This window comes from Xiphias gladius, chromosome 1 (genome assembly GCF_016859285.1).
Source record: "Xiphias gladius isolate SHS-SW01 ecotype Sanya breed wild chromosome 1, ASM1685928v1, whole genome shotgun sequence".
NCBI classification, from domain to species: Eukaryota; Metazoa; Chordata; class Actinopteri; order Istiophoriformes; family Xiphiidae; genus Xiphias; species Xiphias gladius.
The window spans coordinates 7816059-7886873 of NC_053400.1; the positions used below are offsets into that span (position 1 = coordinate 7816059).

The following is a 70815-nucleotide window of genomic DNA, read 5'->3' on the forward strand; positions in this document are numbered from 1 at the left end:
TCTCATCTCCCAAACCCGAACCAAAAAGCACCAGCCAACCAAACCCTAATGGGATCTCAAATGGTTGCTTAATATAATTGTCTTTATTGCCTATTGCCTCTTTGGAGGGCATTGCGGGGGTTAGGGCAGCAGTTAGTGTTTGGTGTGTGCGGGGAGGTGGGGGTTGGAGGTTTGAGGCTAAAAGCAGAGCCTTGGTCAGGAGACGGTGGAGATTGCTCTTTATGGCCTCGGTGGAGGAGGTCCATGCCAAAATATGGCCGTCCATTACAGCGGGCTCTATTAGGTTAATGAATTTAGCAGCTTTATGGCCATGAGCTCATTACTTAGACAGGCCAATCTAATCAGCAGCCGCACCGGAGACCACCGACAGAGCAAACTGGTTTGTGGGTAAAAATGGACCCAAGGGTTTTCCCTGTGCAGCCCAGGAGAGACTCATGGTATGTCTTATAATCATCTGTCTCGTGTAGACAGAAACGGCTTACCAAGGGCAGCACACGTTTACATTTACAGTACATATATACAGTATACATTTACTCCTGACCACACAGTGTCCGTGAGTTTTGACGATAGCAGGAGCAGTCTTTATTTCCAAATGGTGTCTCAAGCTCGTAAGACTCAGGCTATGATGTACATACGCTGACAAAATCATAAAAGTTATTGAAATGTTTCCTGTGTGTCTGTCTGGGTTGTATCTATGCATGTGCAGTGTAGCATGCATGATTGTAAGTGTGTGTGTTTTTGTAGATGGCCTCCAACAGACAGGCAAGCAGTGAGGAAAAACAGCAGCAGCAGCATAATCGACTGTTCCTGCATCGACTCATCAGCCTGGTGCTTCCTGGGTCTGCAGTGTTCGATAGGGATTTGCGGGAGTTTGCTGGGTTCATCTCACACACCAGCCACTGACAGGGTTATTTTAAACCCAGGGTTCGATGGAACACAGCGGTCTAGAAGTTAGGGAAGTGGCTTTTGATGGCCAGGGTAAAAATGTAATTTCAGGTTTGTTTTACCGTATGTTCAGGGCACTTCATAGGTAGTTTCTCTCGTGCCCCTTTCCAAGAGTTTTTCCATAAAGAAACAACACCAGTTGCAGTTAGCCCTGATTGTCAAAAAGAATACAGTAGTGATACTGAAAGTTCCTTTAATTCCTGTTAGAAAGAGTTGAAAATCTTGTTTTTGCTGACCCTCAGACCTTCGCTGCAATGATGTCGAGGTGTACTCTAGGGTGTGATCAGTACATTATTACTTACCGGTTGGCCGTGATAACAGGTACAACAGCTTTTCTGTCTGGTATTAACTTACTCCTTAACTACAATTCTTTTCTGCGATATCTGTGCATGAATTCATGCAACATCTTCTTTGAAGTCACATTTCACAGATCATGAAAGTTGAACTCTGCTTTGTGTCTCTGCAGGTGTGTCCAGGCCTTTACTCACGTCACTGGCAGACATTCCTCATATTTTTTACCCAGGCTAAAACCTTTGTTACAGCTAAGCTTGCAGGGTTGTTCATTGCAAAATGGCTCAGAGGCATGCACAGCCACTTTCAAATAAAATGCTCCCATAACTTTCATAGTTTGTTGTTTTTTGCTTACTTTTCTTTTCACACTCCCCCCTTTCTCTGTCTTCCATTTTCAACTGCTGTGGGAATACCAGTCGATACTCAGCATCAGCTCTCAGTGCAACAGGGATTTTTTCCCGTGTGTCCTCCACTCGGTAGTTCCGTGAAATGTGAGGGTATTAAGTAGAGAATTTGAATTGAGAACTCTTACTAGAATTAATGAAGTTTCTTGTTTTAGCCCTTAAAATTGAGTTCAGCTCTCTTTTTTAGACTGTTTTCACACTGTAAAGAGGATTTCACCTCACATTATACGCTCAGTGCTACTCACCAAATTCAGGCTGCTGCTCTGTGCGTGTGCTTCCATCTGCATGCAGCTGTGCGTGACGGTAAGTCAGTGAGAGTTTTGCGTGTATGTGTATGTGTGTGCGTGTGTGTGTTTTTGTGAGACAGAGACACGGTGAAGCGTCCAGGGAACACTGGTAGATAACAGAGTGTTTCTGTACTCCGCTCTGCTGAACACCAATCACTTTTCTTTTTTCAGATAAAGCCCAGAGAAATGAAAATAGACTAGTGAGTGTGTGTATGTGAGAGTGTTTTTTTAGTCTATGCAGGCGTGTGTGACAATGAACCCTTTACTGTTAAAAGTCTGGTATTAAGTGTTTCTGCAGTTCTGCTGATCCAGCTGTCCTTGAGTCCCTTTTCTCATCTTGGTTTGGACTGACCCTCTGGTGGAAGAAAACTACAAACCATAGGGTAGGGCATTTCTCAGTCCCTGAGGTTTTGGCTTGCTGCCCACATCCAGATTTCTTAGCTAATGGTTCTGACCCCTATTAGTGCCCCTTTCCGTCACAGACTCACCTCTTCCATCCTCCTCTATACACTGCTCTCCTTCTGTTCTGCTCTTGACTGCTGTTCTGCTTCCTTTCAACTCTCCTCTCTTCCTCCAAATCTGGGAGGGATGCCTCTGACCCTCACGTTGGCAACATCGGGACTGGATCGAGACATTATGACACTCTGATGGGCTTAAACCATTTGTGACACAAAGAACACGGGGTCTGGTAAATATAACCTAAAAAATGAACCACTGATCCTCCGCCACAATGCCTTGAAGTGTTGACTCATGTCTTTATGGTTTAGGATGTGACCTGTAAGCAGGTTTCAGGCTCCACTTCTGAGTTTGTAGAGTGCATCAACAAAGAAACCCAAGACATGAGGGTGAGTAAAGTTTTTAAATTTTTCAGCTGTAACTGTTCCTCCGTACATTTGGTAGCTGTGTTCTGACACTTTGTCATATTGGAAAGTTGTAAATGGACATATATGAAAAATACAGTTGAGTCTTATCACAACCTTTTAATGTGGCTTCCTCATGTGTTTCTCAGACAGACTCATGGTAACACAGTATGTCATTTTTATAATCGTTCCACCACTTAAAACAATTCCTGAATTGATTTTCCTATCTATATCAGGGTTCCCAACCTAGGGGCCTAGTGGGTTGTAAGTTGATTAGTAAAAAATAAAATAATTTAAAAACAACACTTAATAGACACGCAGTCACTTGATTAGATATGCAAATTTGCATATTAATGAGAAAAAGCTTACGATGCTTTGTAATTGTACAACATCCTTTTATTATGGTTCACTAGGAACCATGAAAGAAAGTTTTGGAGGCATCACTTTCCTTAATCATGTCTCCAAGTCATCTTTCATAGCTTTGTCTCATCCTTCACTCCTTCACTTTCTATACAGCACACACATTAAGATTTTAATTTGCAAAGTCTGGAGATTGATTTTTTTTGTCAATACTAATGTTGATGTATTAATTGCAGTTTTTCTGCTACACCTGACTTACCCACATGGTACCGTCAATGAAAAAAAAAAATCATTGATTTGCACTGCATTATTTTCACTTACATTAATATCTCAATAGTTTTGTTTAAAAAAAAAAAAAAAAAATTAAAATCTGTCGGAGTTGCCTCCCACCAGGCTGAGAAGTGCTGCTACTGGCCAAACTACCACCCTGAACCTCCACCTCAGCCTATTAATGGAGACCTTCAGCTCTATCACTGATCTGTCTCCGTCCAGAGAAGGAACACTGTGGGCTGTGGAGGGAACACATCTGTCCATTTGATGTAGAAATCGCAGACGTGTCACTGTGGACTTTTATCTTGGAATTCAGGTGTGTGTGTTTAATTCCTTTCCTCTCTCTGTCTGAGTCTCCTTTTTCTTTTGCTCATCTTGTTTTCTCCATCACCATTCTATCGAACAACTGATGCCTGGATCATTGATGCTCTCACCAATGACCAGCTGATGACTCCCTGCTTTGACTTATGGGTATTGCATTGAATTTACAGTGCCATCCCGGCCCTCTGTCATCATTAAACTCGATGGATGCAATGGGCCGTCACACGACTGTGATGAAGAAATATATTTATTCAATCATTTGCTCATGAGTTCTAGCTGATGTGGCCATCACTGTGTGGCTTTTTAGTGGCTGATAAATCAGCCGATGTGGTGGAGGTGTTGATTAAAGCCTAACTGGCTCGAGCCTTGACATCTTCTGCTAAAGGAAGCCAGTCACTGGCGGCAGTCCCCACTGTCGTCATGATAGGAATCGGTCAAGGCCACGGTGGTGAGGCATGATGCTGTGTTGGATTCTGTGACGCCTGCTCTGATGTCACTGTCTGATAAGAATACTTGATCAGGATCGTAGCATGCGTGGCGATAATAAAGACCTCTGCTTTCTGAAATGTATGGAAATAGGAGATTAGAGGAGAACATCTGAAAAAAAACCTGATACAAAATGAACCCCTCCTTTTGAATCATTCAAATTTAAAAGTAAAATAAATCAATCGACTGTTTGCTAAAACCCTCAAACAGTAATTTGCCAAATCATAGCTTGACAAACGTAAGTACCCTGCAAGCATTTCATCGACCCGGGGGTTGACGGCAGGTCTGTGGCACAACCTCTCTCGTGAAATGGATTGAAATGATGTGCAGGTTGCACCTGAACCACAAAACAACCAGACTTACAAAAAATGTAAATTTGATTGAGTATAATGTAATTCCGTAACAGTGTTATAGAGTACTTTTATATGCAACCTGAAAGCTATGTTTGCATTATAAGCGATACAGAGTTACGCAGTATTATTGTCCCTCTGAGGTGCGGATTTCAATCTACTGCCTAGCATTTTCCATTTTGCTCAATCTTTTACTGAAAGATCTCCTGAAGATCTCCTGAATTCCTTCAATGAAAAGCTCAGGTTATACTTAATTTTATAATTATGCAGCCTGGAACTTGTCTTTGTATATCGAGAGTTATAGATTGGTTGTCCATACAAAATCCTAACCCAAATCCAGGAAGTATTTATTTCAACCCAGGGCGCATATCTTGCATCTTTCAAAGAGAAGTCCGTCAACTTGAGCAGCAAAGACAGCACACGGCAAAGGCTTCTTCATATATATATCAGTAAGTTATTTATTAATATAGAGCATTAGATGATTTTTATGCATTCATATTCAACATTCAGAGTTCTAAATGTAAAACTTCCATTTTAGCTCATCTGTTTAAAATGTAATGTTATTCGAGTAAGATATTTCCAACTATTATAGACACCCTAGGTTGTTACATATACAACGTAATGGAGTATAACAGTTAATGAAAGTTTTATGTAAAAACGGCCCCTTTTAAGTAACACTTATCCCCTCCAGCCTCTGTTTTTTAAACAAATCTATAGCAATTACTCTTTATGGTTGTGGTGCTTCTATCTTTGTCCTATCAAACCAGGCCATATGACTAAATAATTGTTTTGCACTTGAACTTTTTTTTTTAATTTATTGACTTTGTTTCTATATATATATATATACTATTTATTACTTCATTTCATTTCATTTCATCGTTTTTTTCAGCTTATTCTTGGACTTAGTCCAGGGCACCAACTAGAGCAGGAATAATGCAGCATTCAAGATCAGAGTATTCCAGCACACCAGGAGTGCAAACTGTTGGACTTCCTATGAGATGGTCTTTTGTGTTAATTCATATGTAGTCACTCACATTCCTTATGATTATATATATATATTAATATATAATAATTACTGTATTATAATTGATTATTTTATGTATTGGATTTTGGGAAATTTACTCCAGAAACCTCAGCCAAACTCACATCCTACATAGCATCCCGTTTGTTTACCACACTGCTAAGTCCTCATCCTAGAACTTTTCTCTTGAAATGTCAAATGTGAAATCTTATGTTAGCATTAAAAAACAGCCTGATGTAACATTTTTCCTGATTGTACTTATAACATTAGGACTAGCTAGCTCTACGCAGCAATACAAGAGCAATGTGGTTTCAGTGTCTTCTACATGGATCATCGACTGGTGTGAAAGCTGACTTTTGGTCTGGAACATAGTCTCAGGCTTTTAGCCGATATTATGTGGCTATCAATATTTAAAATAAGTCTGGAATTTTATGGATTTTTTTGACGGTCCACTGGCCCACATTATGTAATTGCCAATCAGAATTATTTATTTATTACCTGAAGGTGCTGGAACGCTGTTCCAGCCCACTTTAACCCCTGGCTGTAAACATTTAAAAGTCAGCCTGAGATGGCAAGTTCAACCAACTCAGGGGGCTAAAGTTAGCTTAATTAGCTAGCTAGCTGATAAAATCTGCCAGCCATAGTTGCCATTTGAGCCGACAAAAGTTGCCAGCTAGAAATGAGAACCTGCTTTTGTTTGGCTCTGTCTGAAATCAAGGACTGGAAAACAAAGATTGCTTCAAAAATTACTACAAATTTCAAGCGCGAAATCTGCCACCATTATCATTGTAAACGGCATGTGCTTTGCGACAAAGGAAGCCTTGACAGGCTTAGCAACAGCAACTTAGTGAATGGTCAGTTAAGTCTACTCCTTTCATTGTCCACTAACATACATTGGAGATGGAAAGAAAAAATAACATTTTTTCGAAAATACTACAAATGCAGCAAAGTCTACACATGAATAGTTTAACATTTTTTAAATAAATCACACAGAAAATGTTACGTATTTGCTGAAATACATGAAATACTGTAGACCCATGAGGGCTTTCATGCATGTAGTCTTATAGATTGCAAAGATTATGTATTTTAGAGAATCTGAAATGCAGCAGTTAGTTCTTGTAAATGTACTCAATTTGCTCAATATCACAAAAAATATATATAAAAAAGTGGATTTACTTTAGCTGGGAATTTTGTTTTCTAGTAATGACAGAATGCTATAAACGATGTACAAAGAAGCTGCAGTGTCTCAGCAGCAACACTTGCACATCATTACATCATCATCAGATGTAACGATGGCAGTGGCGGGAGGATGACCATTAACCTTAATAGACAGCACCTCAATTAGATGGGAAAGAGCGGCAGCAGTCTGCAGTGGAGAGGAAAGGGGCAGTCACAGTAACCTTTTTGGTATCATGGTGGGTAGGAAAATGACAAGTTCTGACGCATTCTGAATGAATCACATCTGTGACATTTGGTCCATAGAGAGGTTTTCACACTTGGTGTGGTGGCCAGCAACACCCCCTACAACGGCAACTAAACAACAACCACGAGGCATGAAGAAGAAAGTTCAAGATTGTTGAGTATGGGAGAGTTAAACACTTTCTGGAGCTCTTGGTGTAGGAATTAAACAAAAAGAACCCTCCACCCCTCCATCAACATCTTTGTTTTTCCCCAAACCTACTTCTTATTGAGGCCTGGGTGTAAAAGTCAATGAATTCTTTTAACCAGGTCTCGATTGGATCAGGCCTTTCAGCGTCTGGCGGGGAGAAGATAAGACCTGTTATCTCTTTCCGACAAACCTGCAACCTCCCTCTGTCCTCCCCATGACTGGTCCAGAGGAAGGGGAAAAGAGAATGAAAGAGAGAAAAGACAAAAAACATCTCTCTCTTTATATATATACATATATATATATATATATATATATATATATATATATATATATATATATATATATATATATATATATACACACACACACACACATATATATATATATATATATATATATATAAAATCGTGGTAATAATGCTACAAGGTGTAAGAAAATAGTGTGCAGTGAATAAAGATTAGATGAAACTTGAAAAAAATGGGCTGTAGAAAACAGAACAGAGCACAGGGGGGTGACATACTGAACTAACAATTGCTAACCTTCTGGCACAGAAACCATGCTAACTTTGTAACCAGCCATAAGCGCACTGTACTTGGCACTGGCAATGTTTTTTCTTGCTGTTGCGGGTTGGGGGCGCCAATGATTTATTGTTGGGGCTGTGGGATTTGGAACAGTGAAAAATTTTAGAGTAATAACAGAGAAACTGTACAGCTCACCTCCTGACCAAGAAGCTCCATAGACAAGGTCCACAGGAAATGCCTACAAAAAGTTGCATCTTTAGTGACAAAATATTCCAGACAGGAGTGCATGCAAAAACAAGTTCATTTTCTGGCTGTTGAATTTTTTGGGTCCATCCTCTATTTTTGGGTCAGCCAACAACGCTAACAGCCCTGGCAGAATTGAGAAAAAGAGAGTATTTACTATAGCATATCACAGGTGGTCTTGTCCTGCTGCTCTCTAGTTTCTGGTTCCTCTTGACAATGTTGTTTGATGAAACTATACGTTTTTATAACACATATCACATCAGCGTACAAAGCAAACAGTTTACTTGAATAAATCTCACATGATGTGGTGATGCTCAGGCCAATTCTGTATCATAAAAATTCAGTGTCTCGTAAAAAAGTTTCTATACAACTGCAACAGCAAATAGGTTTTATAGGAAATATAATTTTGACCGGATTTGTTGTTCATTTACGTATCTGGCAGGTCGCAAATACCTTGAAACTGAATGTATCTGTAAAATGTTCACAGAAAATTTGTTTTCCACCAAAATATCTTGTCTAGCCTTTTTTAAACAGGGGGTTAAGAAGACCCCACTTTGCTTGTTTACACTGAACCAAACAAAGCCAGTATAATGGCCTCCCCCAGTGTGTGATTTTAGACAGCATGAATTATTTCTTGCATTACAAGAAGTTCAGGGCTCAGGTTTTTCTGGACCCCACCCCTGTTAAGGACTTAAAAGTCAGGAAATCTTGTCATCTGGTGCATCAGTTTTGACCAATCTTTTTAATCTGTTTCTTGCAAGTCCCCTAGCTTTATGAAAGTCTAAAACTAAATAACTGGAGTGCCCATTTAAGGGTTGCCCTCTCTGACGCCACCTCTGACAGGAGCATGATGTCAGAGGTGGAGCCTGATAATTTCATGACAATGAAAAAAAAAAAAATGTCTCATGCATGATAGTTAAATGAAGCAAAGAAAAAAGTTAGGATGCTATTGTTATATGCTATTGGATCAATCTCCAGTTTTTTGATGTGTCCTGTCATGAACTGAAGTGTTCAATGGACATTTTGGTAAATTTTGGTAAGTCAATATGATCAAATAAATAAGAAATGCTAGTGAGTTTAAAGGCATAGGTGGACAGGAGGTGCAATTTCTCAAGTAATTTAAGTCTCAAAGAAGACACAATGTCTGTGCTTAAACCTTGGCGGCACTTGTTACTGTTACTACACTGTTTTTGTCTTCTGGTTGTTTTGAAGCAGACTAAAATTAGTGTCTGTTGGGGTTTGTTCTAATTTACTGTTTAGCTATCAGCCATTTCCCACAGGAAAAGTCTTAATGAGTATTTAATTAATGACATTGATTCATTTGGTGGGGGAAAATCTGCTTCATGGATCAGACACAGTGATGTTCCTCATTGTGTCTCAGCCCTTGTTTCATTTACTCACTTTGCATTTCTCCCACAATCTCCATTTCTTTACATCTCTTCCTTGTGTCAGACTGCTTTCAGATGTACCTGTGTCTTACCTCTGTAGAGAGCACATTTCTATGTGGTGTTGTGTTGTAAACTAGACGCAGTCGGCTCCACAGTACAACCTAATTACTCATTTAGCATTCTGTGTGTCTTTTCAGATTGCCAAAACACCAGAATGTTCAACCAGGGATGGGCACTCGATGAGGCAAGGCAAATAGGTCAGCACTGCAGACAATCATCACTGTGTGGGTGATCGCGTGATGCCGCTGAGGTTTATTTCTTCCATTTAGTTTGGTCTCTGAAGATGGAGAAGATTGTAACTTTGAGCTGAAGGAGACATGCATCTGCAGACTCTGTCTCTGCTCTCATTATTACGTTCTATCTGCTCTCTGTTAATTTGATTTGTGTGTGAGTTGATTCTATATTATTTGATCTGAGCTAATTTGGGCTGAGTCGAGTCAAGCTGAATTACTTCATTCTTTCTAGCCCATTTATGACAGTCAATTTACCACCACTGTCCATCAGTGTTAATCACAACACAGGTCATTGTCTTATAGGACCAGGTAGGGAAATATTATCATTCACTTCTCTGTGATTACTTAAAAGGTCATTTCAGGCACTGGCAGAGTACTCAGAATCATAGTTTTTCCAGTGATGTCATGTCCTTAAGCCACAGCTAACTTTAGGCGATCACAATTCATATGGTTGCTCTCCACGAACACTCTGCGTTTCATTTTCTGTCAGCAGTCAGTGGTGAGAAAGTTGGAAGTTTAAACGCCGCTGACATTTCACCATTTCACAGTGTTTTGAGGTGTATTATGATGTGACGTGCTGTGTGGATAACGGGCTGGACGGTGATGTTGACTATAGGACAGTCTTTGGGATTACGTGACCGAGCTGCTGTCTGTCCTCTGATGGCTATCCACTAATGAACCACTGACTAGAAGAGACAAACACAATAATAGCCTATTGACCTCCAGAGGGCTGTCGTTCCTGCTGCATCAACTGATCTGTCTAAGCAATAGTTCCGGTGGCGGTTAAGTAACATTTTTGACTACATTTCAAAGAGACCCTCTGCCTCATCGTTTATAAGCTGCTGTCAATAAGAACAAATAAACTAAAGGAATAGTTCGACATTTTTGGAAACACACTTGCTTGCACTAGCTTTTATTTAGATGAGAATATTGTTTGTTAAACATGAAGCTGGAGCCAAGAGACGGTTAGCTTACCTTAGCACAAAGACTGGTGGCAGGGGGAAACACCTAGCCTAGCTCTTTTCGAAGGTAACAAATCTACCTGGCTGGTTATGCGCCAGGCTATTTCTTGAGTAACGACGTTCTGGAGGCTCCACTGGTTGCCTGGCAACTTCACAGTAATGACACGACTCGATTTTACATTGTTACGTCTTTATGCTAAGCTAAGCTACTCTCCTCCTTGCTCTTGCTTGTTAGCGGTAGTGATCCTCTCATCTAACTCTCTGCAAGACAGTGAATAAGCATTTTCCCCAAAATGTCAAACTGTGCCTTCAAAGACAACAAGAGATGTTTGTTGGCCTGTCCATCACAAGAGCGGAGCGTCTGTGTACGTGTGTGAGTGTGTGTGTGCAGGTAGATGAAAGAGGCAGACCCGCCTCAGTTTTTAGATCCCATCTCACAGAGCTTCTGTTGACTTAAGAAAACCAAACATGATGCACACAACCTGAGGCAGGAAATACTCCAGAAATAGTAAACTAAGCCATCAGGCTGACATGCGTCCTCATGAGGAATGACCACTTGAAAAGCCGATTTTAGGTCGCGCCAGCTCCTCTAACTTGGGCTGTGGGTGAAATGCATTTAGACAGCCTGGAATTCTGAAAAGGTCTGATTGTTAAACCAGGACAAGAGTATCATTAACAAAGCTCCTTCATTTTCGAAGATTTGTGAGTGTAGTCAATTTCAATTCAGTCATTATTATATTTGCCAGAAATAGTGTATTTTCAGTGACACCAAGAGCGACTGTTGTCCTAAAATATGGATGCCTCTGCCCTTCACTGATAAAAAGTACAGAACAGATCCTAAAGAGATGTCTGTCAAAATTTAGGAAAAATCTAGCCAAGGAGACTACATTCATAACAATATGGGACTCCGCCAAGGATCCTACACCTAAAGTGTTCAAAAGTTCTGTTGTATATCAATTGAGGTGTCCTGGTTGTAATGCTGTGTGTAATGTGTCATCATCAGCCTAACTGATGTACCTTAGGAATCAACTACATCTGGTCTTCATCTGGTGTTGTTTCCTTGGTGCCTCCGCCTGCTCCTGATGATGTTTTTAAAGTAAAACCGAAAGCTTTAAAATGCAGATCGATTAATTAAAGGAATGACCTGAGTAAATGGGTGGGGAGGCATAGCAAATTCTTTTACGTAGTGCATGAGGGGCCTTCTCAGCCAGAAGATCTCAACGAGGTGAACACTTGGGAGATTGAGAGATTTGGACCGATGTGTTAGACAGCACTCTCCACCACCATCATGAGAACACTAAATTTCGGGAATGTCTCTTGGAAGAATGGTGTTCATCCCTCCAGTAGAGTTCCTGAGACTTGGAGAAGCTGTCCTGGAGGCTTCTGTTGGCCCAACACCTACTAAGTTGCTTTTTTATTATGGATTTTTCCAACATTGTTACCCAACTTTACATTGGCTGAGAATAGAAACACACGTCAAGCTGACCAGACTGATGTGTATGATGTGTACTATTGACTGTAAAACTGTTGTAGATGGAAGTCTGAGTTGCAGGTGATCAGCTCATGGCTTTCTTTGATGTTTTTCATGTAAAACTATTGCGCTGGTAGTATAACAGCAGTGTCTTGACACTGTGCCATTAAGCACCAGCAGCGATTTCATTACATAAATTCAACCTACTGATTTCATTACATAAAATTTTTCACAGAAATGTACTTATTGTGCCCAACAAATGCCAATAAGGAATGTAGCAACAAAGAGTCAGACAACTAAAAACAAAAACAAGAAAAATTGTCACTTTGTGTGAATTGGGACTTGGTCAGTGGTTTTTTTTTAAATCACAGAATTAAGTTTTTAGTCTGATTTCAGACTCATTAAAAGACTAAAAAACAAAAGCGCTTTAGACACTGAGAAGTAAACTGCACCTAGTCTGGTACATTTATGCCCAGTACATACGTGCAAGCGGTCATGCACATTCATCAGGTACTATAAAGTAATTAACAGTAATTAACTCTCTACAATTACTATAGAGAGGATCCTCATCAAGATGTCTTTGCTCTGCCCACTTGATTGGTGAGTCGCCATTGGAAGACTGATAGATAACCAGTATTTTTCAGCGTCTTGTTGGTTTTAATCCAGATGCTAAACTTTCACCAAGGAAGTTATGTTTTCATCCATGTCTGTTTATTTGTCAGTAGGATTACGCAAAAAAGTACTGAACCGATTTGCACCAAACTTGGTGGAAGGATGGGGCATGGGCCAGGGAAGAACCCATTAAATTTTGGTGTGGATCCGGCTAAAGGGGTAGATCCAGGAATTTTTAAAATCACTTTCCTTAACATTGTGAGAGGCATCTTTCGCCTTGGCAGAGGTATGCGCTCTACTGGGTGCCAGTGTAGTTGAAAGAGTTTTATCTACCTACTCAAGAAGAAAACCAAAGATCTAAATGATGAAATTACCCTATAATATGAAACCTTGATTTTAGGGTTCCGTGCAGCTGCTAATGGGATTTGTACATATATAAACATGTGAGTAAGGTTCATTAATTGTGTGGTAAATTAATTTACTCATGGGTTTGATTTATAGTCATCTAGATGCTGATCAGTGAATGTGTGTGTGGCTGTTTGGAGACCATCTCTTTTCTAATCATCTAGTTTGTTGGTAAAACAGTGAAAATTGCTTCATTTTTCATTTCAGGGTAATTAAGTTTATTTTAACTCTTTTAAGACTTTTAAAAAAATGATAGATCTACGAAATTTTTAAGCAAACTGTTTTTTTTAGCAAAAATACTGTGCATGTATAGGCATGTAAAACTTATTTTCATGATTGACACAATGTACACAGAATCTTTCATCAGTACAATACAGCATTAATATTGTGTGTGGGTCGGAGTGGCAAGCTACTGTAGTTATACTCAGATCTCATGAATAAAAAGATGACCTATATACTTGTGTATGGTTGGTTTTCATTCATCCTACTGGCAATCTTATTACCTTAACCTAGTAGGTTTCGTTGCCTTCAAATCAGTAAATGCCCGAGTCACTTTTGAAAAGCTCATAGTGTATAGATCCGTTTTGAAGGTAATGACAAATGACCTGATTTGTCATTAAGGTGCAAGAACTTATTGCAAATCTTCGTCCTTTTCTCAACCTTGGTGTTGGCTCCAACTTTATTAAAGAGACAAATGTTGTATTCTAATTTCCATTGAAGCACTGACTTAGTTAGATGTATGTCTTTTTGGTGTTGCCAGTTTATCCGGATCTTATATATATTTGGTAAATTACTCTTCTACTCTGGAGAGAAGTGCTACAGTTTACTGTGAGCATAATGTGATGTTTAATTGATTAATCATATTACAGCCAAACATGTATTAAAAGTCCCTGCATTCAGCTCATGTTCTATCTTTCCTCAAAGGTTTTTTTTTTTAGGTGGCAGTGACGTGTGTTTCATTTTGTTTCATCCTGCATCAATAGGCATACATGGCTCGAGTAAAGTAACCCTAATCAGAGAGAAACAGGACGCATCCCCCTGATAATGAACGCCGGACATACTCATAATAAGAAACTCTGGAACACATGCTCGTCGTGATTCTTTTGTTTCCAGCACGGATTTTTGTCTGTGAGCAGAATGACAGTAATGCAGTCCTGCCACTGCCTGAATAGAGGTTGGAGGACATCTGACTCTCACTCCCACAGTGGAGGAGTGACAGTCAGATGTCCTCCAACCTCTCCTCAGAACATCTACATGTTCAATATGACATTTTCTGTGTTTTCTATCAGGAGGTAACAGTACAGTATATACTGTGTGAGTGTATTAACATGGGGGGGGGTGACTACTTGTATATAGTTACTAAGAATAATCAGCTTAAAGGCACAGTTAAAGGAAAAATAGGACTTAGTGGCCTTGTTTGCCAATTTTAAAGTTTTTGAGCCTATGATTTCCGTGTAAAACAGACAGTAAGATCTTGAGAGTGGCAAATACATATGAAACTTTTTCATCTCTATTGATGGAGTGAGGAAGAAATATCAAAATAACACTAGTATCATAGTAGACTGTGTACATACTGTGAATATGTTGGGGTAATAGCCAGTGCAATGAAGAAATTATAAAATATTTTCAGTGAGTCAGGGAATAAGGTCAGATCAGATATAGATAAGGTATGTAGAGCCTAAATTAAAGTCCCTCTTCACTCAAAAATGTGTTTTGCGTATTTTTACTTCACTTGGATGTTTAACCTTCACTGCTCAGAGTTTGACGCTAGAGGACAGTTTTCACATTCATCTGCTGAGGGGGGAACAATTCTCCGTGCTGTCCTTATATCTCAGCTTAAGATGCGTAAACACAGACAGGATTTTCTGACATCACAGCGTGCCCCGGCACGCATCTACACAACTTTGTTGTGGAAAACTTGAAACCGCCAGGTCACATAAACTGAGGATGGACAAACAGTCAGTGAAGCAGGAGACAACTTGTGTCTAGTGGTAAAACATTACAACAGAAAAAAATATTAGCATATTCACAGATTCTGGATTTTCAATAATGATGAAGGAGTAGATCTGAATTGGAGGATTTTTAATGAAGTCATTAGACTTTTTTTTGGTGGAAAAACCATATCAAACACAAATTCTTAATCAAAGTAGACTATTTTTATGTCTTAAAACATGTCTGAGTTATGTATTTGAACTGTATTTTGTGTCTGTTTTTAATTGAATTTGTTCATGTTGTTTTTATCAAGTAACTAAACCAGAAATAGTGAAAAATTAAATATCTTGTAGCAAAGACCACCCAAGACAGAAAGATAGATCCTCCTTCCTCTCTTCTTCTCCCACTTTCATTTTTTCACTTCTCCACCTCCGTCCTCTTTTTCCCCTTCCTCTATTCGCATCCTTCCTTCTCCCTGTCTTTTCGAACCCTCGTGTCCCCTTGTACGTTTTTCTCCTACATTTTTCTCTTTCCTCCCTCTTTTTGCTATTTACTTTCCTTCCTATCCTAACTCCTATCTTTCTCTCCTCTTTGCCACCCTCCTTCTTTCCCTCCCACCTTCCTCCTCGCTCGCTATCCCTACCACCCCCATCTTCTCTCTCCTCCCTGATTTCAGTCCCTCCCTCCTTCTCTTTCTCTCTGTGATGAAAGAAGGAGTTTTGAAAGAGAGAGAGAATCAGAGGAGGGGGTTGAAGGGGAGGGGTGGGACCCTATAAGAGCAGCTCACTCCAGCCTCCACATAGCCAGAAAAACCACACTGATACCGAGGGAGGGCAACGTACGCTGACGAACCTCAACCTGCACCCGAGGGACCCCTATAGGCACCCACAATCTCACGCCAACACAGGTAAGAAGACCCTGGAGAGAAGGAGGTGGGAGATGGAGGAGAGAGGAAAAGAAATGGCTTGACCTCTGACCTTTTAGACAAAATCTCCTGCATTTTTGTCGTATAAATAATGACTGACATTTAGTTACATTTATTAACAGATCCACAGTCAAGACAGAAAGATCATATGTATTGAAAAAGCCCTATTGTCGTCACACTTTCCAGAAAGCGACAGATGCACAGTTTACATTCCTTTGCCTCCTTGCTGATTGGAATTGATAAGTGACGACATTTCAGATGTGAATTCTCTTACATCTTAATCTGACAAAAACTACTGGACCCAAGGGAGGAAAAAGAAATGACATGTTTGTAAGCTTTTGTCAGCCCTGGTAAGAGTAACGCTCTGTTATCCCCACTCAGTCTTTGTCTCCATCACTCCATCATCCACGACTGCTATAGGATAATTGCTGCAGCTATTGGGACTGAGAAACTCTGACCCTTGAGCCCCTCGCGGCTGAGTGCCTGTAACGAAGCTGGTGAAAGAATTTCAGCTTAATCTATTGCTGACCTCAATGACAGGCGGCTGGACAAATCACACAGAGCGGGTTAGGATAATGTCTCCGGTCACACTAGTTAACAAACCACTGATTCTGGGTTTCATAGAATCAATGCATTACCTCTAAAGGAGCATCTACAGACTATTACGTCCTATGATGCCCAAGGTTAAATACGTGTTTGAGTGGGTGAAAAGCACAAGGCAGCAACGATGTACACATTACAGAGAGCACGAAGTGAGGAAGCTCCATGCAGTTTGTTTTGTCCCTGTGTTGGAATTTAGTAAAGAGGGAAAGGTCATAAATCGTTGGTCCTCATTAGTCATTCATCGTTAAGGCCTGATTTACTGCTGCGTTCTAGTGGGTTGCATGACTGGAAGGGGAGTCTTCGCAGAAACCTGATGTTTGTGTCTACACTGTAGCTCAAGACGCAGAGTAATGAAAGGTATTTTAGGTGAGTGCATGTTGGTTAATCAGGGTCAGATTTCCCCAAGCTCACTTCATCAGAGGACTATTTTTAGCTCTTCACTGGTATTTTTGCCTGAAGGGAACTGAATCAATATTTGGACGTACTATGTTTTTAATGACCCTTCCTTGCCAAACTATCCACTATGGGGAAAAGAAAAATATAAACCATTACATAGAAAATAGAAGTTGCTTCAATTCAGCAGTGGTACTAGTATTAATGGCATTTATGGTGTAGCAGCCTATTTCTGTAGTAGTTCCGCCAGTATGATTCTTCTCATGCCTTCCGGCATTAATATGTAAAACTCATTATATTGAGGTACATGCTTTTTTTTTTAAGCTGTCAGGAAACATTTACAAAGTTAATAGCAAACTTTAAGATTGAGTGTCACCTTCTTATTTATTTATGTCTTTATTGCATTGAATAATTAGCAGTATTTTTGTTTAGCTTGGGGCTCACTTTTCATTTGACCTTGAAAGAAACTCCTTAACAAAAGGCACAGTTCAAAATGGATTATTTGAAGTAAGCTACAACAAAAAGTCTCTTTCAACAACCACTGACGATAAATTATTTTGAAAGTGCATGAATCTAGTTGCAATTATCTTAGTGACAAAAGCCTCCTGCGTATCGTCTTAAAGAGGCTGATCTACAGATAACGCTCAGGCTGAAACAATGGCCTTTTTAACTGATTCAGAGAAATCTGCTTTCTCATTCCTTAGGGCAAATACTCAAAGCAGTCCTGTGACTGCAACCGATTTGGCCTTGCTGTGAAATTTACCTCTGATTAGCTCTGGATCTGATTACCTTTGTATTATGTTCTAGCACTGCTGCATTGGCTGGGTGAACAAAACCTCATGTCTTCAGTGCGGCTGCATGGAGGGAATAGAACGCGGCGTGAACAAACCAGCCTAAATCTGAATGGAGATAGAATCTTAAATGAAAATTTAATGTTTGAAAACGGACTTATCTGATACGCAGCTGATTTTAGTTGAATACACCTAAGGATTCAGGGGTAGAGATGTGGATGAGATGACAAAATGGACCCTCTTAACATTTTAGCTGGTTTGTAAAATAACAGTGAAACACAACAGCATTTGTTGAGGAGCGCTCTGTGTTTTTGTTTTGGCTGACAGTTTTGCTGTTTTCCTTTGGATATCTGGCCAAATGTAGAAGAGGTGATGATGACGTGAGATGTCAATACCTACTATAACAGAATTTCAAACAGAAAATATTGGGAATATCCAACACAACTCTTGTGAATCTTAGTTCTTCAAAGGGCATAATCCTCTTTCTATTTCATTGTTAAACTTGAAGAAGACTCTGCAGAAACTGCTATATAACAACAGGAAAATACAAGTTGTGCTTTAAGGGAAGAGTGCCATTTCTGTTTTTTTTCTAGACTTAAAATACCCCAATTTAATTCTGTCCACCTACACACACGAAACAGCTGAATGCACAGAGTTCGGTTTACTTTACTTAAGGTTTATCAAAACAAATTTGTAAATTGGAAGAAATGGCTCTCACCCAACAGTGATGACAGTTCTTTCGTGGTAATGTTGATGAGGACCCTGTAATTACTATGTTAGTGAGACATACAAACAGAACAAAAACAAAAAAATGCACAGAGACAACATTAACCAAACACGTGATGCACCAAACAATTTATTGAATTGCAGTCACATTTCCACAGCCCACACCTCATGTGTCTCATAGCCTAAAAAACCTTTTAATCCATCTCCTCTCCTCCTCAGTATCAGTGAATTTGTTGGTTTCCTCCACACCTCATTAGCTTTATGGATAAACTTTCTTGACCCCGGGAAACCACTCTCACTCAAAGGCTGGATGGGGGAAAATAAAGGGAGGATAAGGAGTGCTGCATCACAGGTCACACGGCATAGCGCTGGTGTGTACATCTCTGGTGGCGTGTGGAGTTAATCCAGGCATACAATGTTCCTAACACAGCAGGGTGCCTGTCGGTCCTTTTGTGCTGGGAGGATTTCACAGATCATTCTTCATGTGTCCTTGCTGCATCCAGTGTGCTCCACCTTCCCCCTCTGTTTTCGCATCAAAATAGACCTGACTCCTATCCGATGCTGTTGCACTCGTTTCAACTCTGAGGGCAGATGTATACATCTTCGTTTTTCGTTGTTGATTGTACGATTGTTTTGTAGCCCAGGGAAAATATCAGAGAAGAAAGGCCCTGACACTTCTTCAGGCATGTTGACTTGAATATATGCATATATGTGACATCATTGTCTATGGGACAGGCAGGCTCAGGAGAAGAGACACTACCACCAAGCTAATTAAATAATATAAGCTACCAAGTTGTACAAACCATTCCTCCTGTTTTCAGCCACCTAGTTGTAATTCCAAGTCTGAGACATCAGGAGACGTTACCAACATTAATACAATTGACTCAGCTAACTCAAAAGAACCTATACAGTTTCTACATGGTTTTACAAAATTATAGGCCATATGTGGCCAGGTTTTTACAACTGTTCAAAATACAGCTAATTTGAGCTATTTAAATTATGTGAGGCTATTAGTTGGGGCAACCATCTTGGAAGCATGAACATTCCCAAGTTAGAAAAACAGGAGATCTTCCTGTTTTTTCCTATTCTGCCAACACTGTAAGAATGCAGTATAATGTGAAGGTGCAGTGGGATTCAAAACTCAGAAATAAACCAGGAAGACAGAAAGCTTTTTTGGCGAATGCGCTTGGTGAGCAGCTTTCAATCAAATCAATGGGCGCCACCTTGCATTGCAGTATCCAGTTCTTGAAGCACATTTATGGTTGTATGTTAACAAGCAACAGCACCATCACTGACAAGGTTCTGTTAGGGAACAAGTGGCTAAAACTCATGGGAAGACTAACAAAACAATGCTAACATACACTGATCTCACAGAAGTCTTATTTCTCCTACACATGCAGTATATGGAAAAGCCCGATGGTCCCACACTACTAAGGCTTTGATGGACTTTGATAGAGTCTGTCAGTGTCTTAGGCTGTAATGTCCTATAAGAAGAACTAGGTTCTTGGTCTTCAAACAATTGTGCCATCCGAACACATGGCTCAAATATTTTCTTATGCTCAACAAAACTGTGCAACAGTGTTAACTGATTTTACAAGTCAGTTGCTGTATTCATGCTCTCCTGTCAGAGCCAGACTTTGATCTCTTCATGCTCAAAGAGGTGTGGAGAAAGAAAATATTTTAAAAAATCATCATGATAAGACCTTTAGAAATCCTTAAAAGAAAATTCAATAATTCAGTGATTATATATATAGTATGTTTATCTCATTTTTGACCTGTCATAGCAGAAAAAGAACAGGCATAACAAATAACTTTATTCATGGTCTCTTCCATTTGGGTGTGTTAGTGAGTCAACCACACCTCAATGTAATGTAGCTGTTAGTATTATTATTAGTTACAACTGTGTTTGACAAAGGCCTATTGGTTATGAGTTTGACAATGCTTGTCTTTGCAGAGTCTCTTCTTTTTCTAAATATCTTACCGACATGTTTTGAATTTAGTTTAGCTACCCAGCAATAACTCATATTATTAAAAAAACTGAGGAAAAACCAATAAATGCTGCAGATTGGATAGAGAAGTAAAAATTTACAGGGCACCACCTCATCTCAAAACATAAACAAAAAATCAATATGTAATAAATAAGAAATGGATTTGGTATGCTTGTGCAAGTGGGTGCGAGCACACCTACAAACCATTAATCGACCTTAGGTGATTAGATGCATTGAGAAGGGAAATTGATTTAGCTTAGTGTGTCTGCCTGTAATGGCTTCAGCGTGTAATCTACCGCCACGTCACACACAGTCTTGACTGACAGGCTGCATGTTGCACAAAGCACTAAAGGTTTCTTCTGGCTGGAGATATGTCAAAAGGCCCTCTCTGTAGACACATCTGTGAGCATATGTGAGCTGACAAGACCTCTGACCAGGAGACACGGAGCAGGAGCAAAAGAAACAATATCTTTTGCTCGTAGTAGGGCAGGTGATTTAAGGCCATTAAGGCAAGCTGTTCAGTAGATCTCTCATATTTTCTTCATTTTGATGCAAAATCGTTTAATGTAGGGTTTAGCCCTGAAGGTTTTGCCGTTGGGGTGATTATTAATATCTTGATGAAAAATAAGGCAGATGCTGCTCTAGTATCAAATGACAGGTAAAATAAGTGTAAAATTACTTATTACTTATCATGAAATAAAATTTCGTTGTTTTTGTGCAGTATTTTATTTTTTGTGACATGAGTGATTGGGGCTTCCTACATCCTGTAAATTCCTATGCCAGTGGTAGTGGTAGTTTTGTCACGTTTTATATATGTGTGAAAGAGTGAGAGTGACAAAGAGTATGACAAAGAGCTGGGGAGAGAAAGAGCTTGAGTGGGTGAGAAGAGGAGTAAGGACAGATCAATGAGTAGGTAGATAATGTACGTAGGTAGTGACAGGGATGACTAATATATAGATCTGACATTTTTAATCAAACTGGTTGGTAGTATAGATTTAGTGTCCTGAAATGTGTCAAATTAATAACCACTATGCCATTTTGCTAGTTAGCTATCAATTTCAAAACAAAGAGTACAATGTATTTTAAGTGGGCCTGGGACAAGTTGTCAATCAAAGTGATTTTTCTGACAGTTAGAGTAGTCTGCCATCGGGCTCCAGGCAGAATATTAAATAACATTTAATTACCTGTCAAACTCTCATCAACTAACAAAGCCAACATCCTTAATGTAATCTAATTATTCAATGTTTGACTTGTTTTCTTTAATATGCTGGGCCTGTCTCCTTCAGGGGTTGAAAGTCCTTGTTATTCAGTTTAATATAAAGCTATCATATTTAAAAGGTACATTTTATTAGGTCATTATGTAGTTGTGCATGACAATTTTGTGTATGTACTTATGAAAATCTTTATACTATTCAGGACTTAGAAGGGTATAAAAGCACAGTGATCTTTAAGCATGCACATCCAGAGCAAAAATAAAGTGTGACCTTAATTATTATGTCAGTTATTGGACTATCACCCTGATTTTCCTTTGCATTCAAGTTTTTTTTTTAGTATTTTAAAAGTCAATAAAGGAAACAGCAATTTTGTAAAATTTAAATTTAAATTAATAAGGACTCCACTTATAGACAGGATTTGAACTACACTGTTATTTTAAATTAGACTTTACTTGAGTCATGACGGACCCCAATTTATAATTTGACCCTAACCCACTGAAGAATACAAATAAGGCACTTGTCTGTCAAATTATATGATCAAGAGGCAATTGAATGTCACTGAACAGAAAATTTCCATTAAAAAAAGGCAATTTTTGCTTTTTCTTACTGCTTTTGCATTTGCACAACCACAGTGTGTCCAACTGTCCGGCATTAAAGAGCAACCACAAACAAAGTAACAAAAATTCCAGGTACATGGTGTACTGAATTTGAATTTGACAATATTGTGATTACTACAGTTAAATTACGTAATAAGCTGCAGTTCAGCTTTTAAAAATAAAGACAGATTTTAAGGCGGATACACCCTGCTCCTCTGTTCAACCACACGTGAATAATCCGGCTTTAAGTCGCTCTTCGACTGGGAGTAATTTATTTTATACTTCCTGTTCTTGATGAGAAAAGGGCAACAATGGAGGAAAATAATGGTGGAAACAGCTGATAACATGGTATGAGACAGTTTGGGAATTCTCTGCTCAGAGTGAGTGTTGCTGTTGGATGAGGAGACTATGAATCAGAGAGGAATATTTCGTTAAGTGTAAATGTACTTAGTCATAGCTGACTAGACATACTTTTTAATTAACAACGGGAAGATGTTTTTGATGTTTAACACTTTTTCCGCTTAACCTGGCAAAGCTTGCTGAACAAACTTACACATATACTGTTGATAATTTTCAAGGGGACAGACTACTGAAGTGTAATTTCGCTTATTAATTATCTGAGTACTAGTTATATTTTACAGAACATTGATGACACCACATCCTATTGCTTTTTGGTGCTCACTGCCCCTTTGCTAAACTTAAATTGTGACTTGGATTAGATGTTTTTCAGGTAGCAGAAAAGATCAAATGGCACGACACCCGCTCATGTAGTCACATGGTAACAGGTAGCAGGTTGAGCCTGGATGAAAGGTACTGTATATTGCTGTTGAAGAAGTACTGTAGCTGTATGGAGAGATATTTCCTCTCATCTGAAAGACGATCTTATTCATCATCTACTGGAGTGTAAAACCTCCATCAGCAGTGCCTCAGCACAGCACACACTGTAATGACTTAATTAACTGGTTTATTTAGTGGTTAATCAGTTAATTAAAAGCAGAGTAAATGGGTTTTAAAGGCTCCCGAGAGAACCAGGCAGATGTCAGTATAAGACCACAGAAAAGATCAGTCATTGAGAAGCCCTGTTCTTTTAACAAGCTTTTAACAACACAGAAACAAGAAGACAGAAGAACAGATAAAGACTATATTCAATGGTATTTCGTATTGGTGTGTGAATGCATGTGTGTGCATACAAATCCACAACATCCTGAGTGAGGCCGGAGTGACTGCATCCAGGCTTTAGTCATTCTATGTTGTTCTGGACAGGAACTCAGACATCAATTGTTTTTAGCAGGAACGAAATAGTCAGGGACTGCCAGTACTCAACTTGGCTACTTGACTACTTCCTGCATTTACCCCCCAAGTGAAGCATCGTGACAGGTCCTTAAACCTCCAGTGACAGCAGTCAAAATGGGTTCTGTGATTCATGTTTGATCACATTTTACTAAGTTAAGATTATTGTAAAAATTATCCTCACAGGGATAGAGAAAAAGCGGCATGGATGGCAATATTGGTCTGTTGGTTGGTTGGTCCACCACTTTGGTCCAGACTGAAATATCTCAACAACTACTCGACGAATTGCCAGAAATTTGGTATAGACATTCATGGTTCCAAGCAGATAAATCCGAATGACTTTGATGATACCTTCCCTTTTCTCTCTTTTGCTCTAGCGCCTCCATGAGGTTGACATTTGTAGTTTTCATTGAAGTGTCCCCCTGTTGGATGGATTGCCATGACATTTGGTCTAGACATTAGTGTCTCCCTATGGATGAATTGCGATAACTTCCCTTTACCTTTTGTGTAGCTCCATCGTCAAAAATTTTTGGATTTTTGAAACCTTGAGTTTATGTCCAACTACTTAAAATATAAAATGTATATATCATTCCCATCAGCCTCAGCTGTAGTTTGTGTTTTGTGTTTTAATTAGCAAACGTTAGCATGCTAACATGCTAAACTAAGATGGTGAACATGGTAAACATTATACACTCTAAACATCAGTATCATAGCATTGTCATTGTCACGTGTTTACAGTTCTAATGTAAGCATTTAGTTCAAAGCAGTGCTGTGCCTACGTCCAGTCTCACAGAGCTGCTAATCTAGCTGTAGACTCGTAGTCTTGCTAGTAATTATGATATGCAGTAACTTTCTGACTGCATGGAAGTGAGTCTATAAGCACGTATTTCACTTCACTCATTACCTAATTATTGAGACATGGCATACCTGTGTGTGCAGCCTCTGGCCACACCTCAGCTGAGAACAGAGATGTGAAGATGTGGCTCTTTCATACATTAGCAAGATGGCAGCTTATTCTTTCAGGCACAGAGGCACTGACAGGAGGATGGACAATAAGATGCATTGTGGCCAAATAAAGACACCCAAGCTGTTTGTTTAAATCTATTGCCATCTTCCAGTTGTGTCCCACCCTCAGCTGTCCTACAATATTCGTGTGTAAAATGGCTTCGCTGCTCTTTTGTCCTTCACTGACAAACGCATCCTCTTTCCTACTAAAGAAAAATTAAGAATACACGACATACACTTTCTTTGTTTGCACACAAGAAGGCGGATTAATTTTTTATTAATTTTGCAGAACTGCTGTTTAGTAGATAGACACTGGAATGAACTGTAGTGCAATTACACTTTTATCAGTTTTTAATTACTCTGAAGAAATTCCAAATTTACAAGACCTTATAGGCTTATGTTTAATTGAAGAAAAATGAGTTTTACTCTCTGTCACGTCAGTTTAACAGATAATGACAACCTACAGCAAAAAGAGCAGAGTAGTAGTCTGTGGGAATGTTTTTGAGTGTGTCTACCAATGTACTGTATAGTGGGCATACACAGTGTGTACATCAGGCATGTGTGAGAATGCATGTATTTGTATGTTTGTGTGTTCGTGTGCTGTGTAGCTTAGTCTCTCTGAGTACTCTGCATGTTTTGTGCATGTGAGTTTGAGTGTGTGTTTGTCAGCAACAAACTGTGACTCAGTTTGTTGCCAGAGGCATTAATTGAGGCATCAATTAAAGGAGTTAACGAGTTTGTTTAATGAGATGAAAACTCTGGTTGTGTTTCTGACGTCACACTCACCAGACTGGCCTGTTCCGCCCAGAATAAGGTCAAACCAATTTCTTTCCTCTTTCTTCTTTCTCTCAGTCGTTTTTGTCACTTTTTGTATCTGCTTTGCTCACTCTCGCTCCATCTGTCCAGTAGTCTCCCTTTGTGTCCCCTTCAGCTCACTCTTGTCATTTTTGCTTTCTTCATGTCCTCTGACTCTCCTTTTTCCATTAGTGTCAGAAGTCTACAACATTTAGAAGTGTGTACTTTACTTCTGGACACAAAGATACAACTTATCCAAAAAATGGTTAGTTCCTGTGTATTACCACTTATATAAAACATGACTAGCTGCACATTATGACCCTGTGTCTTAAATGGCAAATAGTTCGTTGACTAATTAGTTGTGGTTCTGTATATGTGAGTCATTGCAACCACCTCAACACTAAGCTTTTTTTTTTAACTGTACGCGTAATCACATAGACTCTTGTTGGCATATGATAATATTATAGGAGATTTTTCCAACAGTACAAATACTGTGTGTAAAAACTGCTTTTTCTGCTCATAATTAGCTTCTATGTGTCTGTTTGGATTTGAAAGTTCAATCTAGTCACACTCTGTCTAACCTTGATGGTTAGCTCCCACCTGACACTGCACTAGCAGATAACTGTTCTGCTGTATATTCATGGCTTAAGAGGATAGTTTGGGTTGACAGGAACGTTAACCACGATACACAGCAGGGCTACATGTACTGGCACTCCCCCACAGACACACACACACACACCTCTTCTTAGAGCAACACCAGCCAAGCTAGTTACTTTTGTGACATTAGCTTAAGTCATTGTTCGATGTATTGGTGGCCACTTGGCTAGCTAAGAAGTTACAGAACATGTAAATGAAAGAATTTTAGCGCTGTTGATAGGTGTATTTTCTTTTCTTTCAGTGGAAGCTGACCATTTCCTGCTGTTTATACTCTTATTGCAAAGTTAGCTCTAACCCCCCCCCCCCTTTACTAATGCTAACTTGACTCTGCAATCAATACCCTACCAAGATATACAGCTATTACTGCTTTTGTGTGATATAAGACAAAGGTCCTAGATAGCAGGTCTAGAAAGAATATTCTAATTTGTACATGCATGCAGAATTCTTCTTTTCCATACCCGGCATTTAATTCTACCATAATTGGGTCCAACTTTCACACATTCTCAGTGTTTGGCAGTTGATACACTGAATAGATGCTGACACAATAACCTGCAACAGTGTTCAAAACCTTACTGAAAGCTGAGACGATTCAGTCAGACACCACTGCGTTATAGATAGGTAGGAGAGGTTGTACTACGAGAGGAGTGTATCAAATGGTTGGGCTGAACATGTGTGTTTGATCTGTCCTGTTTTGTGCAGCAGACGGTGGGACCATGAAGACTGTGGTGGCTCTGCTGCTGCTCTGTCTGTGTGACCCTGGGCAGAGTGACTGCCAGGCAGACTGCCTCTCCTGCAGCAACATCCTGCCCAAACAGCTCAGTTTCAACACCATGGTGAGGGTTCGATACGGGCACACACACACACACACACACACACACACACACACACACACACACACACACACACACACACACACACACACACACACACACACACACACACACACACACATTACAACAAATGTAAACAAATTTTTCTGTCCTATCCATTGAACCACAAAAGTGGACTTCCATAGAGACAAAAAAGACAAAATATCTAGATGCTGCTCTTCCTCCTTTTATTAGACCTTTTTTTTTTTCACAGACGATTTTGGAGTGTCACAGCCTAAAGGTGTAACTTTCCAAAGATGTAAATAATAAAACTAATTATGCTGAATTCCATTTAGCTGCTTCAGTTTCAGGGTGCTGGTACAGTGCAAACTGCGTTGCCGTGGCTGACTGGAAAGAAGAGAGCCAACAAAATGTCTGATGTAAAGGCCAAGACCGCCTGTGTTTGTTGTGTGGTTATAGTCACCAGAGGGAAATTTAACAAATAAGAAAATAAAACCAGACTATTCTCCCACATAAGCTCACACAAACACTATCCGTCCATGGCGCTTTTTTAATTTGGTGATAAAATATGTGGAAACCCCACCTCCATATGTTCATCCTGTCCTCTCTCCATCTCCCTCACTGTCTCTTACTCAACAAATTACCCTTTTGGCATTTGAGTTTTAATTTGTTCTGGCTAATTGATTCCTGGGGATAGATGTGTGTTTCTCCTCTCAGTGCCTACGCCTGCTGGTTGTTCCTCTCTGGTTAATGACGTGTCTGCCTCTCAGATGTTTAGGCCGGGAATGCAAAAGAAGACATTTAAGTGCAAATTGCTCAAAACATAAAACTTTGAACTAATAGTGTTGTTTGTGCGAGGCACTTTTCATTTTAAGAGACCTCAAATAAGCCTATGGAATTAGGCATTTATCGCCTCATACAGACATATGACAGCTTAAAGACATTTGTCTAAAGGTAGCACAGACACAATTGCACTGAACCACTGAAGTGAAAGACATAGGTTAAAAACAAATCAATCTCCTTCAGTCTTATTGATTTTTTATTGTCAGAGTTAAGAATGAGTTAAGGACTTTCTACTCCAACAACCCTCACAAGATGCTTTGAGTAGTTCTGTTACAAGCTGTATTATACACAATCTAGATTTTTCTCATGACAGACATAATGTATTTACAATACAGGTGTAATTGATCATATGAATTTATTACAGCAGTCTATTTGGGTGTTCTAGGACCCGGGCCTGGCCACTGTACATTAAATACTGTATGTAGTTACAACTGCACTTTTCCTGTAAAGTCAAGTCAAAATGTGTGTGTGAAAGCTCTGATGTTTGATGTTCTCTATACGTTTGATTATGTGACACATAGTCCTTAAATATGATTTATAGGTCTACCACCAGATTAAATTATGTCTTACAAAGACAGGATGAACGTCAGGTATTTATTTTAAAGGGTCAGTTCAACCAAATCACAAAGCATTTATGTTTTTCTGCTCCCCCCGGTGGTATCTACCTTTGCAGGTGCCCTCAATTTTAATTTGCCAAGGTTTTCTAAATATCTGTATCAGACACTATTATAAAAATTCAATTGATGGTCCCCTAAGCATCACTCACAGTAATTCGCAAACCATGTTTTCATCGTTTTGAGAGCCTATGGCCACGTTAGTGACTCTGTGCTTTTAGCATACTGCTAGCATTGACATGCTAAGATGCTCAAAATGAAACCATTACCATGCCAATGTTTAGCAGGTACTATAATGTTTACCATGTTCAACATCTTAGTATAGTGTTAAAAACAGTTTACAGTGAATTTTGTCTGTTTTGCAATGTGAATTAACTGACCCTGAACTGACTCAGAAGGGAAATAAAGGGGATCTCTTGTCTTTGTCTCTGACAGGTGTGTCTCATTGAGTGCAAAGGCAACATCTCCCCAGCCTTCTCCTGGGACTTTTGTCGTAAGGTGTTGTCGTCGACAGCTTCCTCCCTCAGTGGTACTATGTGGAAAAAATCTCAGGAGGAGGCGGAGGCCCTATTTCCTGAGGAGGTGGAGCGAGGTCTGTTGCTGCCCATTGCATTGCAGAGGTTTGATCACGTTACCCGGGCATTGGGGGTGGACGAGAGGGATCTAGGTGGTAAGGGCAGCCAGCTGAGCACTGCCTACAGTTCTCAAGATGCGCTTTCCCTTGAGGATGAGTATGAAGAGGAGGCAGGGCAGGAAGACGGGGATGCTGACATGGCAGCAAGAGGACAGGGTGATGTAGGACTGAGCGTCTCCAAGAGGTTTGGCGGCTTCGTCAAAGGGAGGCACGGCTACAGGAAGCTGATGTCTCCAGGAAGATCGTACCAGAAGAGGTATGGTGGCTTCATTGGCATTCGGAAGTCAGCCCGCAAGTGGAACAACCAAAAACGTTTCAGCGAATTCCTGAAGCAGTATCTGGGGATGGGCACTCGGGCCACTGAGTTCAACAGTGTGTCAGAGGACCTCACCCAACAGAATGAAGTTTAGCTGAGTGCACCTTTAAGCCACTGCCATAAAACAATTTCCTGATGTATTTTCACTGATCTTGTTTTGTATTTCAATCACCAATGTGTCAAACTTTAACTGCAGTCAACAAAGTTGACCTATTGAAACTAAGTAATTTACCAAAAAGTGAAAATTCCAGTGGAGTAACTGGAAACTCTTGTCCCCCTGAAACTCCCGTCATCCCTGGTATCTTCCAGGCCCCCTTGTCCAGGTCTGGGCGCCCTGAATCATTGAGACCTCCCATTTGGTGCCCCTTGTGGTATGTAACAGTTAAACAATCATGTTTCATTTGATTAACTGCCCAAGCACTTCATGAGATTTGAAGGAAGCTCCCAAGTTGGAATCCTTGAGAGTCCTGGAAAGGGTTGCAAAATAATAAAGGATTTATTTTACTTTAGCATAATTGTTGCTTTTCTGATCCCCTGTATTATACAGTATATTTTACATTTTAATGTCTGTGCTAAATCTTGTTATATGGAGACCTCTGACTTTAGGGGAGTTTCCTTGAAAAATGTATAAGAACCTCTGTCATCAAGCCTAGCAGGAAACCTCTCTTTATTATACTACCATCTTTTGACAAAATGCTTAACCCAGTCTCTGTTAAAGGACAATACCAGTGTTTTTTCATGTTTTGGCATTATGGTTAGGCAATGTCAGTAGCAATGTAGACTATATGTGATTTGTGTTAAATAAATAAAAACATGCAAATACACAGCTAAAGCTCACTGATTTATCACTGTGCCAAAACACACCTGAGACATACTACTACTGAAACAGGTTTAATTAAAAGATTGCTCTTTCAATTTGCTGCAATGGCGAAATATGAGAGACTACGCAACACTCATCATTCTCGACGTTATGACCAAGTGAGCCTCATCCCTGACTGGCTCCTGTGTCCAGATGCCAGATTCCTATATGTACAAACAGTATTTGGTATTTTTCTTTTAACTGTAATGGTGTAAAATGTTTTTGTTGCCCGCTATGACAACTTGTAAATAGCTGAATTAAAACATGTCAATAAAAATAGTTTACTATTTCCTTCGTGGCCTGTCATGCAGCAATTGATTCCCTGTCTTGAGGTGTTTTGTTCTCAGTATTTACAGCACAGCCAGTAACTGGGGAGAGGGGGGGTATGTTAATCTCTTTACCTCTTTAAGTTAGTTTTAGATGTTATGGAACTATAATGATCAGTTATAAGACTCAATTAGAGACTGATGTGAAGGCAAAGACCAACCAAGCAACATTGCGGTTGCCAGGTTGTGTAACATTACATTGATTGGTGTCTGTTGTTACTATTAGGAAATGAAGTGGTTAGTCCATTTGTGAATTCTCATTATCTAATAAGACATCAAGTCTGCAGTTGTAAATATTAATAAGTTGTTTATAAATGTATTCTGGTCCAAATGGCTTGTCCTCTTTTCCAGTAGGTCAGAGGTCAAACTTAAAGACTGACACCACAATGCAGAGGACTCCAATGCTACTCCTTTCACAGGAATAGTCTACACTTTGTCAGTACAAAGGGAGGCAGTCAGAGAAGACAAACAACATCCAAAGGGCTGAGCAAAAAGGCAAGGTCATAAAACTAAGCAAAGATCACAGGAAACCAGGAAGACTAACACTAGGGATAAACAGCTAGAACGCTTGCCACAAGGAACGAAGACAAACTAGCACAGAGGGAAGGGAGCACAGAGACTAAATACACTAGGAGAGGGGGGACAATGAGACACAGGTGCAACACATTAGGTCAGGGCAGGTATCGCAGCAGCAGGAGACACATGAGGGCAGGAAGTGGATCCTGCAACACTAGAGACGGGTTAGTGACACCAAAATAAAACAGGAAATATAAAATATGACAACGTTTACATAATGAAGTTAAGCGCTAAAAGGACACATTTTTCACAGCCTGGCAACACAGAAATTTGTTCATATTAATGGCTTATAACTAATCTATAAAGCATGGGTAGCAAGATGTATTAACCAGTAATGAGGCCCTTATTACAACTCATAACCCCTTTATCAAGGGTGAGTCTTTAGAAAGTGAAACCAAATTGGTAAATTAGTGTATATTAATGATGACAGAAAAGTTTGTTACTGCCATACAAGTAAAATCTCAAGAGATTTATGCTACGATACATAGCCTATCTGTTGCCTCTTCCGCTGTCTGAATGTGGAGATGCACTTGTTTTTGAATAAAAAAAATAACTGCCCAGGTCAGAAATGAATTGCCAGAAAAGAGAAAGCAACCTTCCATGCTGTTTTCTGTTCTGGTGTGTTAGCTCTACGCTGAGGCGTCATGAAAACATCCTCGCCAGAAGTACCTCCGAGAACAAGTTATATTTCTTCCCCTTTGTGAGTATGGATGCAGGGGAGCTCGTTTATCACTCAGGGTTTCACTTTAAACGCTGCAGCCACTACGCAGGCAGCGCAGTGCCCACAAGCTCTTTCCATTGCAAGCAGCGCCCCTCAGTGGTCACTCCTCCTACCTGCACATACTGTCGCATTTTGTTACATGCTGCTGACACTCGTGAGTGTGTTCACCGCACGGCGCCACTGATATTCTTGGATAGGACATGTCCAATGCTGATACGTGGTTGTGATAATGAATCTCAGTTTGACCGGTTAACAGGACACAAGGGTTACAACCCAATACTCATCAGTGGGTACATGAGCCTTATTTTGAGTTCTAAGGCGATTCCCGAGTTTTCAAAGATACCTAGTTGATTTTTTTGGCAAATTGGATATAAAATATATTAAAAAAAAGACACCTGAAATTATTTAATAGATCTGTCTCCGATTTTAACGACGCCAGTAGATTAATTACACGTTAGCCGGCTGCTTGTTAACTTGTTACCTCATTACAAGAAACAGTCGAACAGTCTGAAGGAACTTCATTGTGAAGGTTTAGACCGGAAGTTTCGCTTGTTATTGAAGCCAGTTTGACATAGGTACTAATTGTTGCTGCAGCTGCACCCAAACAAGACTTTCTGTCGTATCACCCAGTCACTGGTGCTCACTGCTGCCATTAAAATATCCCAACGTCTGAACTTGGCTGATTCCGTGAGTCTTCTGTCGTCACAAACAACGAGAGAAGCACCAAGGCAAACATTTTCTCAATACGGTTGACGTTGAGCTACTGGCGTAGCTAAATAAGCAACATTAGCTAGATTGTCGATAGCCTAAGCTACGTTCGCTAGCTACAGTACGTCTAATGCTAACTGGTACCCTAGGAGCTCAGAGAAACGAAAATGTCAGAAAACTTTTACGAAACTTTAACAATCCAAAAGTCAGCCAAGGCTCTATACATCTAAATTCCAATATAATTTAACGTACCGCAAGCTAAAGCTAGCTGTGCCACTAAAGGTATAACTCCAGCGATCATTGAGAGCTAACCTCAGTCTGAAATATAATTGTGAAAGCTGAAGGACTATTGCAGGTTAACCATGCTGGTTTCCCAGGCCCCGTCTTCACCACTTTAAGTGTTGTATGTTGTATTTAATGTCATCCTGCGTGAGTTGAACTAAATACAACAACTTGATGAATAGCATTCGTGGTCCCTTAAAAACTACAGTTGAATTAAGATTAACACTGCAATTTCATGTAACCTTATAAAGATTAGATAGTAACGTGCAGTTTTGACAGTTTAAGTTACCCTTTTGGTAACCTTGAGTTCTGAATACATGACCAGTATGTGAGGCTGTGTGTTTGTGTGTATGTGGTTACAGAGAGCACAGCTATGTGCAGCTGTGTGCGGAGCTCCAGGGCTTTGTCCCCTGTCCTGCTCCCCAGGCTCCTACTTCCCCACACGGGGTACAGATTGGCCGGCAGGGCCCTCTGGACGTCACCCCACTGCTTGGCTGTCAGTGTAGACTCTCCGCCGCTCCCACTGCCAAGCCAGGCCCGGGTGGTTATCTGTGGAGGAGGTATTGTGGGAACATCAGTCGCTTACCACCTTGCCAAACTGGGCTGGACTGACATTGTGCTTCTGGAGCAGGGCAGGTGAGATTCATGTCCTGGGAACCCCTTGACAACCCTGATTTCTTAAGTCCTTGTGGAGGGGGATGAATAATGACAGACTCTACATTAGGAGGCCATAGTGGATCAGTAAAAAGAGTTGTCAGTTTTATATTGGTCTGCTAATGCTACAGTATATTTCCTGTCCTGTTATCCTGTTGGCAGACTCGGTGCAGGAACAACCAGACTATGTGCTGGCATTGTCAGCGTGGCCAAGCCTATTTCTATTGAGTGTCAGATGGCCAACTACTCCAATAGTCTATATCAGAAGCTGGAGGAGGAGACAGGGATCAAAACAGGTCAGCCACTTTGACATGGTTTGCTTTCACTCATATTTAAAGAGGTATTACAAACTTAAACATGTTTTTTGAGCTGCAAACTAAATGATATGACTGTACTGTGATGAAACACATCAATGCTGGTGTTGATATTGACATTTCTTATGAAAAGTCTAAAAATCGGCATTTCATGGGTTGAAAATGGCTCAACAGTCCATGTACTGTTTTAAAACACCCCGAACCTTGCAAGGCCAATGCTTAGATAGAGTCAACCATTTGGGACTCGGTTAAGTTATGAAATTTCTATGAAAAAAAAGAACGTTAATACCCTCTAATCAGAAGTAACTTAAACATTTTCAAGATGAATATGACTACCTGCTCTTTATTTTATTTTATTGTTTTTAATCTAATTTACCACCATTTGAACATTTATGTGTTTATACCATGTGTATGTCATATGTTTCAGGCTATGTGAAGACAGGGTCTTTGTGTCTGGCTCAAAATCAGGATCGCTTCATCTCTCTGAAGCGCCTGGCATCCCGACTAAAGTAAGAACCCAAAACTTCTAATCAATATTTAGTAGCAATACTAGACACAGAACTTTTTCTCACACTTCTTTGCAAAACTGGCCAATCTCTGTCAAGTCGCAAAGAGGCTCTGAGCCCAAACTTCTGATCTGTTCAGAGATTCAAATGATTCAGAGGTCTGGAACCACTTTAAATATGTAGGGCATTTAAACTATAAACTCTGTATTATTATTAAGTCTTCGTCTCTATCTCAAATACTCTATTCTCAGGGTCATGGGGATAAGCTGTAACATCATTAAACCTAAGGAGGTGGCCAAACTTCACCCTCTTATTAACATCCATGACCTGGTAGGGGCACTCCACCTCCCTGCAGATGCTGTCGTGTCTCCAACTGAAGTTAACCATGCCTTGGCTGTGGCTGCTGCTGGACAAGGTAACTCAAAACTTGCCTTGATAGACCATTAATGGACTACTTTAGGAAATTTTTAACCAACAGTACTGATAGCCTTTTAATTGAATCCATTTTACTTTTTTGTCTCCCTCTGCTCATCCTCCTCTTCATTGTCACCTCCTCCTTCCATCCTCCTCCCTTTCCTCCGTTTGGCTCTTCCTACATCTCCTCGTATTTCTCATCCTGTCCAGGGGTTCAGATCCTGGAGCGGACCAGTGTTCAGCAGGTTCTGGTGGAGAAGGGTCATGTGATGGCAGTGGAGACTGACCGGGGCTCCATTGAGTGTGAATATTTCGTCAACTGTGCTGGACAGGTAAACCTCGGAGTGGGATTGTGGGATACAAATCAGCCTCAACAAATCCCAGTGCAAGCTTAAATTGGAGAGTTTGTGAGGGAAAACCTTTGTAAACATTCATGAATTACCTTTATTTCTGCATTGATTCAATGTAAAACCTACCCACCTTACCTACATTGCACCAATAGATAAACACAGTATGAGTAAACTTTCGGAGGACTTGCATGACAGATTGCAGTGTCTCCCACAGGAAATTACTTGGGTATCATTCTTAATTGGGTAGTGGAGCCAGTTGCCACTTTAATGGGGGAGGCTGAAGTGAGCCTTAGCCCCTAGTTTTGAGTCTGAGTCCCTAATGTAAATAGCTAATCTTATTTGATTGGTTGGTATGGTCAATATACCTGTCATCTTAGCAGCAGATAGACATATTTGTTCCGTCTGTTTCTGCTCCAGTGGGCCTACGAGCTGGGCCAGGCTAGTGAGATGAAGGTGTCGGTTCCTCTTCATGGCTGTGAACACTTCTACCTCCTCACAAAACCTCTCCAGGAGCCACTTTCACCCAGCACTCCAGGTCTCACACATTGAACTCACAGGAAAATTAACTTAATCTTGTGGCAGGCGCAGTAACTATTGGATTTTAAATTCCAATCACTTACTCTGTTCTGCTAGATAAAAATTATGTCTGTAATAGAGAAGATGTATTGCGCAGTATAATACTGCAACAAGCGTTGCCCAGCCTTTTAAAATGAAGTCTCTAGTTGACACCCAGTGACATAAGTTGAAGTCTGATCTGTGATTGATCATTGAATGCCATTATTGGACAATTTGCACATGTAAACTTACAGCATATTTCTATAGCCAACACCTCCATTTAATGACTAGTTTCACCATCACTACAGTGGAGTGTAGGTTAGTACCAACAATGTTAAATGCATTTATAGACTGAAGAAGGAACGCTTCTTGAAATACACCTTGGAATCTAACTTCCCTTGATTGTCGTGTCTTTGCAGATTGAATGTGTGTGGGTGTGTGTTTGAGAGAGAGAGAGAGAGGGGGGGTATAGGGTGTCTGTTGATTCTGCCATTTGGCTCCCTGTGATAATTGATAATATACTGATTATATATATTATGTACCTTTTTTATACAAAGAAAATCATTATTTACAGGTTGGCTACAAACAAGCCCAGAGAAGGTGATCTAACTGACTTGTGTCTTGTCTCTAGTGGTGATTGATATGGATGGCAGGATATATGCTCGGCCATGGCAGGGAGGTGTTCTATCGGGGGGCTTTGAGAAGAACCCCAAACCCATCTTCACTGAGGGCCGCAACCAGCTGGAAATCCAGAACATGCAGGAGGACTGGGACCACTTTGGTAAAAGAAAGAGGGAGGGAGGGGAGGCCACAATGAGGGGGAGAAAGGGGAAGTAGCTTTAAATAAGCTTGAAAAAAAAAAAGAAAGAAACAGCTGTTTGGCATGCATTGTCATTCCTGGGCATAATTTGTAGTTTGATAGATAACTGGCCAAATGTAAAAGAAATGTCACAATGCCATATTTTCTAGTCATCCACATTTAATAGGAGACAAAAATCAGCCGACCTGAATTAAATGGAAATTTTTTTGTATATTTTAACTTAGTTTCATTCATTTAATTTTAATCAGTTGCAAAGAGACAAATTAGTTTCTGACAAGGCAAACACGACTTGATCCACTTAGCTGTCAATAATGTAGCATAGACACAAGGTGTGTTTTGTCTCTGCATAACAGTCAGGTGTATCAGTTGCACTTCACCGGTGTTTCTAAAGTAATTTATTCTAACATAACATGTGCTGTTACATCCCAAAGAATAGAAAGAGCATTACATTTATACAGTATAATTGGTTTTTGTTGTTTTAGATGATTGTGTAATATGGACACACTCTACTGTATAGTATAGCTTGATTCTGCTTGTTTACACAGTCCAATATAATTTCCATACTGATGGCCCTAGATTTTTTCAGTTGCATTTTTATATACGTCTGTGTGTATGCACGTATATGTATGTGTGTGTGTGTGTGTGTGTGTCTATATATAAACTTAAACTGTAAGAAATGTCCTACATTGTTCAGTTCAAAGTACACCTCTCAATAAACATGTAAACAGACACACACACACACACACACACCTGTTCTGTGGCCTTGGCCATCTGCTAGTAATCTGAGATTCCTCATGCAGCTTGACAGGTTGTCGTAAAGAGAGCAGTATATCACCAACTATCCCTGAACCGCAGCAATGCACAGAGTCAGACTAATCTCTCATGGGTTGTTCTACAGTTGTTATTCCAGTTATTTTTCATATTTGCATATTGTATTTTAAAAGTAGTACTTGAAAAAAAAGTGTTTCACGAATGAATATGAATAAAAGGTATAAGATTGAACACCAACTCACATTATAAATATGTATTACTTTGAAGGAAAGCTCCCTTATGGCTGGGAAACAGTAGAAACACTATAATTATCCCTTATATTATGGTGTTTTACATGTCTTACATAATTGCACCTCACATTGTTGCCCCGGGTCTGCTTTCATGTAAGAAAACCTGCTGGACTGTTTTTGGCACAACATGGGAAGCGGTTGTAGTTCCTGCTGTGCAATAGGAGTTTTAAGTTGTTGAGTCTTTTTTCGCAATAGTAGATGGTTTGGGTAGGGTGGTGGTTGATCAAAAGGCATTGAAAGCCATCTCCAGTATTTTTCTTTGGTTTTGTTTTTCAGTAATGCCAGAGACAATAGTAGCAGCCTCGTGTTGTGTTAGGAAGCGGTGTTGTTTATGGGAAATGTTGCCTTGACTGTTTAGAAATGCTGAGGCTTACAGTACCGTTCAGTCATAGTTGCCTTTATCATGAAATGGTTTGTTCATGATAATTATATGCAAGTCTTGTTTAAAATGCAATACGGTGATTTGGACATTTTAGGGAATTTCTAAAAAGAAAATGTATATCGACCCTACTGTCTTCTACCCGCAGAGCCAATGCTCAGTGCTCTGCTGAGGAGAATGCCTAGTCTAGAGTCAGCTGAGATCCATCAGCTGGTCAACTGTCCGGAGTCCTTCACCCCGGATATGCGCTGTCTCATGGGGGAGACGCCGGGTGTCTCTGGCTACTACGTGCTGGCGGGGATGAACTCCTCTGGTCTGGCTTTCGCTGGAGGAGCTGGCAAGTAAGCATGGGTATAAATGTATTTGCTAGAGGATAGGCTATGGTATGTGTGTGGACAAGCAAGACTGCACTGTATTCTACACCTGAAGACATTATTTAGGACTGCGACTGAAATATCTTTTACTCAGAAAATAATTCAGTCAGTTTCTTAATGGCAGTGATCAGCATTGTGATCTGGGTATGTATTGATTGCATTACAATGAAGCACAAATGGCATGTTTGTGTGCTTTGGTGTTAAGGTACCTGGCAGAGTGGATGACCTATGGCTACCCCACTGCCAACGTCTGGCCACTGGACATCAAACGCTTTGGTAACCTTCAGAGTAGCCGAACCTTCCTGAGGCACAGAGTAATGGAAGTCATGCGTGAGTAGTAAACTTTTTTAACTGTAGTGATTAATTAGTGAATCACTTAAGGAAGAAATATGCTGCAGTCATTTGTATTGCAACAGGCTGGTTAAGCTATTTAAACTATCTTAATCTTTTATCATCTGTTAAAGATAATAATAAAATGACACTGAATAATTGACCCATTCACTCAAGTCTAATTGGCAAGTTAATAACTTGTCATTCAAACATCAAAGGTCATGCTCAGGGAAAAGCAGTATTCTGTATTTCAAAACTTTCCTCTCAGGCATGAAACCAGGATTTAAAGAGGATCAATTTTAAGCCTGTAAGTAGAGAATTTACTGATCTGCTCCAATTTTTATTTCTGGGATTGTCTCATTTTTTTTTTTTTGGGAACCAATAAGGTATGCCATCAGAATAATTACCTTAAAGGTGCTAATTATTGTATGAATTGTGTCTAGCCCTGCTGTATGAACTGAAGGTTCCTCGCTGGGACTTCCAGACTGGGCGTCAGCTAAGGACCAGTCCTCTGTATGACCGTCTGGACACCCAGGGAGCTCGCTGGATGGAGAAACATGGCTTTGAAAGGCCCAAATACTTTGTTCCTCCAGGGAAAGGTAAAGCTTACTGAATAGCAATACTACAACCTACATTCGCTGTATCTTGAAGTCTCAAGTGAGCCTCAAAAATATTTTTTTTAAATTAAATTAATTAAGAACAGAGTTTTCAAATACAGTACGGGTCAGTAAGTGTAGATGTAATTCTTCGTATGTTCAGGTGATATATGCACTGATATTAGGCTACCAGTAGAGTTTACATAAAACCAGTAACGTTGAACTATATGTTCTGTTAGAGGACAACCTGGAAGTTTGGTTGCTTTATTTTGAAAGTGCCTGCTTAAGTAAACTTAGCAAAGTAATGGTGTGACCAGTATTTCACAGGTGGCTGCTGATAAATGTGTCTGAGTCTATAATGGTTAACAGCAGTAGAATGTTCTAGCTAGAAGTTGGAAGTGAGTTTTAAAATCCTGGGTAGTGTGGTAAGCAACAGTCATTAGCCATCATGGCTTAAGAGAAACTAGGTTTTCCTAATAAAACAACCAAAAATGACATTATCTTACTACACTCTCAAGAGCAGTTCCCTCCTCTCTGGCAGAAAGTGTACAAAACAGTGAAATCACATGCTGCTTGTTTGGAATAAAACCCCGTTGACCGTTGATAATGATATCACAATATTGATAATCACTTGTATACAGCTGGCTTCTTAAACTATTTATGGTTAATATTGTTCACTGAAAGACTGAGTGTACTGTAGACATGCTTTTGTGGCTTTTATCAAACAGATGATTTCCCTAAAATGCTGTGCTGCATTTTCTTATTGTCTGATTTGGGAAGTTTCAATTGGAAAAGGCTGCTCATAAGCTCTTGCTCTAGAAACCTTTTCACAGGTTTAAAGGAGTTTAAGAGCTCCTGTATTGTAGATTTCATAGTAGGAGGTGGGGAATTTGAATCTAATGAAGTGTAATGAATGAAATCATCTAGTGTAATTCTCAAGCCTACACAGCACATGAACTATATTTTCCATAAAGCATGTCTGGTCTAATGCAGGTATTATATATGTATGTGTTTGTAGATCTGCTATCTCTGGACCAGAGTAAGACCTTCTACAAACCAGACTGGTTTGACATCGTTGGAGCAGAAGTGAAATGCTGCAAAGAGGCCGTCTGTGTCATTGACATGTCCTCCTTCACTAAGTTTGAACTGGCTGTGAGTCATGATGCAGTGTGGACAAGGGTTAATCAACACTGGATCACACAGGACAGATTACTCTGTGGCTTAAACCTACAAGCATACATCGCTCTTCTCGTCACACCCAGTCAGGGATGTCAGCATGTGTTTTTCAGGTTTTCCAAGTCAAACCATCTGTCTGTCTGTCCCGTTGTCTCAGTCGACAGGAGATCAGGCCCTGGAGCTGCTGCAACATCTGTGTGCCAATGACCTGGATGTTCCTGTTGGACACATCATCCACACCGGCATGTTGAATGAGAGGGGAGGCTATGAGAACGACTGCAGTGTGGTCCGCCTCAGCAAGAACAGGTTTGAAATGCCTTGAGAATAACAGTATACACAGGAAGTTTATAATGACCATTTAAAACAACTCACATTTTTGTCCCCTGTCCAGCTTTTTCATCATCTCCCCGACAGACCAGCAGGTCCACTGTTGGTCCTGGATTAAGAAACACATGCCCAATGACCCACACCTCCACCTAGAGGATGTCAGCTGGAAGTACACAGGTAAGTGCACAGCACCATTGCTGAGGTCTTCCAGTGTTGGTTGCCAGTAGAGTGGAAGCAATGCACCAGCATCACACATCCACTTTCTTCTCTTAATGCAGTTATTTAAGCGACCTGATTTTGGATTAGTTAGTTAGTGAAATCAGACAGTAGTGGGACCAAGTCTGTGGTTAATTACATGTCCAAAATATAATTTATACATTACATATAAAAATGTTTATAACTCTGATCTCTTACCCAAAGCTTTAAATATTATTGGACCCCGTGCAATGGATGTTTTGGCAGAGCTGTCATATGTTTCCATGACACCCGACCACTTCCCCTCCATGTTCTGTAAGGTAGGAAACAATGGCTAGTTACAATACATTAATAGAGTAATAATAATAGTGATTTTGTAAGATTCATTGGTAAAGTAGCTGAAGTAGTAGCAGCAGTTCGTTCGGTTGCACCTGTGGCTGTAATATTGGAAGTACTGCTAATAGTAGCACAAGTAACTGTTAATGCCCCGTGACTATCCTGACATTGGCAGGAATAGTAACTGACCACGTATGTGTGTATATGTTTACAGGAGATGAGTGTGGGCTATGCCAACGGGATCAGAGTGATGAGTATGACTCACACTGGGGAGCCCGGTTTCATGCTCTACATCCCCATAGAGGTGCAACCTGCACACACACAAAGATGATCTAGTTACCATTCCACAGGATGGTTTGTAAGCTTTTAGAAAGTGCTACTGTGTATACTGTACAGTGCATCAAGTCTAACCGTAGTATTCTCCACTGCTCCCTACAGTATGCACTGCATGTGTACAACGAGGTGATGTCCGTGGGTCAGAAGTACGGGATTCGTAATGCGGGGTACTACGCGCTGCGCAGCCTACGCATAGAGAAGTTCTTTGCCTTCTGGGGTCAGGACCTCGATGCTTTCACCACCCCTCTGGAGTGTGGACGAGAGTTCAGGGTTAAGTTTGACACGGTCTGTTGCCAGTTCAGCTGTGTAACCACATCAAAGTGCATGATATCAGCCTGTGTAGAGTCTGAATTCTTCCCCTTGGTTTTCTGCTACAAAAAGCCGTTTTTCATTTAGCAATATGGTGTTTCAGTCGACAGCAACTTTTCACTGTTACCAAGGTGACTTTGGTGAAGAAGAGATTCAACAACAATATGAGTATAGATTCACTGTATTCCAGTCAGTTATATTATTATGTACATAATGCTTTTTGAAGCCCTCGGTTAAGTTTTACTTGACCTTTTTTTTCCTTTAAAACGGTTGGAAAGAGAGAGAGGAGCAGAATAATAACAGGTTCTATGCCATCTGCTTTACTGAAACCTTCAACATAAAGCTCATAGTCTTTGCCAGGATGGAGAGGAAAATCTGTCACCAGACTGCACCTGAAGGCAAAAAAAGGTGGCACTTTTACACTGGCAATGGTTAAGTTTACCATCAGTCACATTTTGAAAAGAGTGGAACATCAGGTGTGCTGTGTGCTGCATACATCCATAATGTCAGCAAAGTATTAATGAATGGACACCACGGTGTAAAAGTGGTTCCACTGATTGCTTTCAGATGAGCAGTCATCAGCGGAATTGTGTTCCTGAAAAAAATATGTGAAATTAAAAAGCTGTGGTTTGCTGTTGCTCCTGCATTCATCCCAACAGAGCCGTGTCGCGTTTGAAGTTTGATGTTAGCTGTTTGTAGGCTCGATAACTTAACGGTGCTCCCTTGTTAATCTCTCCTTTTTCTCATCTTTCACTCCCTCCCTTCTCTCCCTTTACTCCCATCCTGTCTTCCTACCTCTATCAGGACACCGATTTCCTTGGTCGTGAGGCGTTGCTGCAGCAGCGTCACGATGGTGTCTTTCGGCGGTTCGTCATGCTGGTTCTAGAAGATCATGACACTGAGCTGGACCTGTGGCCGTGGTGGGGGGAGCCCATCTACTGTAACAGTCAGCTGGCCGGGACGACCACCAGCAGCGCCTACAGCTACACCCTGGAGCGCCACGTCTGCCTTGGCTTTGTATCCCCGCCGCCAGGCCCAGAGGGGCTCCCCACACCCATCACCCCAGACTTCATCAACCGTGGGGACTATGAGGTGGACATTGCTGGCCAGCGCTACCCAGCCAAAGCCAAACTCTACCCCTTTAGCTCCCTCTTCACCCAACAAAAACGCCGCAAGGAAGACATGGAGCTCAGCAACCTCCAGGGGAAGTGATAGAAAACCCTCCACTCGCCTCAGCAGGGGCTTTTCTGATACTCCTTCACTTCACCAGATCCACTCCTGCCCTTACCTTGCAGCGCCAACCTATCTTCCCTTTTCTGGCTCCTAATGAGAGGGCTGTCTGCACGATCACTCCTTGTCCTTCTAATATTGAACTTCCACATTGCATCTCCCTCCTTCAAAGTGCAATATTTAACAGGCACCAAAGGCTTGAGCTGTATCAAATACAGAGCTCCTTTGTCATTAAATTCTGCAGTTTGTTTTTCAGCCCCACACTCCTTTACACTCAAACAGTACACGCAGTCTCAAAGGCTGGTTTACTGGGACAGTCTGCAGTTACGTGCCATTGTCAAGGCAACATAAACACTAGCTATTGAGAACTTTTTCACTTTGTTCACTTTAACCCATCCAGAAGGGAATTAGACCGACAATCTTCTCCAGTAGCGTTCAGTCACTGTAACATTTCAAACTGCACAGTCCAGAAGATTCTGAAAGAAATTCAGTGCTGATGTGCAAATGCCTACATAATCAGTGTAGATGTTGACTCCGATGTTGAAATGTGTTACAGTTTTCAGATTGTAATGCCTGTGATGATACTTAAATATAAAAGTGTATATATATGTACACAGTATATATATGTGTATATATGTATATATACATATATACATATATATAAACCATTTGTTTTGTGTGCCGCCCATTACTGCTCTTCCAATCCTGTTGAAAAGGCTTCCCAGGCTGTCCTAAAAGCCTCAAACTACATTTTTTCGATTTTCATCATCAACTTTCAGCTGTTCTGGTGTTATTTTGTCTGTGTATCAGACTCTTAGAAATGTATTTGCAGTAACATAATCCAACCTGTTATTTATGTTTTGTGTTCGTTTGGAATCCGCATTGCTCTTCTGATGCTCAAGTTTTGTTTTAATTATGTGTTGTTGAATGTGTGGCTGATGTTAGGTGACCCATAGATGAGGGAAGCTAGGGTCGGAAAGCTGCGACTGGAGCTGGAATCCCAGACCTGTTGGTTGGAATCCACGATATCTCACATGGGTGATTTGAGTTTTGACTGATCCAGAGTTTAGATGTTTGTTTAAAGGAAGGACTTCATTGCAATTTGAAATAAAGCAATGTATTTTTGTATAGCTAGTGTGTTTAAAATCTATTTTCTGTACTGGACATTTTTTCAACATCAGTTTTAGGTTAAGAGCTACAGAGCAGCTGGCCTGGAGCTGGTAGGGATTTTAGTGTGTTGCTCAAAGAAACTTCAGCAGCATTGTTGTTAAGAACAACCTTCAGATACTGTTTCATTAGTGTGTGGGTCAACAGGCTCTGCACCAAACTGCATGTTCACCTGATGGGAATCGGAGTTAGTTTGACTGGCTAAATGAAAGCAAAAGTTATTTGGTTGAAAAATTACAGATCAGTCCTTTCAGTATTTGTTCAGTTTAAAGACAAAATGTATTTCTTTTTTCTGAAAATGCTCTTGATCTTGAGTAGCAGCAGCACCGGTTTGATTTACTTGGGGGCCGTCTGAAGGATTTTTATCTCTGAGGAAAGAAAATTGCAGTACCTTTCAGTTTGGATATTGCAGAAAGCAGCTGCTGCGCTGACAAAACAAGAATACAGAGGGCCCCATTCAATTTTCATACTTGTTTTATTTAGCTTGCGTATTACTCTTTTGCTTATATCTCAGGCTTTTCTACCGCAAAGGATTTACTACATGAGGATAAATCCATAAAATGCTCTGTGTGCAGTTACCATTAATGAGTTCTTGTTCAGAAATCTCTTTTGCAGCAGACGAGAGGAGCCAGTCTTGACAGCAGGACAACAAAAGTGCAGTTCCGTACATTTTACATACATGGCTGCCGCACGACTGCTACTGTTTGGGTCAGACAGGGTGCAGGATAAATTGCGTGTGCAGTGGCTATCACTGTTCAACTCAAACCAGCTGCAACGGGGTCAGGCGTTGCTCATAAAGGGCTAGTTTTTCTTCATGTGTGCACCTACGTTTGTAAAAAGGCGTTAAGATTAAATGAAGCATTTGCATGTGAGGATGCAGTGAATTACCATCAGTCTGTGTATCAGTACAGTCTCGATTCAGCCAGTTTCAGTGCTGTCTCTATGGTGTTCTGGCCCTGATCTCTGTCGTAGAACCAGCTTCTCTTAAGCAGTGGTACCCTGCTTTGGCTTGATGTGATTCACCTCTTTTACACCAACTTCTAACATTAGACTAGAAGGCTAGTCTAATGTTGTAATATATCATTTCCAAAAACTCTGTTCAGTTCATATCATTATTTTATAAATAGGGCTCCATAAATAATTAATCACAGCTCAACCAAAGGAGCTTGTAATTAAACATCATAGCCAAACGTCCGGTAGTTTGTTGAGGGGACACACTCTGCTGCAAAAACCACTGCTTTGCTGTACTCATCACATGACCTGTTAGTCATTTCAGCTGTCGTGATTTCTTTTTTTAAAGTGCCTGCATGGGCACTTGCATGGTAAAAGGGAAATGGTGTCAGACAGTTGCACTTAACATCTGACAACCCAGTTTTTTTTCCTTATGGGGTCACGAGGTTTCTATACAGGTTTGGAATAAGTTACTTGGATTTCAAAGGTTTAAAAAAAAAACTGGAGCGCTGTAATCATATTTGAAGTACGACATACTGTACTTCATCCAAAAAAAATAAGATGTAAAACAGGAGATGGTAAGAATGGAAGTCCAGAACAGTACTGCACATGAACGGAAGTCTGTTCTGTCTTTGACTGTAGTGTTTTCTGTCTCAAATGCAGATAGTGGTTTGATGCATGTTTGTCTGTTATTTAATGTTCTAATTTGAACAGTTGTCATACTACCCATCTGTAAATACCTATTTTTCCCCCCAGAGCTTTACAACTATTGTATTTATATCATGTTAAACAGATGTTTGGCTCGCTAATGTAAAATATAAAGAGAACTTTGTTCATACCAGAAGGTTGAATTTGCTTCATGTGTTCTGTGCGTGTGAGCGAGAGATCCTGTGAGCTCAGCGGTGTAGTAAGGCTCTAACATGGCCAGGTTCAAGGCTTCAATCGCCATGGCTACCAGCCTTGTACAGTGTTGTGGTTGTGAAACCTTGTGCTGTTTTCTCTTCCTACACAGAGCCATCAGTCTGTTTCTGCGTTGTCTGCAAACATCAGGCTACTAATGAACATCTCAGTGCCTGTGGTTGACTCATGTGTCAACAGTCACAGCAGAGGACTCACACAACCTGTTCTCCGCTCATTAATAACACCGTCTGCAATTATTTCCGCAAATGAATTATGGAAGGTCAGCTCGGAGCCAGCAAAGTTACACAACAAAATACTTTATTATCATATTACGACACAACAGCTTCCTCCTGTTGCAGTGCATTCTGGCTCGTGGAGATCACATCCTTCTGGCTTTGCGCGGGCGGCATCCATTGTGCGGCACGGGGGTGTTGTCAGTGATCGATACCACCTCCAGGCCTCCCATGGTCAAGCCTTTGATTGCAGACTGCACAACAGAGATAAATCTCAAAACAAACGGGAAACAGATCAAGACTTCCGTGGCTCCCTCAAAAGCCTTAAATGATCTCATTGTAAAGTCTGATATGAATTAGAAGGCTAGTTTCTTTGTGCAGTGACTGGTTTATTTGTGCTGCCCACCATTAGATCAACACACAACAGTGTCAGTAATAAAAGATGCAAAACGTGTTTTACTTTGATCCCGTTACGATTTCATGGTGAGCCTTTACACTTTCTAAACTTTCACATGCTTGCCTGTAACTTTGACATATAAAACCAATTTTGCAAATTAAACGAAAAAAAGGAAGAGTGTGGACTTTCCAATATATTTAAGTTTTAAGTAGAGCTGAAACATTTATCAAATTTATTATTTCATCAATTGATCGAACGACAAAATGAAGGATTTTCTAGTTCCAGCTTTTCAAATGTTTTCAAATCTGTTTTGTATCAGTGTAAACGGAATCTCTTTAGGATTTTGGACTGTTGGTCAGACAAAATAAGCACTCTGAAGATGTCGCATTTAGACCACTGGAGAATCCATCGCTGTTTTCTGACATTTTATAGACTAAACTATTAATTGAAAAAATAATCGATAGATTAATCAGTTATGAAAATCTCTAGTTGTAGCAGCAACAACATTAAAGACTTTTAAAGGTTGAGTGACAAGATTTAAAATAATTTAAGGAGACTTTTTGGGGGTCTGCAGATACGCTCTAATGGGATCACAAAGCAATAATACACAATACAAGAAGTAATACACTGTATTTTCTTCATGTACTCACCAGGCGTCCAGGACCAAGACCTTTGACCAAAACACGAACAAACGTAATTCCCTTTGCTGTGGCTTTCTGTACAGACGAAGAGACACACTGAGAATTAATGTGTAGCATCTACAGTATCCGAGTGTACTGTTCAGAACAGTTAAACAAGTTTCATCTGGCAGAACTCAAGCATTTGGAGAAAATTAATGATGCAGATGATAAAGGTCAAAATAGCGATACTTAAAATCATTCCAGTAGCTAAAATTAGTGAAGATGTCAAACCATGGAGGTTAATAGATGTAATTAATAACCATAAACAATCTTGGATATTTTTTCAGTTAACTTCAATGCACTGTACAAATACTTCTAAGACCTGGTAATTATATCTCCTTTATAGATTGCCAAAAAATACAACAAGACCAGGCCTATTATATAGTCTTTAGTACAGAATAGCTTGACGTACAGGTTAACCAGCACCCTTCTGATATTTTTTTAACCCCTGACAAAACAAGGGACAATATTCTTGCTAAATGTCTTATCTTTTTATTTTCATCTGTAGCCAAAACCAGAGCATGTAAAAGTCAGAGTATTTTTCACCTTTTGACAATATACTATGGTAGCCCTTTGATCAAACTTAATTTTGCCACTGTGTTTACTACTAGGAAAAAGATGTGGGACCTTAAATCAGGCTAATACAAAGTCCACATGAGCTTTTTCGTGTGCCTTGTTGTCCAAGCGCCTTTGAGCAAGACACTGGTTATGAGTGTCAGAGTACCATGTGAGAACGTACCGCAGCAGCAGAGATGCCCGCAGTCTGCGCGGCGATGGGTGTCGACTTCTTGATGTTCTTGAAGCCTTCTGTTCCACAGGACGTCCTGATCATCGACTGTCCCGCGCTGTCTGTCAGTTGGATGTGTGTGCTGGCACAGGACAGACCAGTTTACTGGGCCACTGACTCGCAACTGATTGGTGAGTTTATTTCTTAAATGCTAAGAAGGATTTATTTCATACACTGTCACACTAATGACAAGCTGTATGTCCCCCACAACTGATCTGACTGCATCACATAACTGCTACTAAGAAGGTTGTCCCCTGCAGGGCTCCACATTATTTACACCATCTTCTTCTGGTGGTCTACCAACTTTTTTTATTTCAGCAGGGTCAATATCAATCTAGAAATTTGATTCCACTGTTTATTTTCAATTTGATAACCTTACTTTTACATTAATAAAATACTCTTATGCATTATTTATTGGGGACTGAAGCCCTTCTTCTGAGACATGAAAATGTAAAACTCATTTTGGTATTCTTACAGAGCTAAGCTTTTAAAACTGCTCTGCAGAAGTCTGATGGTGGCAACTTAAACGTTTGAAAACTGCCAAACGTCCGAATTGTTCTTCATAAATGTCACACGGATGAGTGTTTTGGCTCGCGCAGCTGGAACTAATAGCACTGATAATGGCTCCGGTTCAGCCTTTATGGCAAGGCAGCAATTAGGGATGTTATTAGTTGGACCCACGTTTAATGGTTCAAAATGTCTGTTTTGGAAAACTGACTATTCAGTTTTATTTCCGCTCCCCATTTTTCCCCCTTGTCATGTCCGCCCTAGTATGGTATCTACTTACCTAACCCAAATGATTTGAAGAACAAAATGATCTTATCCATATTAAACTTTTAGCACCCAATATCAATATCCTCAATATAATAAACCTCCTGAGAACAGATTTTAATACTGCACTTTGCTAATGTTTCTATAGCAAGTGAGGAAGATAAATGAGGACTTATTACAGTTACTGTGTGGCTTTAATATTTAACTAACAATGTAAAAAATCTTCCTTTTTATTATCACTTTTGCAGGTTCTACTTACTTGTTGTATGTGGCTTTAATGTGAATGATTGGTAACTCCTCAAACTTCTTTCCGCCCCACCTCAGTGAACTGTCCTGACCGGGCAGTGGAGGAAAATGGCTGCAGTATTAAAAACAGTGATCTCATCAGCATTTCCCTTCTGCAGCGAGTCGTACTTCCACTTACTCAGCAGACTGCACATAAGTTCAAATGGAAGTAGTAGAAATCTGACCTGAAGTCTTTAGAGGTTTTCCCAGAGTCAGTGGCGGATGCTGCGGTCTGCTGAAGTCTGACAGCACTGCTACATAATGTTCGCTGCAGGCCGCTGCTTCCGCATCTAGAGACACAGAATTTCATTGGCAGCACCTTCATAAACCAGCGTGCACTGCATTTTAGTTGAAAACTAACCTCTGCTCTGGACATGATTTACAATTAAAGACATGGTGCACAACTATCTGCAAACAGCAGACTAGCCGTTAGCTAACAAGGATGCTAGTAAAACAAATGAAACACTTACAGAGAGCTTCCATTTGCATTTAGAGAGGCAGCCAGCTGTCGGCATACAGTACTTACAGAACTAACTAATAAACAGTTTAATTTATACATATTCGTTAGGTTTATAAACGATTTCGCTGTCAGTCTTAAAGTTGTTTTTCTCACAACAAACGTGACATTGAAGGTACTGCACTTCCAGACAAGACGAGTAATAGCTGTAATTTTTGAGGGGTGGTAAAGTAATATTAACATTATCATTACAATAGCAAATAGAAGCTTAACCTGTAAAATTGATCGTAAAATATGAGTGTTAAGTTATTAAATATTGAAATATATTTATGTAGCACGTTAAATGATGTGTTTTGTTTTTAAAAGGGTATATTAATTTAATCTTACCCCACTTTTATCAGAATAGACTGTTCGTTTTTTCTGCAAAGGATTTTGGGTAGAAGTAGGAAAATGCTGCTTTCACGCACTTGGTAAACGCTCATAAATTTGACGGTATCACAATGAACACTCACTTGAAGCCATCGTGTAAAAAATAATCTGCCTCAAACTCCAATGAGAAATGACAAGAGAACACTTTATATCAGGCTCTAGCGTTAATATTTTTGTTTTTTATTCTGGTGTCGTCAGGGGAATAACGCGGTTGAAAATCTGACTTCCAGCTTGTTTTCCTCAGTAATTGCCAGCGTCACGATTTTTTGCATCTACACTGAACGTAGCAGAAGAAAATGGCTGCGCCTTGTAGAAGGATGGCGAGTTGGCCTCTGTTACAGTTTCTGTCTTGTTTTAGCAGGACGTCGGTTGGGAACACGGGGTTCCGTCAGTTTTCTGGCACTTCTCTTTGTCGGGCGACTTTGCAGGCCAAAATTACGACGGAAAGAGCGAGTTCCCCGTGGACTTTGATGGCGGCGGTGTGTCTGCAAAGGCTGCCGGTCATTTCAGCGGAGAGCAGCCCGATAGAGCAGCGTTTCAGCCGGATGATGCAGCAGGTGCGTTTGTTGGGCTGCAAATGGAGCAGACAGCGGTGTAGAGGGGAACGAAACGATTGATTAGCTATTGCGGACCACAGGTGATCAGTTAGAGGAAGAAATGCCCACGTGTCCCACCCCAGTGTTACAGAAGAAACCTGTGACCCTACAGGTCAGGTAAAATTGCAGAAGGTCGCAGAATTTGATGTAACCCTTCGAAAACCTGGCATACGCCGCTATCATGTCATTTCTGCCAACATGATCTGCACATTTGTTGGACATTTGCTTGACTAAAGTGAAATATCAACTATAACTGGTCTTACACCTTCTTGTCTTCTAGAGTGACCCTGTGTTAAATTTTTTAGCACCTTAATTCTTTTTCTTTACATTTTGCAAACTTCTTTTATAGAGTTTTATCAATTTTCTTTTTAGTTTTTCGGTGTCAGGTAAGTAACACACACAAAGCCAGGCAGTATTATTCTTAGAGAAGTGGACAACTGTAAAGTAGCAACCAACACATGTCTCCATTATCAGTGCATCTGACAATAATTAACTTTAATAACTGATTGATTGCTCAGTGTATAAAATGTCAGAAAGTAGTGAAAAATGTCAATCATTCTCTGAAGACCCAGTTAACATATTCAGATGTCTTGTTTTGTCTGACCAACTCAAATATATTTCTTGCATTTTTGCTTAAAAAGTTACTTAAACAATTGATCAATTATCAAAATCGTTTCCAATTAAGTTGCTGTCAGTCTACTAATTGATAAGTCAACTAATCATGCCAGCTCTACAGTGCTGAGTGTGGAAATAATGCAACTGCCATGTACAGTGGGGGCCACTAGTGGCTCAACAGGGCCCGGGGGGCCCCTCAGGAGCTTAATCCGGCCATGCTTTTTATCACTCACAACTGCTACAATATGATTCAAACACTTCTCTGAATATTTGAGGAGGCCCCAGCGCAGTAATTCCAGTATATCACTGTTATCCTATTCCTTTTATAATAATGATGATATACTGATGAAATACTAGAGTTTAAACACTTTTGTTGCTTAAATTAATAATAAATGAAAAATTAAGAGTCTCTCGCATTTAGACAAATTAGATGTTTCAAAAACACGGTTTGATCATGCTTATTACATTTAAAGTCTATATAGTAAAATCTAATTTGTGCACATGCTCTCAAGTGTCATTCTACATACATGATGGATTCATGTAGAATTGTTATCATTGCTGTATATTTTGTCCATATTGCTCTGTGATACTAACATTTTATTTTGTAGAACATCTGTGCAGACACCCTCTGCTGTTTTTTACATATGGTGATATGAGCTGTCGTAGTTTAATGTTGAGCTAGGACATAGGGAGGGATGAGGGGTCAATGTCAGCCATATTTCTCTACCCCAATAATCTGTTGTCACCCAGCAAGACTTTCCAAATTGAAAAATGTCCCGCAGTTTGACAGGGAGACCTGCACTGACTTGATTTCAGATGGAGCTGGAGAAAAGCCTGCTGTCGGACCACGAGCTGCGACTGCTGGAGGACGCTGAGAGGATGAGTCGTAAGCAGGCAGACGACTATGACTCTGATGAAGAGGACGACAGCAGGGACCAGGATATTGTGTTGGCTCAGGACCTGGAAGACTCCTGGGAGCAGAAGCTGAAGGACTTCCAGCCAGCACCGAGGGTCAGAGGTCAGAATAGGAAATGCATGAAATCTTTCAACTAGAATATACACAATGTGAAAATATACTAAGATATCACAAATAGATGTAATTATAGGAGATATATTAAGGTATTCATCCTCTTGTCTTGCTCCAATCATTCATACAAAACACAACAGGAAAGAAAATTAGATCATCTGAGGGCATCTCATACAGCTGAGTTAAAGTAAAACCATCAGTGAGGGGAGAGACTTGTGTTACTATCAGTGCAGGATTCTAATGTTTTTTTAGCATTTAGAAAATCTATTTGCTCCAGCCTTTCCAATTTTCATTTTACTGCCTGTGACATTTCAAAAGTTTGCATAAATTTAGCTCGATATTCAGAGAGAGAGAGACAGCTGACGCTCCTGTCTCTCGTCTCTTGTTTAGCCGATGTAGATGAGGACCTGACCTCCGTGGAGCGCTGCCTGGCCGACTCGCTGGTTCTTCTGGCCGAGCAGCAGGTCGGCAGCAGGAAGCTGTGGCTGCTGCCTCAGACTCAGTGGCAGGAGGGAGAGACGCTGCGACAGACAGCCGAGAGAGCCCTCGCCTCCCTGCCAGGTAACACGAACAGGTTTTGATTATATTTTGTGCTAATATTCAGTATCTCAAGGTTAAGATTATATTTCAAGTATTCAGTGTTTTCCTGTGAATTCTGTTGAATCTCTGAAAAATGAAATGTTGCAAAGAAAACTTAACAACATGTAAGGTTTTCCAGGCAGTTTTTTCTGTAGCTGTGGTCGGAGATAGACAACATGAGCTGATATCAGATATTTAAAGTCCCCATGTTTAGAATTATAATATGATTATACCATTATCTTTCAAATTACTGTAATTACCAGATTAGAAGCCTTTTAAAATCCTACAGATAGGACCTTCAAGGGTAGATTTAGCACTTATATATATGTATGTACGCAAAATACAGAGTAGTGAACTGAACAGAGAGGTGGATCTCTATCCTTCAATTATGTGTTGAGGTGCCAACATTTCCCCCCTATAATCCATAACGTCTTTATTCACAGAATTATTAAGGCATACCTCAAAGAGCCATGACATCAATTCCTTAGAGTTAAACAGGCTGCAGTCAGCAATCATACTATCCTGAAAACAATTCTAAAGTTCACTGCTTTCTGTGATAAGGCAGAGATGCCTACTATTTATTAACTCTGGAATATAATAAATTTGACTCTGAATTAATTTATAATGAAAAAGGTGACAAATATAACAACACGTCTGGGTCGGTTTTTTTTTAGTTTTTTTTTTTTTTTTTTCTGTGGCTGTGGTCTGTAGAGGTGGAAGACACTGGCTGATGTCAGATTTTTAAAGCCCCCATGTGTAGAGCCTTTATGTGATTGTATGTAAATATATGCATAAGACTACATTTAACCTATAGAGTTTTTTTATAGATACTCGAACATGCTTACATCTTATGCACAGGAGTTTTATTAAAGGTCTGTTTGACCTTTTTTTTTTTTTTTTGGTCTAAATACTGTTCATAATTGTCAAAAATAGAAATGCCAGGTGAACAAGACTGTTACAGTGAAAGACAGTAGCAAATGTTATCCCTAATAAAAGCCATATTTAAAGGGATATCTCGGACTAGCTGCTTTGATTTTGACTGTTCTTTTTAAAACCTGTCTCCCCCAGCTTTATGGAAGTGCAAAACTAAATTGCTGGAATACCCCTTTAACCGAACAAAGAAGTCTGTGTGATATCCTTCAACTGTTCTCTCTATTTGTTAAAATCTAGATATTCTTAAAGCACGCTGCAATCAAGCTATCCCTATAACAAGTTTGTCCAAAGTCCACAGCTTTCCATGTAAATTGTAAAATACAGTAAAACAGGACATCTGTGAAACTGTGTGAATGCTATTTCCTCCACTGATATTCATTTATGTCAATGCATTATGTTCTTTTTCATTATATCAATGCACTAATGCCACTTAAAATCATATTTAGATGAACTGACAGAGACCCGATGCTTTATGATGAATAATGTTTTATTTTCATCTTTACTAAAAGAGCACTGTTCTTTACTGCCACACCTTGAATTTATGTTCAAGTCTAGAATTTTTTAATTGAACATTAACTGTAAATCAAAATACGGGAAAAAAAGAGAGAGGACATTGAAGAGCGAGGAGGGCATGTGGAAATTGGCTATAATGTAGTTCAATTAACCCCAAAAGCATTGCTTAGGGCAGGATATAAGGTACTATCCATACTGTAAATATCAGCTGTTATAGGTTGTATTATTGTCAACACGCTTCATTTGCTGCATTCCTACTGAATCTGCATCCTAATGTCTTTTGCTGTAATGACCCAGTTTTATCTTAAGGACCATTAAAGTTTAATGCGATTTGATCTGAAATAGCTCCATGGTACTTAAATTGTAATCGTCTATATTATCCACAACAAGAGGGACGATCCATCCTTAAACCTCCAACCTGCAACTCTTTTACATATACAGCATTTTTAGACCAATCAAATTCCAGTGGTTGGTTCCAAGCTGTGATCTCCACTTAGACCTCCTCTGATGTCAGCTATAGGTTTAGGCTTCAGTTCATGAATCAGCCACATTATAAGCTGCTGCTAGGGAGGAAGTTAAAGGTCAGAGGTCACAGTTTGCAATGGATGGAACAAATATTATATCCAGTGACCCTGTAGTGATCCCTCACATAAGATATTTATCATCAGCTGTAAAACTGGCTGGTTCTTCATATTTTTTTTTTTTTTCTGCATGTGGTGGAATGAAGCCTTTAAGCACTCAAGCATTTAAATAAAACACCTCTGGCGGTGTATCTTCGACAGTTTGACAACATTGCTCATGAACCTTTAATGTGACAACCCCATCAATCACTTCCTATTAAGGGCAGTGATTGATGGAATGCTGAATGGCACATTAACATGTGCCACTCGGTGGAGGGTTTTATTAAAAGTGTCTTACAGTAGCAGGAGTTGATCCATTTTTAATATAGCTGGACTGAGTGGGAACTGAATCTAACATGGCCGTGTTGATGCTTTAGTCTGCATGTTGAGCCAACTGGGACCCTGGGATTTAGATGACATGATATTAGATTAAAACTTAATTGAGAAAAACGCATTGTTGCCGGAGTAGAGAATGAGAAACAGGGTATTAGGGTAATATAACACTCAATTAAAGCAGTCAAAGATTGATAATCCAGCGGAATACAGCAAAATACAACTGCAGCATCACAGGATCTGTACAGCTGCTTAAAGTTTAGGAACATCTGTACTTTCGCTCACCTTTTGTCTCCAGCTCACAGCTTGTTCTCTTTCCGCAGCAGCTGGTTTCAAGGCGACTTTCCTCAGCAACGCCCCCTGTGGAGTGTACAAGTATAAACTGCCCAAAGCTGCTCGGACGGAGAGCTCTGTGGGAACCAAGGTGTTCTTCTTCAAAGCCATTCTGTCAGACAGCGGTCCCCCTGCAGCCCTAAATTCTCCCTTTGTGTGGCTGAAGAAAAGCGAACTGCAGCGCTACCTCAAACCAGCGTACATGATGAAAGTCGACCGCTTCATCCTCGACCTGTGAAGCCTAAACTTATACCAGGGACACTGACTTACAGAACGGTATTTATGAGGCCCAGAGAGTTATCTTTATCACTTATCTGTTGTCCTGTATCATATAGACAGTTCTCCCAGTCAATATGACATGGATGTTTCATTGTATAAATAAACTGTTTTTCCACACACATTGTGTGCATCATGGGTGTTCAGTTGGGAAAACCCTCAGATCTGACCTGCATATTATCTGAGCAAGTCATATCTACCCCAGTGTGTATGAAACGACTTTAGAATGGTCTTGAGAAACTTTTAACAGAGTGTAAGTGTGATCCTTCATTGCTGACTGCAGTGGGTCCCCGGTGTTGTAAATGAAGGACTACAATTATGTTTACCCATCATGCCCTCCCGCAAGCACTGAATCAGCCAATGGCAGGCCTCCGAGGGTGACGTATCATCGCTGCATCGAATCAGTCATCACAGCTTCATGCATACCTGGTCATGATAAAAACTACCCATCATGCATTGTATCCAACACTTGCATATTCAGTATATTGAAACATAGAAGGGGAAACCTTATGTAAGATATTTCCCCCACAGTTATATTGACAGTATAAATATACGCTGTTTGGGATGTTGTTCATAAAAATATTAAATTAGTTTAAGAAAGATAATGATCGTTTTAAGTTCTTATCTGTGGGGATCCAATAAAAGGCCTGTATCAAAGTGTAGTAAAAAAGGGGGAGAGCTTAGGGATCAACCTAAAAGGAAACATTTCCATAAAAAGCTCACTGTTAAGTTTATAAATTTAGAATCATTTTCATGTCTCATTTCTATGTTTTACTTTCAGTGTCTTTCAAACCCACCACATTCATTGTATTTCAAAGTTTAGCTAAAATAATAGTTGAAATTTTTATCATTGATGTAAATGTGTAAGGATTGATATAAACGTGGCTGATATGAACATCAGGAAGAATCAGAGTAACATGAAGTTTTGACTGAATCATGCTGAATCCACCATGTCATGAACTTTTTAAAGGTTGTTCAGGTAGCCTGCGTATTGGGACAGACACTATTTTATGAAACATGAAAGCAGTTAGGAGCATCCGGCAGATGACTGTTACAGCGCCGAGGCACAGGACGCGTGCTTTGCAGCAAAGAAAAAATGTTTTGGAAAGATATGGTCATACATTGATAAAAAGATACAAGGTCTGTCCAGATAATTAGAATACCCACTCAACATGAAAAAGCTGAAAAGACAGATTCAGCACAAATACATAAGGAAGTGCCTCTTAATGTTCACATTAAGCACATCTATATTAATTGCATTTAAAAAAAAGAGTTCATATTTCTATTGCGTGGGCTAAGAAATACATGAAAGCTGGTGGGTTTGAAAGAGCAACAGTAAATGAAAAAGCATATTAGAAATGGCAAATGAAACCAGCTCTAAATAAATGACCTTGCTTTCGTGGAAATGTTTTATTTTTACTCCAAACCCTGAGTTTTCTGTGTTCCAGAAAAACAAAGAAATGCATGTGGGTAACACACTGGCACCAATACTTCTCACTCTAAATGGTTTTCTGTATCCTTCCTTAACTGCTTTTACATTTGTATGAATAATTTCCCAAATATCATATCCGACATTGTCAACATAACTATAGTAGGAATTATCTTAAATACGCTTTCCTCTTGAATTTCTCTTTATATTGAATATATTGAGTACTTTATATAAACTTTATATTGAATATCACATAATTAGTTAATTAATTATATATATATATATATAATGTTGGATATAACAGCTATGACACACCAACTCCGGAGGCCTGCTTTTGGCTTGAGTTAGGGCGTTCTGGGTAGACGTGATTGTGGTCCCTATTTGACAACCCTCTGGACTTGCTGCAGTCATCACTGAAGAATCACATATAGACTTGACTAAAAGTAGCTTTAGCTTTGTTTTACAAAGCTTCTGAGTTCTACTTTTTATCAAGAATTTTTGGACTCATAAGTCAAAGTTTAGGACGATTCCTCTCTTGGAGCTTTTATACATTCTTGCACTGGTCAGCCATGAGTCAGAAATTTAGTAGGCATCAAAACAATTTTCCAGGAGAAAAAAAAAAGATTTGAGGTTCAACAAGTATCACATTAACTTAGAGTGGCAGCTTTCTTGCTTTAGGTGTTTTGTTCTTTAGAACTCCAGTCCTTAATTGAGTGCACGTCTAGCACTGAAAACTAAACTCCAACTGCGACCCGTGTGGGCAGGCCTGCTGGAGGTGAACCGTTGAGCCTCAGCAGCAGGCCGGTTCTCATGGTCTAACACTAGATGGCAGTATTTACACAGCGGAAACACAGGAGCACTGTGAGAAGCTGTGTAATTAAGCCTGACTGTGTGACCTCAAAGGGGGACTGCAGAGAGAGCTTTTCTGATCAACTTGGCCTCCTCTTACTTATACTGAAAATATCCATCATAGCAGGCTAATGTTCCTTTGGAATATCTATGAAAATCCATCTCAGGTAAGAGCATTCTGATGTTCCCGACCCGTCCCCTGCCTGCGATCACCCTGTTCTGTCTATTTGTGTCTGCTGGGACAAGGAGTTATTAATGTTGCAGAAACTGGCATTAGATTTTTGCATCTTTATTTTCAGGAACTGTTGAAATCCAGCGGTCCGAGCCGTTTGTGAGATTGGCTGAGTTCAATGCAGCCCTGCTCTGTCAGATGAGATGTGAGGTGTGAAGGTCAGGGCGAGCTGATAAAGGCCATTTCTAACTTTTGGGCAATTTGGACACAGAACCAGCGTTTACTGTTCTGCTGGCTGACAGTGGCTTCCTGCTGCCCTCAAGCCAGCTTTGATACTTAACGTCAAATCTAGGAGCAATCACAGGTTAAAAAAAAAAAAAAAAAAAAGCGACATTTGCTGCTTTCATCTCCAAGGGGAGTCTAGTGAAAGTGTCTTTACCCAGGTCACAGTGAAAGGGCTTTATAGGTTAGAAAGGATCAGAAGGTTGCCAGTTTGAATCCTGAACCCATCATGGAGTTGTAAGTGACCAAATGATTCTCTGCCTTAAATCGGTAACCTGGAGCAAGGCACTAAACCTCCATTTGTTCTTGTCAAACTGCTCAGTGCATAACAAGTAAGACAAGCAGTTGAGCATGGTGGGATTTTAGTTGCTGATGATGTGATTAGGGAGGGTATAACTAAAAGACCTTATCAAGTTGCATTATGGGTAGTGTAGGACAGGATATCTCAGCTTCTGCTGCTTGGATTTTGATGATTATTTTAAAAATCTGTCTCTCATGAATGTCCCCACATTACATTAAATCCCAGGAGTACGATTTAAAGGGGAACTGCACAGATTTTACACATGATGTTTAGTTTACTAGTCATGAGGAGTAGCACTCAGCCTGTGAAAACAGTTATAAAATGTTCTCCAAGACCCTGGTGGAGCTTTGTCAAGTCTTGGAAAATAATTGCGATAACTAATTAGGTGGGGTCTAACTAAAACAAGCCATTGAGTTGCATTGTGGGAAGTGTGGTGCTAAGGGTTAAGATATCTCATCCGCTACTGCTTCAATTTTGACTATTCTTTTTTAAGTGCAAATAATTTAGAAAAAAACATTTTAAAAAAATGTTCAAAATTGAACCAGCATAAGCTGAGACGTTTCAAAAACACTGGAGCCTACGTTTCCCATAATGCAACCTCAATAGCATGTTTTTATTAGGCTACCCCTGCAAGTTAAATGCCCTTGTTTTTCAAGCACAATGCCCGTTTTTTTTTTTTTTTTAGATCTGTGGTCTCCATGCCCAATCTGAGATAACCCTGATGACATCACTATGATATCAACAGGGTCACTTTAGAAAGATCCTGCTCGAGACACGTGAGACATTATAAGACTTTCAGTTTTCACAGGCTGAGTAGCGTTCGTCATGATGTGTAAACTGAAATTTGTGCGTGATATTAAGTAAAATGTTTTTTTTTTTGTTTTCTGGTTCATTTATTCTCTTTGAACAGAGGTTATTTGAACATGTGTACAGTTGGTCTAATGGTTTCTATAATTATGAAGGGGTTTTCCCCTTTGTAAGATCAACAAACATCAGTCAGCTGTCATTTATCATATAAAGGTAAATGGAAAATGCACCCGAACAGGTAAAGTCAGGGAGAGGTAGAAGATCACGACTTCACCCCAGTAAAGTCTCTCACCTCCTCTTCCTGCCAGAGGCTGGCCCAGTCTACCTCTTCATCCAATTAGATAGCAGATGATAGCACCAGGATAACAAATGTCAAAGGAAAGGTCTTGCAGTTTTTCGCCACTGGAAAGGGTAAAAGAGAGACCGTAAATGCCGAGGATGAGGCGCGTTGCTTGGAGGCGGTTGATGGCTGCTTTTCAACCCCTGCTGCAGCTTTGGAAACAGCTGCACGTAGAGCAGAGGATGTTACTACCACTGTTACACTGTCACATACACACTGGCCTTGTTCTCACTGGGGATTTCAAACTGATTTTAAAGCAGCCTCTGAATTTTTTTTAACCTTCTTCTTGTGATCCTTTGAAGTCCAGTGCACAGAGTGAGGCACTGCCAGGCTGAGGGGCTCAGCTCCATTGGGGTGACCCGTGCTAATAATAGTACACTCATTTATGGCACTGTCAGGCACAATCAGGGGTAAAAGCCTCCAAATGGTACACTGTATCTCCTCTTCTGTGACGCCGCTGGTGGATGCAACATCGTGTTCAAAAATTGCATAACAATTCTTATATAAATATCTATGAAAATATACTGCACAGATCAAATGGGCACACTTTCTCGCAGTTTGGCAGGACACTGAGAATGGTCTCAGAGCAACAGAGCACACAGACAAACTTCTCCACTCTGACCTGTCAGTGTCATCTGTAGTTATAAACAAAGCCTGGCTCCAGAAGACAGCAACCATCTGTAGCAAACAAGGCAGCTCTTTTTGGAGTCAACCTGTCTTAGTGCACATAAAGCACTGCTCCACATCTCCGCTCACATAAAAAATACAGCAGCCACCCCCCCCCCCCTTTCAAATGTGTTTACACACTGCAGCTTTTTTTTTATTTTATGCAAATCTCTTATGACTGAGTGGGATGTAAGCAGGCCAGTCGTTCACAGCAGTTTACCACTACATTTGATAAAAGAAGCTTATTAAGACTCTTTATGTAAGTCACAATAAAGCACAGGAACATGCAGGTATAGGAGTGAGCAAGGCTTCTGGATCCCAACCGAGCCGGACCACCTTAAGCGCCTTAACCAACACCCACCTTAGTTCCTCTCTCCCAGCACGCAATTCTACCAGCACTGCACTATATTTCTTACCCTTAATCATTCAGTGACAGTCAGCTAAGCACGCACACTTTCAGCCCCGTCCTGCTTTGCCTTTATACAGCTGCACACACTGAAACAGACATCTGCTGTGGGAGTTTAGCCTTTTTGCTAACCGTGTTTCAAGTGCATTCACTCACCAGTGTTCCTACTACCTAAGCATCTAACAACAGATTAGATTAGATTCAGCTTTATTGTCCGTGCACACAGTCAGTACAAAGTAATGCAATTTAGCATTGTATCAGATATTGCAAATAGTAGCAAAAGCAGCTATGGAGATTTATAAAAATGAACAAATGTAACAAAGTACACAATATTACCCCAATGCAGCCTCCCCTTTCTACAAATAAGCACAGCGTTCTGCAATCATCACAAATTTGCTAGTTTCAAACTCTAACAGGGCTGAAAGCAAAAGGACCTCATACGAATTCTTGTAAAGAGAAAATAAATGTAAACCATTAAAATTCTGAAATTCCACATACAAGTGCTTTAAAATAGATCCTTTTATTCAGCACAGGAATTAAAGTCCTGAAAAACTCATGTTTTTCTTGATAACATGAAATATTCATGACTAAATAAGCAACAAACTGAGTTAAAACAGATTTATTTCTTTATAAGTAAGAGACTTCCACGCAAAAACTCAGCTAATCTGCTTTATCAGGAGTTTGTGGGTGTGGTGCAATCAGATTTGATTAATGGTGGCCCTGCAAAAAAGCAGGGCCACCATCAACTGTCATCAGATTCTGATTGAAATGTTTCTGAATCCTGATTGGCAGGACATGACATCACCTTATTCTCACTGAACCCTGACCACTTCAAACCAGTGAGAAACGTAGACAAAAACACAAATACTTAAATCAAAAAAGTGATATAATGAAACTTTGGCACAAAATGTTTAGTTCATGTAGGATCACCTTGCTTATAATAAGAAGCTGATAAGGAAAATATATTCCAGGTCCTTTAATAGATTAAACCAGGACCAAGTATGTCTTTGACAACCTTGGAAGAGGATGTGAAATGTTGAAGGTGAGGAGCTTCACCAGGAAGATGTTGTGACTTTCTTGAATTGCTGTTATTTCAGTGCGCTACTAACCCAACACTGATACAAAACCAGCCAGAAAAGACTACTTCTATCCCAGTGGCCGGTTTTACAGCCTCAAAACACAGTACTTCTCTGCAGTGCATAGAGAGAATGCAACAAATGCAGTACCTGCTGCACAGCTCAGGGCTTTCTAACAGCCAGGCTGGCAGACTGGAGGAGGAGGAGGTGGAGGAGGAGCTGGAATGAGGTGTTGTACACTGTAATGGCTGGGATCTGTGGCTGGGTGAGCCTTCTGAACTCATAGTCTACCATCCATCACACCACAGAGGCACTGACAGGGGCAAGCAAACAGAAGAAAACAAATAAAAAACATGTACTTTTGCAGCGACCCGTTGCTCTTGCTAAGGTCTGTCCTGTTGCAGAAATGATTTCCGTCTCTCCACTGGCTGGGAAGAGTAATCTCGTCACAAGCAAAGTAGATCAAAGTAGAGTATATTTTCCTGGATGGATAACGCTAAAAATATAAACTGTTTGATAAAATGTACCGTATTTATACAGGTTGGTGACATTCATTTGAGACTGCGAAACATTTTCTTGCTACAAGGAAGTTAGATACTGTATATTTAGAGTACGTCATTAAAATTCTGGATCAAACATTTTATATGAGAGTATACCCAAATCAAGAAAAAACATTTTGCACTTGCCTCTAGTGATAGCCCGCCATGCAGATAGCTATGTCTCTGATATTCTTGCTCCCACCCCAGTATGATGTAGTTATTTTTTTATTTGTTTTCAAAGAATTGAAAAATGACATTTAAAAAAAAGACTGAACCAAAACGTTTCTAATATCCTGGTTACTCTTGATAAACCACAGAACATTTCTTTAGTCCCTATGAAAACTCTAATTATCCAGCACAAGCAGGATTTTGTTTCTGAAAATACACACCCCTTTCTTTTTTTTTTTGAAAAGCTATAGAAAACTTTGACATATTGTCACCTTAGAAAAGTTGATGTGGCTAACATTGTTAGCAAAAAGTTGCTTATGTACACATCCAGTTGACACAAAGCAACATGAGCATCCATTTGAAGTTGAGTCTTGTGTCCACTGGATCAATGTAAGTCAAATATTTAGTTTCCTTTTAGCTTTGGTTTTGGTCTCCAACAAATCCTGAGAAAAACACCTCTTAGCTGCCTAATGCTCCACTCTATTCACCAGCTAGTGGCAAACTTTGTCGGTCTGCTATTTGGTGTTGGACAGGTAGTGTAATGTTACCGAGGTTTTAAAGCTTTTGCACTAAAAACGGATGCATCCTGCAGCTGAAAATAGTGCTGATGAGAGCGGTGAGAATGAATCAAAAAAGTCAAGTTGCAGGGAAAACCAAAACAATGAGTTAAAACGGGCTAAAATGCTTTGTAGAGCTAAAGGCAACTGGAGAGTTGGGTAATAATTACCAGTGGGTTTGTCACTATGAACAACACTTTTCACATCACTTAGTCTTTTGATTCTTTGTTAATATAAAAAAATATTGTGAATAGCAGCTTTAAAGGAACTGTTTCAAGAGGGTCTTTGCAAATGAAAGCAGATTCAGTGTGCCATGACCCTGCAATTACCACTTGTGGCCAGTGGCCGCTGTTCAACAAAAGCTCCACAGTCATGTTAAAAGCAAACTGTGTAAAGAACTTAAGAGGTAGAGGTCACAGCAGTCAAAGGATCCAGTGTTCCACAGACAAGTCTTACACAGGTTAATATCAGTGATAAATGGGATTTTTTTTTAGTCTATAAAGTGCAGATTTTTTTTTCAAGTGGTTAACTTTAATGCTGAAAAATGTAAATGTGTGAATTAATGTGTGAATGTGAAGTAATGAGAGATGATGTGACAGAGTTAGTGTACTGTGATGCCATCTCTTTATTTGAAGCAATACATCAAATCATCAAACTCAATGTTCATATTTCACTTTTGGCTGTTCCTGCTTTGTCTAAGTCCAGCTCCAGTGAACCCGCATGTATTAGGAAAAAGCGAGAGATTGTGTGCGATGTTGTTGGGAGGGAACAGTTGGAGAGGGCAGACGCTCCTCCTGTTTCCTCCCGTCCCAGTCTCCACTCTGCAGGAGGAAGCTTTAGTCCTCCACACCTCCGTCTAGCCTTCCTTCTCACCCTCCTCCTTCCCATCCCTCCTTCCATCACTCCATCCAAAGTTGTCTCTCACTCAGTCATTTGAATTATGAATATGTAATAGATTTTTACATTTGCCTCTCACATTTGCTGTGATTTTGTAAACCCAGCATATGTGATGTAATTGATCTGTTTTATTTTTATTTTGTAAGTTGTTGTGTTACAATGGATAGTTGAATATGTATATCCCAAAATATTCTTGTCTTTTTCTCTTATTTCCTCTGTCTTTCTCTCCATAACCCCCCCCCATTCCTCTGTTTCTAATCCCTTCCAACACACACACACAGATCCGTTCATACTGTGTCTGGCAGGCAGACCTCCGGCCTGCAGGGCGAGTCCTCCTCCCCTCCTCTGCCTGTCTGGATCTGCCGCCTCCATCGTATTGCCCAGATCCTTCCCCCTTACCCTGGGAGCCGTCAATCCAAAACAGACTGTTGAGTGGGTTGGGTGGGGGGCGGGATAGGATGAATGGATGACAAATGTGGTGTTGGGGTTGGAGGTGGGGTGAGGAAAAAGAGAGTGTGAATGGACAGCAGGGGGTTAAGGTCACATCCTACTGTGTGGTAAGATGGCATCTCCGGACGGACAGCCCCGCTGCTGACCCTGACTTCCTCCATCACCGTCACCCCTCACAGCACTCTCCCTCCTCTTCTTCTAGACTGCAGGCCCTCTGATTGGCTGCTGGGGTTAGCAGTTCACCATCAACCACCAGCTGGACTGGAGCGTCATCACACCTCCGGGTCACTGGTAGCATATGGAAGGAAGGCTGGAACAAGTTCACCGTTCAATACTGTCTAATAATGTGTAAAGAGAGGAGACAGAGTTGTTTGATTTTAATGTGATCAAAGAGCTACGAATGTGGAACAACTGCCGGCACAAAATCAAATGAAGCAAAGTCAAATCAGATAAATATTAAAATAGAAAACACATACACTCACATGCAGAATGTTCATTGATTGGTGTGGATATTTTGTTGGCAGTGGCCTGTGAAGGGGCGAGTCCCCTTCCAAAGACCTTTCTGATGACGATCAGTGGTCCCTGAGGGATTTCTGAACTGCTACGCTTTGGCAGCTGCTCCTTTCTGACGTCCCCTGGGATTGGAGGGACAACAGCTGCTACAGCAGGACCAAACATCTGGCAGAAAGGTAGGAAAGTCAAAGTCTTGTCCAGAAGGTTGTTAGCAGAGACAGTGGCACGGAGTATTATGTTAGGCGGTTTTGTCATTGTTAACAGACACTGCAAATAGCACAGCACACTACTCCCCAGACAGAAGAGTCATCTGTATCTTTCCTTCAAAGTGCTGCGGAACATTTCTGCAATGATAAAAGACACAGCAGTTTTGATAGGAAGGCCTCAGGGACTATGTTCGACTGTGTTGCATACTGCTTGCATGGTGGCAGCCAGTGTAGAAGGCCCAATTTTTTTTTTAACTGCCTGCCTGTTGAAGTACTGCTGCACTTCAGCTTCCTCCCTTAGAAGAATCAGCAAGAAAACTTAGTTTCCATTTATGTATTTTAACCTCTGTGGGTTGTTGGACCTTTAAGGTGACATCTGAGTCATTAAGGTCACGTGAGAGTCATCATTGTCACAAGAAGTAAGGTGTGATTTGCGGTGAATAGCCTAAAACCTGTGTCTGCATGAAAGGGGATATTTATGATGCACCTTATAGTAGAGAGAAACACAGTCACTGGTTGTAAGTCAATGCCTTGAGGATTTTGTGATACAGAAGGGGTAAATGCAAATGTATTTTCAAAATGCTGCAATTTCTCAACAAACATTTGTCAAATATACGGTGGCTGAGAAATCCAAATGCACCATTTTTGTGTTTAACACATGCAAATAGTCAAACACAATCAAATTAAGAAAAGATCTTCATCATTGTGGCAACACATACACAACAAAAAGAAACACCATGAAAACGCAGAAAATACAAACAAACAGAAAAATGCTGCATGTGGTACACAACATTGGAATTATGTAACAACACAACAGAACTTTGGCTGTTACTAACAGTTGTTTTCATTATGGTATAACCAACCAAAACTCCAAAAATATAAGTATGTTAAGTAGTACAGCTGAGGTTATAGTAAAAGTAAAACACAAAAAAAGTTGCAAATCTGAAGACAATCTTTTAGGACAGCTGCAGCATAATCGCTCATTCTGGGCAGTGATAATCACAAAAAAACTCAGTGAGATTCTGGAGGGAGTGGTAAGTTACTTTCAGCTCAGCAGAACTTTAAATGAACCCCAGTGAGGCAACAACTCATGCAAGACATCTGCCAGTAAAAACAGCTTAGCTACAAAAAACTCTTCCTTTGATAAAGATTTCAAATCCAGTTTCTGGTGATGTCAGTGGCTTATAGATTTCATCCCAACATACACTATGCATTACTGTAGCTAGTCAATGCTTTTCCAGCCATTTGTATTTCCTTTACCCTTGTCAGTACTTACCCATCTTCACTCTGATGGAGAAGTTCCACAGGAGGTTGCTGAGCATACATTCTTAACAGAATCCCTTTTCAAATTAAATTTAAATGACCCCCTCAGCTCATAAGCAGAGGCTCTCCTGACAACTTAATTCATAATTCAGTGCTGAGCCAGGGCCTTGAGGGCCATAATGATGGCCTAAATGGAGGAAAGATGCTACTAAATGGGCTGTTTGTTTGCACCTAAACCTCTTTACGCGCCACAAGTCCAAAGCTCAGCACTGTGGTGGTGTGGAGGAGAAGGGCTGATGTAGAGAGGAGGTGGAGGGCAGAGGCAATTTGCTGACCAGCCATCTTTCCTGTCTTGGGTCGCCTTGGGCTGGTTGACCACAATGAGGTTAGGGGAGGTTTTACATGTTTTAAAGAGCATCTGCACTCGCAAGTTACACATGAGTAAATGTCTGTGGCTTATTTGTTTGTCGGTGGAGGCGACGAGAAAGAAACAACCTCATGAAATATTTATGTTGAGGAGAGGATGGTGTGAATGGTGACACAGTAAAGCCACCGAATCAGTTAATGGGGAAGTGGCAGGATGATGGACATCTGAGTCAGTCACACAGCCTCCAACCTGTGACAGCTGAGCAAAATGCAACGTGTAGATCCATGAGGAGACGGAGGAGGTGGAGGACCTTTCTGAGAGGGCGGTGATGGTGGAAGATGAGAAGGAGAACACTGTAGAAGAGGAGAGTATGGTGTAAAGGATGTGGAGGAGAATGCTGATAGAGGGACACAACAGAAGTGGAGAAAACTACAGAAGAGGTAGAGAACATTGGTGGCAACCACAGCTATTTTTTAAAATAAAAAAGGCAAATTTGAAAGTGAAAGTGAAGCTGTACCCTAACGGGACTAGGCATTGAAAAAACAAACTGTGCTCCTGTCTCTCTCAAAAAAAATCTTCTGTATGAAATGAGAAAATGCTATACAATATTGATATGGCATGGGCATGAAAAATATTTTTCTTTGATTGCCTGGCAGGTGTATATTATTATTGTCCAACAGAAAATCTCAAAAGATCCAATCACCATTCTAGATGAGTGTACAAAGTAACCCATATTAAATTACTGTTAACCATAGCAACAATGCTTGATGTGTTGGATGCTTCCATGTTACTGAAACTGACCAAACGATCAATTTAAAGGAATACAAATAAACTTTAAAAAAACAACTGACTGTGTCATTATAAAGACATGCAAAGAAATGTGTGATTGCAAACCTACCAACCATGACAACAACCTAAAATTATTATGATTATAAAATATGATAAAGAGCTAAATTATGAAACGCAGAGAAGTGTGATTTGCATCCCATTTGAAATCATAATTTCAGAGTGACTGTTTTGTTTGCCAATTGGTGTGTGGTAGTCTTAATAGGTTTTTTTGTGCAGATGTTCTTAGGCTGGTATCTGAACTTGGTTTTTGCTCCCCTTCTATTGGACAGATAAGGTCCTGTTTGCCAGGAAAACTGGGAAGCCCACAGAGAGTTCTGATCACAGAAGCATTAAGAGAGCTGGATGTGATTCTGCCACTCAATTGTTGCTGCTAAATTTCTAAGTTGGTACTGCAACAAACAAAAATCACTGTGGCCCAAAAAGCATTTTCCCCATAGACCGTAATTGTAAAACTGTTCACATTTTCTAGCAAATATTGCTTGGTGCTAACAGCAGAGCCTCATTGACATCAGCCTACAGTTTTAGAAAAAGGTTTAAAGACTGGTCAGCTTAATATTTCCAACTGCAGAGCTTGGAAACTGTTAGCTAACAAAAAATAATAGCCCAACTGACTGCAGGACTCCTTAACAGTCATTTTGGCTTCTGCATAGAAAATTAAGTAGCTGCTGAACAGGAAAAAATATTTCTCTTCTTCTCTCTTGGACATTTTGGAAAGACAGCAAAAAAATGGCACTTCTTCACCACCACCACCACCACTGATCTGTGGTCAGCCCTATAGACTGGGTCAACCATACACGAGTCTCACCATCAACTAGTCCTCAGAATAAATGCCTGCAGAGAGCTTATTTCCCTGAAGGCCATACAGGTAAGGTTGTTGCCGAAGACCTAATAAGTGTGGAGCTGGAATCCAAGGGGCTGAGTCAAGACCGACAAATCTGCATTACAGCTGACAGTAGGACAAATATAGTGAAGGACATTTAACTAAACAACTGGACACGACTGCAGTGCTTTGGGCAGCGGCTGCACTCAGCAGTTGGTAAGTGATCTCCTGTCTTACTGCTTCATTGCCTCTTTGGCAAATGTAGCGTACCAATAAAAATTGTAATAAAATTTGAAAAAAATGTATAAGTGCAAAAAAGATAATGCAGTGTTTAAAAGCTAAATAAATTCAGTAGGCAAATTATATTATATTTAATGTTATATCAACTCGGAAATGTTTTGATTTGACTTATTTTGACTTGATGCTGTTTTACATTTTAATTTACCTTTCTTCCTCGAAGAACAGACAAACACAAGAGGATGAATTGAGCTGTTGACATCTAGGAAAAGAAATGGTGGATACTTTCACTTACTCCTGGAAAAAGGAGATGAGATTGCTGCTCAGGAAGAACATTATCTCATCTGCTCAAAGCTGGTGGCAGAGTCACCAACCAGGTGGGACATTCATCAAAAGAAGACGCTGAAGCAAGACAAGGTCGTCTCACTCATAACCCTTTACCACAAAAGCATTTCAAGGGCTGCTTCAGAGCCGGTGCCTAATCTTAAACCACTTCCTTGCGTTTTGACAGCCAAAGAACCGGCTCTTGGTCAGGAAAACTGGTTTGAGGGAGGTAAACTTTGCTGTTCTAGAACCAAGTACTGCTCGCTGCTCAGTGTTTCCCCTAACATTTCCTTGGGTTTCAGCTCAGTGTGAGAGTCTACTGCGTTTTGCTGTCATATATGGTCATGTTTCTCTCCTCTCGTTTCCCCACAAACACAGAGCTGAGCAGAAGAGAAACAGGTCGACAACATGTTACATTAAGTGCAATAAAAGTTTAAAAAGAGTTTTATAAAACCCTCTGAAACCAGAGATGGACAAAATGTCGACCCCAAACGTTTGAAAGTCAGGCCAAAATCTGCCGGAATCTGGCGACAGTGGCAAGGATACTAGCAGTTCTGAACCAACTCCAAACCGGCAATAGCATCAGCCTAGAACTAGCACTAGGATCGCGTTGCTGGAGAGGCGATGTCAGTGTTGTCAAGAAGACCAGGCACTTGATTTGCTAGAGTCTGTAAAGGAGGCCTTAAATCTACTGTTGAAATTCAATGTTTCACTCTCTAGTGAATCATACCTAAGTTTCTAAGTGCTATACGAAGGCAAATGGACTTGCTTGAGGTTCTTGAAGACGTTTCGCCTGTTTCATCTTCAGACTCACATGTGACCTCAACAACTTTTAAGGTGTTAACGACCAACCACAAGAGGTTAAATAGCTGGGACTCCCAACAGTCATTTAGAACTGAAGAAGCCTTTCGGATGACAAACATCTTCGAGAACCTGAAGAAGTCCCGCTGTCTTTATTTAGCATTTAGAAATACCTGAGTGACTGAGAATCTTCATAGACCATAATACCTAAGTGTTTCGAGCCTCAAGCCAGAATTCCATCTCTTTACAACACAGAATCAAAAAAACTCAGCGGCAGACCACATCTCAAAATCAACACAAAGCCATCAGTCATAGCATATCTTGAAAAAAATGCTGACCTGACAAAGGACGACCGACTTGGTGTTGCAACATTGGGTGATCCACAATTTAAGACACAATATGTCAGCCTAGATAAGGCTGAGGCCACAAAAATAAGAGCAGTCACTAAAAATATAGAGGCAAAGTGAGGCATTTTCACCTCGCAGTGTTCAATCAGAGTGGAGGAGACAGAAGGAGAACAAGGAGCTGCTGCAGCTCTAAGAAGAAGATGAAGTCACTGTACAGTTCCTGCAAGAAGACACTCTGCTGGACCTCAGGACGCACTGACACAGACAACTAACAGACAGCCT

The 70815-nt window shown here is 40.3% G+C and overlaps 4 protein-coding genes across 12 annotated transcripts; 3 read left to right on the forward strand and 1 right to left on the reverse strand.

The window, feature by feature from the left end:
• Positions 1-3641: 3641 nt before the first annotated feature.
• pnoca (prepronociceptin a) lies at positions 3642-30363 on the forward strand. 3 transcript variants are annotated; one of them, XM_040131853.1, is made up of 3 exons: positions 3642-3733; positions 26714-26847; positions 28737-30363. In XM_040131853.1, the coding sequence occupies exons 2-3, from the start codon at positions 26728-26730 to the stop codon at positions 29343-29345; spliced, it is 729 nt and encodes a 242-aa protein (XP_039987787.1). In that variant the 5' UTR covers positions 3642-3733; positions 26714-26727; the 3' UTR covers positions 29346-30363. The 3 variants fall into 3 exon arrangements, with proteins under 3 accessions (XP_039987787.1, XP_039987788.1, XP_039987786.1); XM_040131854.1 differs by lacking the exon at positions 3642-3733 and adding an exon at positions 15849-15938 and having other exon boundaries at positions 26717-26847; XM_040131852.1 differs by lacking the exon at positions 3642-3733 and adding an exon at positions 15850-15938.
• Positions 30364-32281: 1918 nt separating this feature from the next.
• On the forward strand, positions 32282-45947 carry pdpr (pyruvate dehydrogenase phosphatase regulatory subunit). 4 transcript variants are annotated; one of them, XM_040144590.1, is made up of 18 exons: positions 32282-32461; positions 33086-33359; positions 33540-33673; positions 34119-34200; positions 34449-34612; positions 34822-34943; positions 35379-35496; positions 36148-36297; positions 37925-38117; positions 38356-38480; positions 38924-39079; positions 40095-40228; positions 40410-40558; positions 40644-40756; positions 41000-41094; positions 41325-41414; positions 41549-41716; positions 42560-45947. In XM_040144590.1, exons 2-18 carry the CDS (start codon positions 33097-33099, stop codon positions 42965-42967), a joined length of 2664 nt encoding a protein of 887 aa, XP_040000524.1. In that variant the 5' UTR covers positions 32282-32461; positions 33086-33096; the 3' UTR covers positions 42968-45947. The 4 variants fall into 4 exon arrangements, with proteins under 4 accessions (XP_040000524.1, XP_040000363.1, XP_040000438.1 ...); XM_040144429.1 differs by having other exon boundaries at positions 32283-32461; positions 41549-41731; XM_040144504.1 differs by having other exon boundaries at positions 32283-32420; positions 41549-41731.
• A 353-nt stretch (positions 45948-46300) lies between these two features.
• On the reverse strand, positions 46301-50339 carry mrps11 (mitochondrial ribosomal protein S11). 2 transcript variants are annotated; one of them, XM_040145124.1, is made up of 6 exons: positions 50001-50339; positions 49342-49446; positions 49131-49229; positions 48053-48182; positions 47284-47349; positions 46301-46490 (listed from the first exon to the last, which is right to left on the reverse strand). In XM_040145124.1, exons 1-6 carry the CDS (start codon positions 50093-50095, stop codon positions 46383-46385), a joined length of 603 nt encoding a protein of 200 aa, XP_040001058.1. In that variant the 5' UTR covers positions 50096-50339; the 3' UTR covers positions 46301-46382. The 2 variants fall into 2 exon arrangements, with proteins under 2 accessions (XP_040001058.1, XP_040000972.1); XM_040145038.1 differs by lacking the exon at positions 50001-50339 and adding an exon at positions 49627-49825.
• On the forward strand, positions 50077-55989 carry mrpl46 (mitochondrial ribosomal protein L46). 3 transcript variants are annotated; one of them, XM_040144829.1, is made up of 4 exons: positions 50077-50599; positions 52070-52271; positions 52671-52841; positions 55585-55989. In XM_040144829.1, the coding sequence occupies exons 1-4, from the start codon at positions 50339-50341 to the stop codon at positions 55827-55829; spliced, it is 879 nt and encodes a 292-aa protein (XP_040000763.1). In that variant the 5' UTR covers positions 50077-50338; the 3' UTR covers positions 55830-55989. The 3 variants fall into 3 exon arrangements, with proteins under 3 accessions (XP_040000763.1, XP_040000705.1, XP_040000843.1); XM_040144771.1 differs by having other exon boundaries at positions 50078-50599; positions 55582-55989; XM_040144909.1 differs by lacking the exon at positions 50077-50599 and adding an exon at positions 50625-50750 and having other exon boundaries at positions 55582-55989.
• Positions 55990-70815: the final 14826 nt, after the last annotated feature.

What these genes read in the sequence shown, in the direction of transcription:
- pnoca (XM_040131853.1), top strand. Translation starts at nt 26,728, where the DNA reads ATGAAGACTGTGGTGGCTCTGCTGCTGCTCTGTCTGTGTGACCCTGGG. An exon ending in AGCTCAGTTTCAACACCATG is followed by an intron (nt 26,848 to 28,736) that starts GTGAGGGTTCGA and finishes TGTCTCTGACAG; the next exon opens with GTGTGTCTCATTGAGTGCAA.
- pdpr (XM_040144429.1), top strand. Translation starts at nt 33,097, where the DNA reads ATGTGCAGCTGTGTGCGGAGCTCCAGGGCTTTGTCCCCTGTCCTGCTC. An exon ending in ACTTTCACCCAGCACTCCAG is followed by an intron (nt 35,497 to 36,147) that starts GTCTCACACATT and finishes TCTTGTCTCTAG; the next exon opens with TGGTGATTGATATGGATGGC. An exon ending in GGAGGACTGGGACCACTTTG is followed by an intron (nt 36,298 to 37,924) that starts GTAAAAGAAAGA and finishes TTCTACCCGCAG; the next exon opens with AGCCAATGCTCAGTGCTCTG.
- mrps11 (XM_040145124.1), bottom strand. Translation starts at nt 50,095, where the DNA reads ATGAGCGTTTACCAAGTGCGTGAAAGCAGCATTTTCCTACTTCTACCC. An exon ending in AAAACCTCTAAAGACTTCAG is followed by an intron (nt 49,230 to 49,341) that starts GTCAGATTTCTA and finishes TTAATACTGCAG; the next exon opens with CCATTTTCCTCCACTGCCCG. An exon ending in ATTAAAGCCACATACAACAA is followed by an intron (nt 48,183 to 49,130) that starts GTAAGTAGAACC and finishes GTCCTGTGCCAG; the next exon opens with CACACACATCCAACTGACAG.
- mrpl46 (XM_040144771.1), top strand. Translation starts at nt 50,339, where the DNA reads ATGGCTGCGCCTTGTAGAAGGATGGCGAGTTGGCCTCTGTTACAGTTT. An exon ending in TCAGCCGGATGATGCAGCAG is followed by an intron (nt 50,600 to 52,069) that starts GTGCGTTTGTTG and finishes ACTTGATTTCAG; the next exon opens with ATGGAGCTGGAGAAAAGCCT. An exon ending in AGCCCTCGCCTCCCTGCCAG is followed by an intron (nt 52,842 to 55,581) that starts GTAACACGAACA and finishes CTCTTTCCGCAG; the next exon opens with CAGCTGGTTTCAAGGCGACT.